At 35.6% G+C, this 72,089-nt stretch overlaps 1 pseudogene; it reads right to left on the minus strand.

The window, feature by feature from the left end:
* Positions 1-27,110: 27,110 nt before the first annotated feature.
* On the minus strand, positions 27,111-31,381 carry LOC149180512 (uncharacterized protein At2g02148-like; annotated as a pseudogene).
* Between the last annotated feature and the right edge of the window lie 40,708 nt (positions 31,382-72,089).

Consider the following 72,089-nt stretch of genomic DNA (forward strand, 5'->3'; position numbering starts at 1 on the left):
CAATTTCCTTTGGTCACTGTTGTTCTGATACAAGTTCATCAATGTTTTCCACATAACATATGGAGTTTCCTTTCCATGGAGACTCGAGACAATGTGGTCTCGAACTCCCTCAAGGATTATCTGCCTCGCCTTCGCCACACACTTCTTCCATTTGGCCAAATTTTGTGCATTCGATGTTGTTGGCTTAGGAATTTCTTGATCAATGAATTCCTTCAAGCCATTATCCTCTAGCATAGCCTCCATTCTGTCCCTCTAGGCTATAAAATTCGAGCTGCCTTCCAAGGCATACTCGAGCCGCAAACCGTAGAACGCCATCTGCTGATCCTGAAGTATGTATTGCAAATTCGAATTTCACCTATAACCCAAAACTCAAAACTTCGAAATCTCCTCTATTATATTGTTCTCGGCTCCTATGCCATGTAGAAAATCATGTAGATTCACAAGCTCATGTGATGCAGTAAAGTACAGGACAAGAATCTACTTCTACCTTCAACAGGTGGAAGCCAATAGATCGATGAAAACAATATGAACAAGAAGAAGACAAATCAATGGCAGATAACACAAGATGTATCTGGGGAAAGCCACAACTCAAAAACCTGCTATCTATATTGCATATATCATAAATATGAGTGAAGATACAAATCTTGTTCTCACTAGAATACTTTCATACAATTATGCTCAACTCTCCTAGCTCACAAGCTAGCTCAAGCCAAATCCTTATCTTATTCAGCAGCTCTCCAAGGCCCTAATCTCTTGCGTAATTCCTAGGATGAATAGCCTATATTTAAAGGGAATTCATGCTTCCAAAACTACAAAATCCAAACATACGATCAATCTCTGATGCATGCATGATATTTACACTCCATTAAATAATACAACTGGCAGTACACTATCCCTGCACTCTAGTCTCAAGTGGGTTTTTCTCTGAACTAACACGCATGAGTTTTTCATGAGGGAATATTTAGTTAACTAGAGTAGCACTAGTGGATGCATTAGTGCACCAACTAATTGTTAGTTCTCTATTAGTTCCAAGAACAATTTAGAACTAATTTAACTAAACTTAACATAGTAAACTTAGTGATCTAATTTCAAACTCAATTTAAACTCATACTGGACCCCTAAAACTTAGGGAGAACATATACATGACTACAGAAAGACTTCTAACTCAAAATTCCTAAGATAATTAAGTTAATTAAAATTAATTAAATATTTACAAGTTGCTATGAGAATAGAATTCGGTTTTAATTCTCAGTTTAATTTAAGGACAAATTAAACTAGAATTTCTTGTTGCATTTTCTCAACAAGGCCCTCTAGGATGTGTGCCTAAGTCATCTTCAGATGAGACGAGTGAAGTTGTGAAGGTGAAATGACATCGCAACATTTGTGACATCGAAAGCAACAATTTGAGGTTTCACCCACACTTCGTCACATTTTTATGAAAAAGTGGATTTGTGCACAAAACTGACTGAGACATGGTTGCAAACAAGGCACACGAGACTAGTGAAGCATGAAAACCAAGAAGGGAGACAAAAAAAGGTTGTGTGATATGGGTGACCGAATGAGGGTGTGTGAGATGGGAAACCATGCAAGGTGTGTGAGACAAGCGCATGAGGGCAAGTAGTAGACCCAGGTGAGGTGAAGTGGAACAATCAGTGAGACAGGGTCATGCGAGGTTGGCTCGACCAAACTGACACATTGATTGGATCGACGCACTCCACTTCCCAATCACATGATGCATGTACATGAATGGGGGTTGGAATGATTAAGGAAACAACCAACACAATCGAATGAAATGGAATGGGAGACCTGAGAATGAAGAGAACCAAGTTAACCAATTGAGGCCAAGTCGAGACAAATGGGAAAAACGAATGAGCTTTCCTGATCGTGTGTTTAAGGGGAAATTTCTCTTATAGTTCTAAGTTACTTTAAACCCAACAAGACTTGCCTATGGCTTGCCCAAATGTTGTGTGTGAATGAAGAATAGGGACTAAGAAGACAATCCGAAGCACCTCAGATTACAAGAAGAAAGTAGACAACATACCTCTAAATGTTATATCCTTAACTCTATTGGATGATGCCATCTCTAGGAAGATCTCCCTGAGATATTATCTCCTTGGTATCCTAGATAACTTGCACACAAAGAAGGAAACCAAATCCAATCTTCCTGCAAAACAACGTTAGTCAAAACATAATACATCAATCACATGAATATCATAGAACATGAGAGGTGAACGCGGGGATAATTTTTCATTACTATAGCTCTTGAATAGAACTGGAGTACATCGGTGAGTTCTCCAAGCCTTTTCCCTTCATCTGCTTCCTAACCTCTATGCTCATTGGATGCATAAGTTTATCACGGTCACAGTTCTGCCAACATTCTAGCATAAGTTCCTTTCTTCTTCCTATGACTAGTGAAGAGCCTTCTTTATATGGGTTTTCCTCGTGATTGGCATTCATTGAACCTAGACACTTTCTTGATCGTACCATAGGCGATGATTAATTTAGACCAAATCAATGATTATTTTAATCAACAATGGTTATTTTAACCAAATTTGTTAAATTGGACTGAATCTAAGCTTATCCAGTCGAACTTTCGCATTGTTTCGAAACTCTATAGCATAAAGGGAGTTAATGGGCTACTAGTTTGGTCCCCACAACTAGGCAGGAGCGTTTCTAGGCCTTCTCATTCGGTTCCCACAACTAGGTATGAGTGTTGATCCCTCAAACCACTAATTTTTTGAAGGCATCACCAACCATAATTTGATTCTCTTACTTGGAAAATGATGTGGTTTTATTCTTAAGACTAGGGAGTGGTTTTTTTAGCTATAACATTGAGATTATTGTTGGAATAATTTTGGGCAAAGGGTTCTGGTATGAAGTTCTAGTTGTGTACAAGTCATGTACGGTGGGCCAGTTGTGTGGGCAAGATGAGATTGCAGCACAAATTATCTTGAAGACACGCGAAGGTTCATTTGGACTTTTGCAAGTCGTGCAAGGTAGAATGATCGTGCTGGAAGGGTGATATTGTGGCACAGACAGGCCTTGAGGGCACACAACAATTTTGTGTGGAGGAATCATGTGGATTGGACAAGGTAGTTGTGGCACATTTAGCATATTTTGGACTATGTAGGCTATGCAGGCAAGCTAGGAGGGTTGTGGAGTGAGTTGGGGTCTATTGTGCATGAAAGAAAACGAAGGTTGAAATATATGGATGTTGTAACGTTGTAAAATTGTTGAAGTTTATAATGTGAAGACGAGAGCCAGTGTGGTTGCCCTTGCACTTGTAAAATCTAGTGCACATTGTGTATTTATGTTTATATATCTTTGTGACATTATATTATGAGATATTATATTGTAGAATATGTTTACATGTGGATGATTGTACATGTGTGAAGTAGGAGTGAAGTGAAGTAAATGGGAATTGTAATTGGGTTAAGGTTGCATGTTAATTCAACAAACATAATACATATAACACATGATAGAAGTGAAAGTGTTATAGGCATAGTCCAAGTGTAAGTAGTTGTATGTTGGTCAAGCCATTACGATGAACCACACTAATGTTGCACGTCCAAAGGCCTCAACGCATCTTAACTCGAGGAATGATCTAGGGTCATGATAGATGGTATCAGAGATGAATAAACATAAGTTGGTATCACAATAGAAGTTTTTGACCAAGAATCAATGTCAGAAGTTGATCCTAGTAGAGGCTCACCACCTCTTGAGGAAGGAGGAGATTTTCACTCTTGAGTAGAGATGGTAGGATGTTAGCAATATCATTATTGGAGTGCTAGATTTCAATAAAGACAAGATTAAATCCTAATGCTCACCAAAAGGGGGGATCGTAGTCAAGGAAATATGGGGAAGTTGCGAGATGAGGTTCATGCTTTCCAAGAGAAGGCTGAGGAGGACTTTCTTGACCAAAGTGATAGTAAAGATAGATCAAGATATAAGGTTGAGCCCAGTCATGTGCAAGAGTAGGATGAAGCTCGCTTAGGGACTTCAAATGAAGATAGAGGTGTGATGGTTTCTATTATGCATAATGAATGGAATCTTCATGAGCCTAGGTGTCATATTAGCACTATGAAAAAACAATCAAAGGAGAATTTTGTTAAGACAAATTCACGTTTGAATTCTACACAAGTGTTGAATTAATGAGTGGGTTATTCTGTGGAAGGACTACGAAGGTGTAGAGATGGGATAACTTAAGAGGTTGATTGTTTCAAGACCCGAGTGTGTTGTATTTGATGCACATGGAATATTGACTAATGGAGAAATGCAAGTCCTTGAAAGGGTTGTAGTTATGACACAACATGAGAGGAGAGAGCCCTCTCTGATCAAGAAGGATCTAAAGTTTAGTTTTGTACATGTGACTATACTAGGGAAGAATTTGTCAACTTTGCTGGATTTGGTAGCTACATATAGCTTCATTAGTGAGAAGATTGTGAAGTCCTTGTGAAGGAAGAATAAGGTGGAAGAATAATTGTCTTCAGAGAAATCAACTCCAAGATGAGAGCAGTGTCTAAGATCATTGGAGACACACCAGTGAGGGTGGGTCCATGGTTTGAAAGATTGGATTTGACGGTTTTATCATTGGATGATCATGCAATGATATTGGGATTGGACTTCATGAAGGTAGCACAAGCCATTCCTATGATGGACCAAGATCAACTCTTGATTTTAGCATACATACACTAGCGATAGTAACATTGAGGAGGGAGAGTTGCTTGGGGTGTCGCCCAAAGTCCTCATTGATAGTATTATATGAGAGAGAACCTCATATGTATATTATTGAGGTGGGGGACAACCTATATCAAGTACATGAAGAAATGAATCTTGTGGACTTGATTACACAAGTTTCATGCAATAGTATAAGACATAATAGAGGTTGGGAAGCAGGAGGTGGATCTTCTCCTGATCTTGAGTAGTATCATAATGTTTCATCCAAGTACCTTCACTAAAAATGTGATGACATGGTAGGTTTGAGTGCTTCTTCTGATGAGGATTTTGGTATAGAGGAGGACGATAAAGGCCTTAAGGATATTGTAGACTATTGGAGATATGCGATGGGGATATACGACTTTTAGTTGACGAAGAAAAGAATTGAGAATTTAGAGTGCTCGAGATCAGATATCAATGAAGTGAAAATATATTTAAGGACATGACATCAATCAAATACTTGGTAGCTCATAGTCACGTAGGTGACCTCCAAGCCCTCTTATTGTAGTAAACCCTTAGAGTTGGGTGAGTGTGATGCCTTGTTAGATGAGAGGCACCGCACCCCCATGGAGAAGAAAGGACCTTGGTAGGAAATATCTCGTGCATGGAGGTATGATGCTTGACAGCAAGAGCATCACATTAGACATGTTTTGGCAAGAAGACGTTGTCATCTACAGTTTTAGTGATGTTATCATGATGGAGAGGTTACATTAGACCTATGGAAGAGACTTGGGGGAAGGGTTCTCTTGCATGAGGACATACACTCATTAATCAGGCACGACAATTGGGTTAGCTATTCAATTAACCTAAGAGATGGAGGAGCTCAATGGAAAGAGGCATGTATGGGAGATTCTACTTCTACAACCATCGACATATGTTAGAATTTAGGTGATCATCCACATCATTCCCACTTTCTAATGTGAGATTTAGGGAGGAGTGTCACTTACGATTTCATGGACCTTGGTGGACGAAGGGAATTTGTCTTATTTATAGGAGAATTGATGTATTTTTCCTTCTTAATGAGACAATGTGATGGAAATATTATTTGGATGCAAATGATAGGCTTTTTGCAATCGTTGGTGATGGATGGATTATCGAAGAGGTTCATTTTTTAGGACGACAACATCTTCAGAGTGGGAGAGGATGTAAGACCCACAGGGATGTGCACCTGGGTCATCTTAGGATGAGGAAAGTGGAATTGTGAAGGTGAATCGACAACACAACATTTGTGACATTGGAAGCAGTGTTTTTGGGTTTTACCAACACCTTGTCACATCTTTTGACAAAGTGGAGTCATGTACGGAATAGACCGAGACCGGGCCATAGATAGGTCACATCATATAGGCAAGGCATGATGATCGAGAAGGGCGACCGAAAAAGGGCATGCAAAATAGGCAACTGGATGAGGGTGTGCAAGACGAGCGAGGGTGTGCGAGACAAGCACATGAGTGGAACAATTGGCTGAGGTATGCGTTGAATGAGTCAACCTAGGTGAGATGAAGTGGGACAATCAGTAAGACAAGGTCATGTGAGATCATCCCAATTAAATCGATAGGCCCCTCCACCCCATCACATGACACACCTAAATGAACAGGAGTTGGAACGAATGAGGAAAAGACGAACACAACTGAATGGAATGGAATGGGAGACAATCGAGAATGAAGAGAACCATAACGAACCACTGAGATCGAGTCGAGATAGATGGTAAAAATGAATGAAATCACCTAATCGTGCAAGCTAACTATTGTAACAAGTTTGGGTGAAGGGTCCTAGTACAAAGTTCTAGGTGCATATGATTCATGCAAGGTAGGCTAGTCGTACGAGTAGGACAAGACTACAACACAACCTATCTTGAGGAATTTCGAAGGTGCAGGTGGACTCATATAAGTCATGGAAGGCAGAGTGATCATGCATGTAGGGAAAGACTGTGGCATGACTGGACCTTGAGGGCACAAGAAAGTGCACCACAATTTGTGTGGAGGAATCTTACATGTTTGCCAAGATAGTTGCGGAATTACCGTGAGTATCACATTTGGCATGTTTTGGACTATGTAGATTGTCTGGGTAAGCTGGGAGGGACGTGGAATGAGTTAGGGTCTATTTTAAATGAAAGTAAGTGAAGGATGAAATATGTGGATGTTGTAACATTATAAAATTATTGAAGTTTATAATGTGAAGAGGAGAGTCTGTGAGGTTTCCCTTGTACTTGTATAATTAGTGCACATTGTACATTGATGTTTATGTAGCTTGTGACATTATACTATCACATATTATTTGTAGCATGTCTTTACTTTGGATGATAGTATACTTGTGAAGTAGAATTGAAGTGAAGTATACGACCATTGTACTTGGGGTTAAGATTGCATGTTAATTTTGAGAACATAATACATCTAACTCATGATAGAAGTGCAAGTGGTAGAGGCATATTCTAGGTGTAAGTAGTTGTAAATTGGTCAAGCCATTATGATGAACCACGTTGGTGCCGCACATCTAAAGGTCTCGACGTGCCTTACCTCAAGGGACGCTCTAGGGGCGTGACAACATGGTTTCCACCATACTTCTCTTTATACATAGTATTTATCTTTTATTACCTATAGTCATCACTTTGTTTGTTGCATTCATGAGGGTTTGCTATATTTTCTATTCTAGAATGTGCTTATTTCTCCTAGACCTTGATTTTAAGTTTTTGTAGAAAATCAACATATATTATGGGTGATTGTTAAATACCCCATTTGTCAATCTTCATATATGTTGCAAGTGTATTTAAGAAGGATGACAAGATAAAAATATTTTTTCTTGAGGAGTTGAGTTAGTCTCCAACTAGAGGGGACATGGGTGTTGTTGCAAGGCCTTCTAGATCCCAACCTACCCACTTTATAAATACCTTCTTTCTTCACCAATATTTAACAATTTTTATGTTTAAGGTGTTTATTTAATATGGTGTTTACCTAGAAATAAGTTGTTAATGAAACTTGTGTGCATTTCCAATTGGTTTTGTACATTATTTCACAACTTAGGTGTTTACATATACATAATTGAAAATTAATTTACATTTGTCAACAATTTCATACGTTGCTCACCAATCCTTAAATTTGAGCTCTCTAATTTCAATTAATTTGTCCCTATACTAACAATGAATCCTATTACAATAAGAATGAAAACCTTGATTCAAATTATAAAAAAATGAAAATGCAAGCCTCATCAATGCAACATTCCCTTCCCAAGCCTTGTTCCTTGTCACTATCAAAACATTAATGAAGATAACAACTTCAATCAAGAAGGCAAGGTTGTGGGCTCTCTAAAATGTCCTTTGTTATTTCATAACATGCTTTGTCAACACCTAATAAATTTTCTTATCCTTTAATGTTATTGGATAATTCTTAATAAAAATAAAGCTTCCAATTAAAATGGTTATTAAATTGATCAATAAAATTTAGTATTTTAGTAGTTTTTGGAGGGCACCTCAATTGGTAATGGCCATGAAAATGATGTGTTATGTGCAAGGAAGTTTGAGATTCAAATCTCCTAGATTCACCTGTGTCTATAAAAAAGACATACATAAGCACCTAAAAACTATAGGAATAATGATTAGAATTGACACATAATAATATAAAATCAACCTAATGGTCAATTTCTCTAACTACAAAAACAAAAAACAAAAAAAAGGTAGAGAAATTGACCATTAGGTTGATTTTAACTCGTTAAACATCAAAAGGTATAATCTTGAATAAGAATTATTTAAAACCATATTTTATCCCATGCACCATTAAGAAGTAATTGTCAGAATTTTAGAATGTTTAACATTCATTTTGTTAAATAACTTTCTATTTTATACCTATTAAATTATATTTGTATTATATACTAGATTAAGATTTTAAAGTAAATGATTTTGTCAATAATTTTTTTAAATATTAATAATTAAAAAATTATTTAAAAAAAACAATTACTTAAAATATAAAAATATTTAACAAGAATATAAATCTACTCATTATTTATTATTAACCAATTGTTTTTAAATAATCATTATTGCATTTGTATATTTTTTTCTCAAAATTTAAAAATAATAATATAATTTTTTACTTACAATCTAGTTATCTAATTACAAAATCCAAAAAATTAAACTAAGAATCTCTCTCCCCTCCTCCTAGTATCTTTTCACCCTAATAGCAACCATCCCCTTGTATAATAGCTTATAAAATCATAATTCTATCTTCATAATTAGCCAATAAAAATAAAAGAACAAATGAACAAATATTCACTCATTTTTAAAGTTTGACAAAGATCTTAGATTAAACTCTCACTTCGTCATCCTAATCTACTCATCCCAAAAAAAAATCCATCAAATAAATATCTTCCTTCTACCACATATCTCACTCTTAAACACTTTAATGTCAAGACAAATGGGATCCCCTTTATGATAAAATTAACTTGTCATATACCAAGAGGATTCAAAAAACAAAAACAAAACCAAAAAAAAACCACATTTTATTCCACCCATCATTATAAAGTAATTTGTATCATTTTAAATCATAAATCAAGTGTTTTAAGTTAAATTTTGAATTTTATTTGGAAAAATAATTTAAAATAATATTATATAAAAATATTTTTTAACATTAATGAAAACTATTATACTAGTAAAAAATCTATGTTAGGATCGCAATTTGTACCATGGGTGTTTACATATTGATTCCCTCGATGCCAAATATACCTATAACTTTTTGACCGTAATTATATTATTTAACTACGAGCTTGCTGACCATCTTAAGAAACATAGAGTTCTTAGAGGTGTACAGTCTCTAAAAGAACTTGTAAATATTGACAAAATTTACATTGCATAGCAAAATTTGGATATTTTTTCTAGATTAAACATCTTGATAATTCTCCTTCAAGGGAGGAACATTCAAGTCCAACACTATATTGTTACCATTAATTTCTTCATTCAAACCATCGTAAATGTATTGTGGGAAGGATATTCGTAGATCCTCCGGAAGTTGCATGAGGGATTCTAGCGCATCTTCCATTCTTTTGTGCTTGAACTGATCCTCCATGATATTCTCCAAAACATTCATTGCTACCTCTGAAACCTGAGTCAATTTTTCCCAAAGTAGCTCTTGATTGACTCCTATCTTGTTTTGCTTCAAAATTCCCACAACCAAATAATCATTGAAGTTTCCTTGGTCCCCAGACTCCATAGTTGTAACAAGAGCAATGTTAAACTTGCAAAGGAAAAGAATGGTTGGTTGCATAATGAGCCTTCTTTCAACACAACATGGGAACAAAAGTTTTGGCCTTAAGGAGGGCACAATTGCCACATATAGCCAACCCCAAATTCGAATCTTCTTAATTATCTCATGTACATAATTGTGATTAAGCATGCCGAAAGGCCACCAGGAAGAGAAAATTCCTAATTCCAAATCACCATTTGAAATCAACAATGCACCATCAACCTAAAATGAAAGTAGACTAAGACAGGAGCGAGAAGGAAATTAACTAAATCATCAAAGAAAGATTGAGTTATGGTCCACTTGAGATCCTCATCGAAATTGCAACTTGTTGGGGAAGGAGCAGTGCCTCTGGAAAGGTGATTGTGCCCACAAGCTTCTTTTGATTGGTTACTACCATTCCAAATTAAAAGCAGGATTGAAATAGAGGCGAGGAAGAAGTAACCTAGATAAGCAAAGAAGGATTGAGTTACAATCCACTGAAGACCTTGTGAAAATTGCAACTTATCCGAGAAGGGGTAGCTCCACTGAAAAGGTGATTGTGCCACAAAATTCCTTCAACTAGAACAAAACTGAAAAAGCCAAGGGAGGAGGAAACAGAAAGGGACATGTCCCACTCACCACATGAACATCCCCACTTCGATGACTCATGCCTAAACATGTAAAAAACTACAATATTCAACAAATTAAACCCGCTCCAAGCTATCAAATTGACCATGATTCCCTTGTACGCAAAGTGTAGTAAACCCCTTGCGACTTACATTAAGGTAGAATGTTCAAATTCAATAAGGTGCAAGAGAAAAAGTTGAGGGGACTAGGTGGCAGTGGAGGCCACTAGGCAGTCCAACACCAACATGTTCCCACGTTTCCACTACAAACTCGAATGAAATTGAATATTGTTTCCTTAAAACAAATTTGATTTTTGGGGGAGGGCCCTCAAGGGACTTTGCTAACCTCTCCAAAATCATGTTTTGTTGGAATTGCCTAACCATTGCTAAGGAATAACCAAAATGGAGGGGTTATAATTCCTGATGAGGGCCCCTTTCTCAAGGTTTTCCCTTATATTTGCAAGTTTAACTTTAGTAGAATTGTTCAATCGCAACAAATGAAAGAACCTTATGTTCAAAAAAGTTGATTTTAGAGCTTGGGTTCGATCGAGTATGCTTTATCATTTGCAATGTTTAGGTAAGGTTTCGTGAAAAATATGTCAAATTAATATTTAAGATTCTCCCATCATCACCAAGTCTACAATTTTTGCTTCTTTAGCCAAGGATAGCCTTTGCAATAGCCCATAAGCCTTGACCAAGTTATTTGTGATTTTGCCTAGCCCCTATATTTACTCTATTTCAAGTTTTCCATTGGGGTTGAGAATAACCCCTCCTACACCTACCTCCTTCAGATTATGCTTTGATGCTCCACCAAAAATTAGCAGAAAAGAGGCCTAGAATTTTCACCATTATGACTATTCTTCTTTTTCAACCCTTAACTTCCTTGTTGCTTAGACGGGAAGGAAGGAGGTGGAGGAGCCTCTATTTTTCTTGGGGGTCTACTTCACCCATATCAATAGGAAAAGTAGAGCTTCTCCAATACTTAGGGCATAGAACATGACCCCTCCTGGAAATATAACGAGGATGGTGTTTCTTTTCATTAAAAATGTTATCATTTTTGTTGATCCATACTTTCCAACAAAGGGATTTTGGAATCGCCAGCCAAATTTGATTGAAGGAGCTTTTACCTTTGAAATTTACAAGGTAACTACCTGCCTAAGAGGAGAAGAAGGAGGATATATGATCTGGCCACCTAATTTTGGTAAAGGAGGCACAAGAACATGAATTGAGACTTCTCGAACAAAGGAGTATCTGAGGAATAAAAGAGCAATCAATTCTTCATGTTCTAGGCATAATGGACATCATGATGGGCCTATTATACCTCTTTTCTGGAGATTCTATGTTATCAAGATTTTCATGTGCGCTAATCGCCATCATAAGGAACTAAGCTTTGGCAAACTATTAGGAGACCACACGTTGGACCAGACTCGAGACTTGAGAGGGAGCCCCGCTTGGAAAAATAATACTGAATATCTTTCATAAACTAAGATGTCTGAGTTCCTCCATACCCATTGGTCCTTAGAGGTTTGATTCCTTGGAGCACAATCGACCAACAACAATTTTAAAAAATTGAATTGGGCTAAAAAATGACGGGGAGTCGTATCCAAATCATAATTTATCCACGATTTGGAGCAATCCAACTTAGAAATATCTGCTACCATAGTTTTTGTAACACCCTTTCTCGACCCCTGGAATGTAAATAGTATGTAAATGTGGAACTAGGATAGTGAGTCTGAATGTACACAAGTAGGTATGTGTTATGCCTTGGGGCTGGTATGCTTGTGTACACGTGTTGTATATTTTTAGGCTAGAAGGCGTGGTAATGTTACTATTTGCACATTAATAAAAAAAACTAGTTGCAGACTGAAAAGGCATAAAAACTACAACAAAATAGTCCATTATTGCCAAAAATAATGTCATAACTCAGCGTAATTGAACCTACGAATTGTGTTCTATTGGCGGTGCACAACCCAATGCTACAATGAATTTCACTTGGGCACCAGAAATAGCATCGGAAAAGCCACCGGTAATAGTGCCAAAAATATTGTTGGGTTTAGCATTGAGAACTATTTCTTCCATTCTTGCTTCTATTGTAGTGTTGTACTTCTAGTTTTTCTCCAATTGTGCTTCTTGTTTTGTTACTAATATGGCATCGAAAATAGATTCTTTTTTGGCTTCCTAATTTATGCCAAGTTATGCTTCCATTATAACGTTGTTTGTTGCTTCGAGTTTTGCTTCCAATATGGCATTGCTTGTTGCATCTAGCTTTGCTTCCATTATGGCATCTTCTTTAGCTTCTAATATGGCTTCCATTATAGTGTCTTTTGTTGCTTCTAATATTGCTTCCATTATTACTTCTTGGTTTGCTACCTGAATGGATTATTTGTTTTCTTCTTAGGGAACGCCAAGTTTGGCTTCTAATATTGCTTCCATTATTACTTCTTTGTTTGCTACCTGAATTGTTTTTGTTTTTGCTTCTTAGGTAATGCCAAGTTTAATTGATAGTGTTGCTTCCATCATACTTCTCTGTTTGCTACCTAATTTCTTCTTCTTTTTTTGCTTCTTAGGTAACACAAAGTTTTGCTTCCAAGGTTGCTTCTGGTGTGCTTCTAGTTTGGTTTCCATTGTTTCTTCCTTTCTCGCTTCTAAAATTGCTTCCTTGTTAGCGTCATGGTTTGCTTCCTTTTAGTTGCAAGGTTTGCTTCATGTTTAGCACCTGGGTTTGCTTCTTTTTTAGGTCTAGGGTTTGCTTCCTTTTAGTGTTGGGATTTGCTTCTTAATTAGCCTCCAATTTTTCTTCTTGTTAAGAAACCAATTTAGCTTCCTATTTAGACCCAGTAATAGCTCCAAGTGTGACTTCAATTTTAATGTCAAATTTTACTTCCATTTAGAGCCACATTCTACTTCCATTTTAACAACTCATGCTGCTTCCTTTATAGCTTACCTTTATTGATTTAATATTTTTTATTTCAATTAGGGCACGATGGAATCGAACCACCAACCACCTACTTGTAAAGAAGGTGCTCTTCCATTTAGCTAGCACCCTTAAAATAATTATAACTTGAAAATCTATAAATTCTAAGTTCTAGAACTTTAATTAAATTATAAAACTTTGTAAAGCCTTGGTGAATATTTTACTAAACTAGCACAACCACAAAAGAAAAAATAAAAATAAAAATATCTATTGTCTCATCATAATCAATAAATATTGGACAAAAGCCATGTCAAATAGGCACTTACCAACACAAGCATTCGACCTCCAACATTTAAAGGTGGTGGTTGCATATTACAAGACATATGTTGAGGTATTATTGAGGTACTGGTGAGGTATTATGTGCATGAGGTCCAAGTGTGAAGTGTGAGCGCAATGTTATCCATGATATGGATGGGATAAGTGTGGTGTTGTTGGACACCTAATCCGCTAAGGGTTTTGGGTGTGGATATTGAATAGTCATTAAAGTTCAAGAGACCACTTGGTATATGAATACCAAGCATCATACACATTGTATAAATGTATATCATTATGAATATTAAATGTATTCATTGTTTATCTTATCTGTTGTCCATTATTTTTTGTTGTTTAACATGGTATCAGAGAAGGCATACTCCTACCCTGGCCAAGTATGAGCCACAGTTTTGTGACCTCTCTGTGCATGTTAGTTTTTCCCTATTAGCTCTCTCATGCTTGCCAAAACTTGATCCTTCTCATTGTGTGCCTATTCGTAGGGATTCTAAATCTCCACTAAATTTGTTGTCTACCAAAATTCATTTCTTCACTATGCACTTGACCTAATGCTCCACTAACTTGGCCTCTGTTAGAAATTCATTTTCTCATTTCTTAGCACTCTTTGCAACTCTCAATGTTCTTTCTCTGCAACATCTATTTTCCCCTCATTAAATCTATTACAGTGTGCATTATCGTATCATAAAATGTTGCTCATCAAAGTTGTTACTATCTTCTTTCACATAGAAACACCTTATCGACAGAGCTATTGTCCTATGTGTTTAATGTGAATGTTGGAGAGAGGCACTAACAGAGAAAAAGAGAGGCATTTCAAGAGAATTTCGCATGCCTAGTTTCTCACTGAATACAAAGTTAGATGTATGTGAACATATTTAGAGTTTTCACAAGGCCCGAAGACAAAATTACAGGTGGAGAGATTTAGCGCAACCCCATTGTTTTCAATGTTATCTTTTCAATCCACTTGAAAGGTATTTTAACACAGGAAGCGTGTAGAAAAAAATTGTGTCCATTGACTTCATCAATTGTTCCTAGTAGGTGTATGAATATAGTCTTCATGGAATATATCGAATAGACCATAATTGGATAAAGTGTCTAGAGTTGGTCCTAGTAGAAATATGTGTTATAGATGTAGAGGATGAAAGGTTTCACGAGCTAGATTTGCACACTGTATATGAATGCTAAAGTGCCACCGCTCATGTTGGCATACATAATATAAATCTCCTAAAATTTCTTTGTCATTGAGTTTGCATTGAGGATGGGGTGAATGTCGTTCTCGTTCTCTTCTGACAATTAGGTTATCTCCTTCTGATTGTTGGCTTGAACCAAAAGTTGGCCCTTATCATGTCTTCCCTCTCACAAATTCAAGGCTAGAATAGTCCAATATGAATCATAATATTAGAAGAGACCATCAGTTATATTAGTGCTTGTCAACCCAAGATGAACAATCACTAGAATGTCATCGGAATTGATGTGAAGTATAGAGTTGAGCCTAGTATGTGCATTTTTGAATGTTGAAGTTTATATGTCGTCACTCTTAGTGTTGAATAGTGTATGTGTTTGGCATTCAACGAATTTATGAACTGTGCGTTAAATACAATGTCGCAATGCATTCAATATCGAGTATATGTGTGTTGAATTCTCTCCAAAGAAGACTTACATTGCGTGAAGTTTTTATATGTCGTAAACCTTTCCATTATTAAGAGGGTCGTTGCTTATATAACATTCATTGGTTCACTTATTTCCTATGTGTTGATTAAAATTCATTATATTTCCATTGGTTAGTTGACTGCATTATTGTTGAAAAATGCAGCAAGAGATTCTCAATTTGATTATGCCTTGTTTAAATTGAGAAAAATTGAATTTCCACATCAGCAGACAACTTGGATGCAGTTAACTTGTGTGATATAGCTTGTTTCACCCAGTTTACTCAGTAAATTCATGTTGGAGGAGTTAGAGTACAGTTAAGCATGTGTGATTGCAAATTTGTAGCAATGAAAGTCAGTTATCTCAAGTTGTTTTAGTTAAACTAGTTCCAACTGTTGGAGGAACTAGTGGAAGGTCAGTTGTGCAGTGGGACTTCAGTCAAACTCAATGATCATCTAGTTAACTTATCAATCAACCTAAAATAGCTAGTGCATGTAGAGAATTCGAGTTATCCAGTTGTGGTGGAGATTCCAAGGCAGTGACGTAACATAAATTGTAGACTAGTCTTGAGTGTAAAGGTGCTGCATGCAGTCAGATGATCAACTTTTGGAATTGGGAAATCCATTTTGGAGAGATTCCTAAATAAAAGAGGCTTGATTTGTCAAGGAATTGCTCAAGGAAATAGGAGCTCGAGCATAAGCAGAAATTGACTAGGTCTGGGTCAAAGATTCTTGGTAAGCAGAGAGATAGGTTATTCACTTGCAGGTTGTGCTCAGTTGAGCAAAGCTAATACATCTCTATTCATCAGATTAATGGAAGCAGGCATAGGTTTGTGTCTTGTGATTTTGATTAAAATTTCATGAGCAATTGCAAATCTACAACATAATTTCTAGAATTGTGAATGGATTGTTAGTCATTTATGTATGAGTAAATGCATTGAAGCAATGAGTTATTCATGGCATGTGTGTTGAATATTTAACCTTTTATGTGTGGTGAAAGTTTTATATTTGGTAATACAATATGTTTGTTTGATTTTGCACGAGGCTGAAGATTGGTTCAAGTTTGCTTTGAAAACTAAGGAAGAGCCATGCTTCACCATTTCCTTTGAGCCTCTATTCATTATGAATGTTGGTTTGAGAAAACTCATTTTTTGGGTACAAACTTGCGGCCTTTAGCACATTGTTTGAAGGATAAGAGAGCCATGGGAAAAGTTCATCCTTCAACCTCAATAAGAGATGGTATATGAAGTATATGACTATGCATTCAATATATGGCTAGTCTGAAAACTATATTTATTGCTCTCACAATAAGTTCATAAACTTTTTGTAATGGACCTTTAATCTTTTTGCTTATGTATTAAGTTTTTTGTCCACAACTTTTTCTGAAGGAGAGGTGGATCGTGGTGCACTTCTAGTTGAAATCCTTTGAGGCCTTTATTTTACCTAGATAATGGCCAAACTCAATGATTTGTTAGAATTATTAAGCACACTAATGTTGTCTATTTTTCATAACACCGTAAAAATAAAATTAAAAATAAACCACCCTTGTTGACATTCAAACATGTCTACAAGATGCATACAACAAGATCAAGTTTTTGCAACTCGAATCATAACTTCAGCAAGATGAATTACAACAGAAAGGGCATCATTTTGAATTTATTTTTTTCAGGACAATCCCATTTTTTAGTCTAATGTTGGCTCTCATTAGCAGATTGATAAAATTAGTTACACAAAGCTTGATTGCCATCAGGTGCCCATTTCAAGAGAATATTTGCATGTAGATGCAGAAATTCAGCCTACATGCAAGTTATACTTTTCAAGCCCATTACCAAACGTTGGGAGGAAATTTTCAACAACATAAATAGAATCGATCTTGGATATGGCAAGGATGTGTCCTCTCATATTCCAGACTACTCTTTGCCCATCAAGTTTCAGATTTTTGGATTTCTTCAAGATGGTTCATATTCACTTGTTCCAGATCCTGCTCCTCTTCCATAATAAAATATTGTCAAATACCAATATTGTAACAGAGTTCGCCATGTGAAAGATCATTGTTTTCATTCGCACCCATGTAAGCATTATGGTAAGCACACTCATTCTTCAAATACATGCTTTAAAACAATCCTCTTGTAAGAACGAAGATTCACTTTGGATGGATCGCTTCTTAGCAATGGGCTTCAACAACCAAGGAGATATTTCTCTCATTCCACAGAATTTGTTTTCGAGCATTTAAAAGTCTTGCACTTGATATTTCTTCATCTTCTCACCTTGTATCTGATAGGGGTGGAATAGATGATCATCTACAAGCTTCAAAGATAAATCAAGTGAACCCGAGCCATAGCTTGAGCCTAGAGCCAGAGTCAGCGATACCCAGATTCAGAGTTGTAGCAAGAGACACAGCAATGCCCCATGAACATGCCCTTTGGTTAGTGGTCTTCCTCACCGCAAGTTGAGACCTCAATGATCTCCCTTTTTAGAACACTTCCTCTAGCAGAAGACTTCACTTCTAGCCAGATTTGGAAGAGCTTTGGGTTGTTATCTCAATGGTCTCCCTTTTTAGAGCATTCCTCTAGCAGAATATTTCAGCTTCTAGCCATATTTGGAATTGTTCGAGGACCTACATCAAGTGTTCCAAGCTGAGACCCCAATGGTCTCCCTTTTCAAAGCATTAGGGAGCACTTCCTCTAATAGAAGGCTTCAACTTCTATCCAAAATTAGAACTGTTCCAAGAATTGCACTAAGCATTCTCATGTTGGTCGTCATCCTTAAACCGTTGTTGGTTGAGACCTTGAGTTCTCCCACGTATACCATCATTTCAGAGAGCACAATCAGCCAATTGTTGCCATGCATTTTTACATTTTGTATTACAACTCTCTTCTTGGACTCGTATATACCCCTTAAGATTGGGGGGGGGATGTTGGACAACTAATCCGCTAAGGGTTTTGGGTGTGGAATGTGAATAGTCATTGGAGTTCAAGAGACAACTTGGTATATGAAAACCAAGGGTCATACACATTGTATAAATGTATATCGTTGTCAATAGTAAATGTATTAAATGTTGTGTGGTTTTGTCTTCCGCATTTATCGCATCCATGATTTTGTTGTATCGACATTTCGAACCAACCTCTGTGGTTTATCATCGAAATCAGAAGGATCAGATGTGTGAAAAAGACATATTATAATGAGGTAATAAATATGGGATGGGGATGAATGGAGCCGACATGTTTGATAATGTCCAGAAATAAAATTTGGTTTAATTGATTAAATGTTATTTTTAAATGTTGATATTTTTATTGATGATTATTAGTTTATTTGTTATTTGTGTGTTTTATATTTTTATGTTTGATTATTAATTGATTATTAGTTTATATTTTTATATTGATTATTAGTTTATTATTTAATACTAGATTTATTAATGTTAAAATTATTTTGTTTTGACATTAATGTTTTCATTGTTACAAATAACCTAATTACGTATTCTATATATTAATTAATTGCATATTTGTTATATTTCTTTTTTATTAATTAATATTTAGAAATTAATTAATATTATTATGATGTTCTATAATGTTCTAATGTTTTACATGCTATAATGTTATAAATCTAGCATTAAATCTATTATTTAATACTAGATTTATTAATGTTAAATTTATTTTGTTTTATCATTAATGTTTTCATTGTTACTAATTTTATAATATAACTTAATTAGGCATTCTATATATTAATTAATTGTATGTTTGTTATATTTCTTTTTATTGATTAATATTTAGAAATTAATTGATATTATTATGATGTTCTATAATGTCTTAATGCTTTACATGATATAATGTTATAAATCTATTAACCAAATTTTTTAGTATTGATTAATTTGTTGAAATATTAATGTTAATTTTTATTTTGTATTAATATCAATGTTTTTATTGTTGCAAGATTAATTAAAACTTTTAATTATTATAATTTAACCAATTAGGTTATCTATTTATTACTAGTTGAAAGGTTTCCGGTTTTTATTTAGCTCTTGATAAGGTCAATTTTGGGTTAACATGAACCTTTTTTTTTACAGATTAATTTTATTTTGATGATTTTAGGGATAGGTCTACCATTAAGGGATGAAGGGGTCTAGAGTACCTAGGAGACATTAACATCCCCAGTTAGCGTAGGAATCCAAATATCACTTATTTTCCAACCATCGTCACGGTTGAGGTTATTGGGGTGTTTTCCTATTTCGATAGCTTCTCTAAATTTCCTATGGTGATAATGATCGATTTTGGCCAGAACACTCGAGTTTTCAATGCAAATGTGATGATTGGTTTTGCTTGGGTGCTCAGCCAAAGCTGAGGCTTTGGATCGATTATGTTTGATGTCCACAACGTGTTCCTGAATCCTCGTTAATATAGAACGACCAATCTCCCCAATGTATGATTTTCTACATGAACATGGAACTAAATAAACCCCTTTATGGTGTTTAGGATTAATAGGATCTTTCACTTATTTGAGACATTTGTTGATTGTATTCAAGGGTTTGAAAGTGGTTTTTATATTGTTCTTTTTTAAGATATGTGAAATCTTATCAGTGGTACCTAGAATGTAGGGAAGGTGAAACTTACCTGCACAATCATCCATTGGTTGTTTCTTTTTAGGATTCTCTGCTTTTTTGAAAGCTTTGATTCCTTGGTGTCTACTATATCCATTCTTTTCAAAAACATCTAATAGGTAGTTCTTTTCTTGATCAAAATGTTCATGATCTGAAATACGTACCGCCCTGGTAGCTAGAGTGTTGAGCACCCTGAGTTTTTGAGCAAGATGATGGTTTTTATATTGTTCTTTTTTAAGATATGTGAAATCTTATCAGTGATACCTAGAATGTAGGGAAGGTGAACCTTACCTGCACAATCATCCATTGGTTGTTTCTTTTTAGGATTCTCTACTTTTTTGAAAGTTTTGATTCCTTGGTGGCTACTATATCCATTCTTTTCAAAAACATCTAATAGGTGGTTCTTTTCTTGATCAAAATGTTCATGATCCGAAATACGTACCACCCTGGTAGCTAGAGTGTTGAGCACCCCAAGTTTTTTAGCAAATGTCTCAAATCAGTCAAAGATCCTATTAATCCTAAACACCATAAAGGGGTTTATTTAGTTCCATGTTCATGTGGAAAATCATACATTGGGGAGACTGGTCGTTCTATATTAACTAGGATTCAAGAATATGTCGCGGACATCAAACATAACTGATCCAAAACCTCAGCTTTGGTTGAGCACTCAAGCAAAACTAATCATCACATTTGCATCAAAAACTTGAGTGTTCTGGCCAAAATCGATCATTATCATCATAGGAAATTTAGAGAAGCTATCGAAATAGGAAAACACCCCAATAACCTCAACCGTGACGACGATTGGAAAATAAGTGATAATTGGATTCCTACACTAACTGGGGATGCTAATGTCTCCTAGGTACTCTGGACCCCTTCATCCCTTAATGGTAGACCTATCCCTAAAATCATTAAAAAAAAAAAAAAAAAAAAAAAATCTGTCAAAAAAAAAATCATTTTAACCCAAAATTGACCTAATCAAGAGCTAAATAAAAAGAGAAACCTTTCAATTAGTAACAAATAGAAAACCTAATTGGTTAAATTATAATAATTAAAAGTTTTAATTAATCTTGCAACAACAAAAACATTAATGTTAATACAAAATAAAAATTAACATTAATATTTCAACGAACTAATCAATACTAAAAATTTTGGTTAATAGATTTATAACATTATAGCATGTAAAGCATTAAAACAATATAGAACATCATAATAATATTAATTAATTTCTAAATATTAATTAATAAAAAGAAATATAACAAACATACAATTAATTAATATATAGAATGCCTAATTAGCTATATTATAAAATTAGTAACAATGAAAACATTAATGATAAAACAAAATAAATTTAACATTAATAAATCTAGTATTATAATAGTATTAATTTAATACTAGATTTATTAACATTATTGCATGTAAAACATTAGAACATTATGGAACGTCATAATAATATTAATTAATAAAAAAGAAATATAACAAACATGCAATTAATTAATATATAGAATACCTAATTAGGTTATTTGTAACAATGAAAACATTAATGTTAAAACAAAATAAATTTAACATTAATAAATCTAGTATTAAATAATAAACTAATAATCAATATAAAAATATAAACTAATAATCAAACATAAAAATATAAAACACACAAATAACAAATAAACCAATAATCATCAATAAAAATATAAACATTTAATGATAACATTTAATCAATTAAACCAAATTTTATTTCTGGACATTATCAAACATGTCGGTTCCATTCATCTCCATCTCATATTTATTACCCCATTATAATCCAACTTTTTCACGCATCTGATCCTTCTGATCCTGATGATGAATCACAGAGGTTGGTTCAAAACGTCGATACAACAAAATCATGGATGCGATAAATCTGGAAGACAAAACCACACAAAATGAAGATCACAGAAGCCTCAAATCTATAAAGTATTAAATGTTTATCTTATATGTTGTCCATTACTTTGTGTTGTTTAACCAGTATCTATTGATATTAATGAAGGGACTGGTGTTGGGATTGATGCAGTTGTTGATCATGTTGTGTTTGATGTGGTAGACAACACAATTAATGTTACGACATGTATTGTCTTTGATGGTGATGTTGTCAAATATGGAAAAACAATATATTAGTTCAATTATACATTTTATATTAACTATATAGTATTCTACACATAGATCATATAATAAATTATGTATATAAAAAGCAAGTCATGCATACAGGTGATCGAGATGTGAGATTCAGGGCATTGTTCGTGCACTGCAACAACTCGGTTACAATTACTCATATCATCAATGCATGCCTTTAAAATAAAAATTAAATTACAATAAATATAAACCGAATAAAATAAACATTAATAAACATATAACCAATAAGACAAATTATAATAGAAATCAAACCAATGAGAATGCCAACTTACAAGTGAATGAAAACCAAGAGGAGCACCTAATGATGGAGAATTTTCTACTTTAGGATATGTCTTATCCACAATGGACCAATATCCATGAGATAAAGAACACTTTAGTTCATAGAAAATTTTAAGAGCGAATATTCGCCCTTTGGGGAAATTAAGGGGTTTTAAATTTTTAGTGGGCAAATATTTTGTATTATAACACATTTTTACAAATCACCTCAAATAGCCCACCTTATTTAAGGGAGAGGGTAAAAAATGTAAATTTAGCCCTTGAAACTAGGAGTTACAACCTTCCATTCGCCCATTTTCATGAATAGGTTTTATTTAAGTGAATCCATTCGCTCATTTTCAACAATAGGTTTTATTTAAGTGAATCCTATGGGCCAAATACCATATTTATAAAAGAGGTATGGTAAATTAATGAAAATATAAATAAATGAGAGGTATGGTAAATAAATAAAACATTTTTTATATTTACTCCATAAGTCACCTTATATACATGCAAGGGTGTAAACAAATAAAAATATAAGTAAAGTGGAGGTATGGTAAATAAATGAAACGTCTTTTTATACTTACTCAAAAGGTATGGTAAATAAATAAAAATATAAATAAACTAGACATATGGTAAATAAATAAAACCACTTTTTATATTTAGTCCATAACCCTCGTTCTATTTATGAAGGCTCAAGAAATAGGTTTTATTTAAGTGAATCCTATGGGCCAAATACCATATTTGTAAAAGAGGTATGGTAAATTAATAAAAATATAAATAAACGAGAGGTATGGTAAACAAATAAAACATTTTTTTATATTTACTCCATAAGTCACCTTATATTTATGAACACTCAAAAAATGTGTTATATTTAGGTGAAACCTATGGGCAAAATACTATGGGACAAATACCATGGACTAGATTGTTATTAATACCATGCAAAAAAACATTATTAACCCTAATATTAGTATTAATAAAAATAAAAATGGCACATGGTATTGACCCATGGTATTCACCAAAATGGCACATGGTATTGACCCATGGTATTCACCTGGAATGTAGCCTATTTAAATGGGGAATTAAACCAGCATAGATCCATCTTTACTCTGGATCTACTAACCCCCGAGAGGTATCAAATATCGTGATATGCAAACTAGCATAGAGTGAAAAAATATTTGATCCCTCTCGGGGCTTGGTTAAAATAAAAAATAAAATAAAATTCAACTATTAATTTTATTAATTTTTATAAATTACTAATAGTAATTTTTAAGCTCCAGGTTTATGATAACCCGTGGTATTGACCAATTCTATCATCTTAGATCCATCTTAATTTTGGGTCTACCAAGTGCTCAAAGGGATAAATAGATTTCATCCCCCTAAGAGTGGTAGATGTGGAGTTAAGATACACCCACTAGGTTATCGATATGTAATTTCAATAATTTTGATTTCAAAAGATATTTTAAAGAAATGCAATGATTTCATTTGTGTATTCAATAAACACAATATTCTAATAGAATTCTGCATTTGTGGTTTACCTATATAGATTCCATGGAGAAGTGTTAGTGGTGTGACATCAATTGTCCTCAAGCAAAGGCTTTAGTTTTACTCTTTTTGGAAGCAAATACTTTCTTCCAACATTTTTGAGTTCCATGAAAAATTTGAAAGTCCTAATAGTATTCAATTATGGGTTCAAGAGAGACATAGTATTCAATTATGGGTTAAATAGATCCACACTGAATGATCTATCGGCCTTATCTTCACTTAGTTTAAGACTATTTAGTTGGAGAGCTTGCATGTGCCCCCACTTCAAGAGCATAGTAAAGTCATGTAGAACTTAGAGAAGCTATCTTTAAGCTTTTAGTGAAGAATGGAAAAATGTCTGGGTTCAATAACAACCAGTCGAGCATTAAGCTTCCAATAATGTTAGATTTTAACCTAGAGCACTTTTGTGATTTGGAGGAGATGCCCCCTCGTATTTGTGACACATCTTCAGTTGTGAATTGGACTATTACTAACTGTCATTTTCTTTGAAAGTTACCTGATGATTTGGAACCTCAACTCTTTGAGAATGTTAAGGAAGGAAAGAAAGTACATTATGCTAAGTTCTCTTATGCTTTTCAAGTTTTTCTTAGATATCTACAATGTTTCAGGTAGGAAAGTACATTCTGTTAATGAAAATTTGTCTTGATAGAAAGGCCCAATTTCATATTCTAATGCTTTCAAAAAACATTGTATAACTGTAATGTTTCTAAAAGGAAAGCATATTTTTTCAATTTAAGTATCATTATCCCATATTCCAACTTATTTTTCAGTAACCCATTAGGCTTTGTAGCTTTGAATAAATCCATGTCTTTTAATAAGATCCTCTTCTAAATTAGAACGCAGTTTCCTTTTGGCAATAACCACATACAATGTCTTGATTTTGTTATTGAGAAAATAGAGGTTGTGAAACAAGCTTGTGCCATACAAGGACTTGATTCATTGATTATGTATCAATTATGGCTCTTGATGTAACAATGTTTTGATTTTGTTGCTTGAAAATAGAGGTTACGCTTTACTATTTCATAGAATTTCTTACAATCTTTCCATAAGTATTGATTTGTAATCTCAGTCACTGACAGTAATGACAAAGGTAATATTCCATGGTTTGAAGTTACCCTCTTACTAAATATTTAAATATATCACCACAATTAACTGTTAGTTAAAGGAATTGTATTTGATTTGTAAACAATTCATTGCTTGATTTATAGATTTTGATTTTTTCCCTTTTTTATTTTTTTTCTCAGATTTGGTATGAGATATCTTCCAATATTTGGGTTCCCTAGTTTCCTCACCATAGCTATGAGGTTCAGATGCTATCATTAAATATTCTTAGAACGTTACAAATTTTCTAGTAAGTGTACTTTGAAACATTGTTGTTGCTTTTCCATGGTGTTAATGCAAATAAGCACTACAACTAGTGCCATTTTTAGATTAAGTGCCGAAATCTAGGTGGTCTTGTAATGATGGAGTGATTGTTTTCTAGCTACTAAGGCCATGTGCATTTTTATCTCTTATGTTGTCCTGAGATATTCAAATTCAGAATAAGAATTGAGGTCTCATTTCCACTGTAGATTGCAGTCAGTTTCTTGAACATAATATATAGTAGATTATATTTTACTAATCAACTGTGGATGTGATCCCTCACAGGAAAGGAAATTCAAAGTGACTTTGATTTCACATTGATTTGTCAAAACATCCACACGGGAAAGGAGATTCAAAGTGACATTGATTTCACACTGATTTGTCAAAATGGAGGCAAGAGAAAAGGAAACTTTGTATTCAACAATGCTCTTAATTTCATATGTACATGCACAGACATATTAGTAGAAAATATTGAAGGGTTGCCTAAGTAATATTTTCCATTCCACTACATTCTTTACAGCTTGTAAATAAATAACTCGGAACAATTCATTACACTACTTGTTATTCTTTATTAATCAGTGGTTAAGATTTTGATATTGAACTGGCTAAGATTTTTCTTCCTTATGTGAAATTGTGTGTTCTATAATGCTTCTTTTCCATTCACTGTGTATAGCATATAAAGTGTGTCTAGTGGAGTAGGAAGATTGGAAAGTCTTGTGATCCTTGAACTATGTTACAAGGTAGAAACCCAACAGGGCGGGGTAGGTGTATCCCCACCAAGGGGTCACAAATACCAAAGTTGGTATTGGCTAGTGCCTTGAGCTAGAAAATTTCCTTTACCCTTGTATTAACAGTGAATCCGGAGAGGATTCTAATATTATCTTTATAAAATTTATATTAGTTAAGATTGATGAATAAAATTCATGAGACATGAGCTAGGATGTCCTTGCAAGGTGGTTGTTGATTATTGGAAGCTATGATGGCCATTATGTCAGGCTAGGTGGTCGCACTCCCTTGATCGTGAGCACGATTGTGATCAAGATGGAAGACTTCATAGTCTGGATTGATTGTTTAGCAGTGATAATTAGTGGGCTCATTCACAAAAGCTTCTATTTCACTAATCCTTTTTATAGAGTTGTCAGATTCAATTTCCAAAGTTTTTAATTACACTATAGAGTTGAGTTTTGAAAGAGTTGTGATTCACAATGTTAAGTATAGCAGCTATGACACTTGAATGAAGACAAGCATAGTAGATGTATCGGACTCTGTTATAAGCTTACCTGCATATTATAAGGGACTTGGTTGGCTCTTTTATAATTTTATAAACAAGTTCCATTTCGTGGAAATGTGAAAAAAACAGTGATATTGCCACCATGTGGCTCTTGCCATATATGGTTTTATACTTTTTCAAAAAATTCTCTAAGAGTTAACAATGCTAAGATTCACTAGGACCTTACAAAGTTTTATTCTTTAGTGAAAGACTCACCAAGATCTTACAAGATTTTATAATTGAGTAAAATATTTGTCATGCCTGGTGAGAGTCTTGCCAAAAAATTATATATACATATTATATTGTTGATAAAATCGCCTTCCATTTTCCCTATATATCATGGAGATTCGCCCATTTATTATACATATAAATTTGGGGGGGTTCTTAAAATTTTCCCTGCTTCAGTTACATTTCCAAAGTAAAAATGACACCCATCCCAATTATTGGAAATTAAAAGCATGCAGGAACTCAAAACATTTTCAATCGAATTTTCATACTAGAATCAATGATACAGTTATAGGCATTTCAGTTATAGTAGAAAGGGATTTCTTAGGGGTATGTCTATATTTGATTCACATTGAATAAAACTTATAATCTCTTTCAGAAATCGTTGATTCATGCCTTCCTATCAAGCGTTTGAAACTAAACCACACTTATCTTCCAAATGAGGATAAAATAAGAAATTTCATAGTTAACTTCACTAGATGTTAGTGTTTCAAGGTGTGGCCAATTTCCAACAGTTCCAAAAAATAACTTGAATCAACCATAACATTGCAGGGACCTTACAACAAAGGATGTGAATAATCAATTTTCCTCTTTAAAACAAGAATATTATATGTGTATAAGATAAATACAAAGGATATGAAAAACCACTTTTCATTACTTTTATTTTTTTTTATACACCAATTAGCATTGCTCTAGTGTCTAAACTCAACCCTTACATGAAAATTCCAAAGGTAACATGTGATGAGATGGAGCATGATGCGAAGAATGATAAAAGATTCCTATACAATGGGAAAATATAGTCTCATAAAAACATAGCACTATATTAATTTAAAGAAACACAGCTTATCCATTACATATGAGGTGAGGACTTTATGAAGGGGAAATATCCTTACATGCAGTCATCCCAATATGTAACTTCCTCTTCTATAAGGAAAAAATTGTACTTAATTGTACTCAGCACCTAAATGACGATGCATAATAAAGAAGGAAGATTAAACAAAAGGACAAATGTTACACTTAATGTATATATCTACTACACAAAACTAGGAAATACAAATAATATGTTATACTCGCCATTTCCTCCCTACTTTAGAAGAAATGTGTCCCCAATTTTGCTATAAATGAACTATCCTAGATCCATATTAGCTGTGGATCTATTAAGAGTTGAGAGGGATCAAATCTATCAAGGTGCAAACCTCTTTTTTGAGTGAAAAACTTGAGGAAATGTTTAGAGATTTGATCCCTCTTAGCACTTGATAGATCTAGAGTTAAGATTGATCTAGCATGGTTTAATTATAATTTATTTTATTTGTATGTTTATGTTTATGTTTATTTTCTATTTTTTTATTCCTTTTTTCTACCGAGTCAAAATATTTAGATGACATAACATAATAAGAACTTGGAAGAAAAACATAACAGGACAGGACATTACAACATCTCTTCCATACTGGGCTAGAGAGTGCCTCTCGACGCAATAACTTGCTTCTGAAAACTAGACTAGGAGACCCATTTGACTTGTAAAACTAAGCTTCCTCTCTTGCTACCGAAATATGTTGTGGTTTGGTTACATCTAGCAGTTCATTACTTAGTGTCCACAAGTTTACCTTCTAGTAGTGGAGGTTGTAAATCTGGAAATTTATCCTAGTGTATTGATTTCACACTTGTTCTCATCATACACCAAACCCTAGCAGATCACCAAAAGTGATATTTCTAAGGAATTTTCATGCCCAATCCCCCATGATGACATGAGATCTATCACTCTCCATGATTGTTGATATGTGTTGTTTATTATTCCATGTATTGTTCTTTGCCTAGATCTAGGTGTGCGAGTGCAGTTCATCATGAGATCTCTCACTTTCCATGAATGTTGATATTTGTTGTTTAGTATTCCCTTTATTGTTCTTTGCCTAAATCTAGGTGTACGTGTGTATTTTACCCTTTTTCTGATGTCTAGTACGTAGGTGAGGCTCTAGCACCCTCTTTTGGATCACTATTTATCCTGGTTAGGGATTTTTGGATTCTTCCCCTAGACATTCTCTTATATTTGGTCCCTTCGTTAGTTAGAGATGCCTTTAGGAGGTCTCCAAAATTGTTAGTAAACAATGAATTACTATCCCATTGGGTGTCCAATATGATATTTTTTAAACGATACATATAGAAACTTATAGTTGTTCCTTTAGCTAAGTTGTCACATTATGTATGGTGTATCTATGCCATCAAAATCAGCCAAGACTTTAACCTGGCCTAAGACTTGGGAAAAAATGTCTTATACACTTCCCACATTCTTACATTAAGCATACACATATGTAGTATATACTAATAATTATCTAATTTTAGCACTTGAAACTATACATTCTTATCTCTCATTCCTCAACATATATGTAAATCACCAAATAGCTCTTGTCTATTAACAAAATTTCAAGTAACATAATAGCCTCACAATTCACTACCAAAAAAAATCTTGCAGGTGGAAAGAACCAAGAAAAATTTGCATACCATTCAGCATCTTCAATAGACATAGTTGGTTGCTCCACAATCTCCAACCCATGAACCACTACAAAACATACACGTTTCTCTTCCATCGTAACCAGCTCTAGGAACTTTGTCCATGCTTGTAGGGAAAATGAAATCTCTCTCCTTTTGAATGTATATGGGCCTAGAATTGTGAACAAAATTTGAAGTATGGTATTAATATGAGCTTCCCTTTAAACTCTATATAAATTATTATAGATTATTAAGATATAGCATTCATTCAAGTACATATATAAGTGAAGAAATACATAGTAGTCAAATTCTGTAATGAATGAGAATAATAAAATGCATATGAACATAGTAATCATACAATAAGAGCACACTACACAATCAATAATGAATACCTTTCCTATGGAACTTCTTTACTAGCCTTCTATACAAGCCACCAGCTGCCTCAAGTGCCACACCCATCATCTTTTATCATATTCCATCCAAAGTGGCAAGCCATATATTCACCTCATTAACAAGAAATCCATATAATTTTTCTACATAAGCAAGTGGCAAGAATAATCTTGCATCACCTTCATATTGTGCCTCTCTAGAATTTCTCTTTTTTTGCTTATCCTTTCCATTAGGGCTGTTATAGGAAGATTATGGTGAACCAGGAACTTCAATTACACAAGGTCGAAGAAAATAATCAAGAATGAGTTAAAAAAAGTGTTCCCTTACAAATTCAATTGGTATAACATATGTTTCACATTGGCCACAAGGGAAAACTTTCGAATTTTTGAGTTATAGGAAGACCACACACTCACATAGTCAAGGAAATCTGAAAAAAATATGCATTATTCAAGTCCCTATTACTGGTATAAATTTCCAACTACTTCATAATAGAAAATAAAACAAAATAAAGCTTACAATTATTTGTTAGTACACCATATGGAGACTGTGGAGGTTCATTGTTTTCAAGTTGTAAAGAATGTTTTGGCTCTACACCACCCATTCCCTATAGTTACAAAGAACTTCCATATGAATGGTGCACACAACCTTATGATGCATCCACCACTCAACATAGTTAACATCAGCGTAAATAACCTACAACACTCAACGCAACTACAACAATTAAGTTTTCTCCAAAAAAGATGAATACGAAAATATAAGCAAATATGTGATGCATAAGTTTTGATCCTGCATCATTTAAGATTGATCTAATGGATAGAAGAAAAAAGCATGCAAGTGAACTGAAAAAATCAGACTTTCTATCACTAAGACACAATGTAAAATCTTCTAAACATTGCTACCAAAATAAAAGAAACATGTCAACTTTCTTTTCATAGGCGCAAAGACACTGAGACCCTTGTTGCCAAGGAAATATATAACATCGACACTTTCTAAAACAAAACCACAAGACACCGATAAGAGTTTATAAGGTAGATGTACATGAAACATTTTAACATAATAATCCATGGTGCACAAATCATCTGAAATTTCCTTTCACAATTCTTTCGGGAAATTTATCCTTTGGTAAACGAATCAGAGAGGTGTACAGATATGTTGAAAACTGCTACTAGTCAAATTAACGACTTCCCTTTGGTCCAAATTCCAATTAATCGAGTTAACCACATCTAACATGGACAATAAAAAACGTTTTAACTCCATGTCAAATGCAGGTTAATGCTTGTACCTGGTAGCTCTATTATGCAACGCTGACTTTCTAAGGTCTAAAAGAAGCATGGTCTGTTTGGTTGTGTCCAAAGGGGGCTCTCATTGGTCACTTTTCCCTTTCTTCCTTCACCCCGCTCACCTTTAAACCTTTCCCATTCCCTAAATAAACCTTCTAAAATTCGACAAAGTCCCCTTTGGCCTTAGCTCTAAGCGCAAAGCCAAATCAACCATAAAACCTTACCCATACGCCCTCACGTGCTCATAAACCCCTCATCGCTTTCCCGCAGTTGATCATTCCCCGACAATCTAACGGCCCACATCGCACCCGATAAAGGTGACCCGGTCGAGCAATTTCCACCGTCAGATCATCTCCCCCAGATCTAATGGTCTTTGCATACATCGCTCAGACAACTTGACCGAGCGATAGCATGCGACGATAGCAGTTTTTCCCTCTCATTCGTTGTTACGTGTCGATCATTGAGTGGAATCGCTCGACCCCGGGCATTTACCACTTAGTGCCCGAAAGAGCTGTGATGAAAACTGTTACCGCCCGCCCAAACTGCCCTCGCCTGGTAATTGCTCGTGCAACTCCGTCGCCCGACGACCGTCCGATCTGTCCGCTGAAGATCCAACGACACTGACGCACCCTACTCCCACCTCGGTCTATAGCTTTCACCGAACCATCTCCACCATTCATTTCCCTGATCCGACAGTCATTCTTCTCGCTCACCCAAATTGTCCACCTACCCATGCACTCTACATCCCACGTCCATTCTGTTAACCGAGGAAGGAGATAACCCGCTCTACTTGACTGACAATAGTCGGAACCCCAACAACCATATTTAACATGAAGCATGGCCAAAGGAGAAAAGGACATAGCACAACTCTGTAACTGAATTTATCAGTCATGGACTCCACGGGTACGAGCACTCCAACTGCCTAAAGGACAGCGCAGCACCTGAATAGATCAAATTCACCCAGTGAAACAAGCAAACTTGTCCAAAGACTCCATCAAGCAGTTAAATACAGTTGGTGGTCAATTATGACCCCTCCATACCTAAACGGCCAAGTGCCATTGTAACAAAAACTTATAAATATCCAAGAGCAAGATGTAATCAAGGTTGGCATTTGATGTAAGGTTCAACTTCTGGAGACTGTAGACATTTTGTCACTTGCAGTGTCTCATCTTCATTTTCAGCAAATACAAGCTTCTTTTGCTGTTAACTGCTCACTATCCATTTTCCTCTGTTCTAAGCTTGTACCTGATATGTTGTGTTCTTGATCTCTTGATGTTTAGCACTAGATAACTGTCATCTTATCTTTTTGTTAGAATCTTGAATGCATCACTGAATAGGTTGCTCAGGTTTCTTTCTATCTAATGCAGGAGAGCTGTTATCCTGTCTTTGCATTAATAGACTAGATTTGCAGGTTTCTATACTAGTTGCAGCTGGCCATCACATGGTCTTGTGTATTCGCCGGTGTGGTTAGTATTCTCCATACTCACCTAATATCTAAATTGTGAGCATTGGTGGTCTAAAGCCTTGTAGTCTGAGGGTGTTCATGCATGTCTGGAGTGAAACAAAGTAGAAGTCGTTATCTGGCTTGAACCAAACCATTATTCCTTCCATTAAACCTTGCAACAATTGTTGAATTTATATATTACCAGGCATCTCTGAGCTACAACCTAGGAGAGTTTCTTGTAATCCTAACATAATTGGCACCATTGCTGGGGAGAGGAGATTGAAGCTCAGCTTCCCTGGAAGAATGACACAGATCCAGCTTTGATGATAGATAAAGTATGGACACATTTTTGGTTGTAATAATCTATCTGGTGACTCTACTGGAGGTCGAACCTCTTGGGAACTCCACATCACAGTTCTGGCTCAGTTTGTGAGGAATACTCGAATAAATCCTCAAAAATCACTAGCTGACCCAGTACCTGACCCTGAGAAGATTGTCAAGCAAAGAAAGACCTCACAAAAAGGAGCATCAGGATCAGGTAAGCCTAAAAAATCTTATGTATCTCTGCCAGAAAGGCTTGTAACAAAGCATCTACATGTTGAAAATATAGCCTCTAGTACTAGTAGTGAAGAAATATTTTTAAAGAATCGTAAAGATCCCATTTCTTTAGGACCTCCTTTGGATCTCAGCGCAAAGGAAACCTCCCCTCCTATACATCATATTCCTTTAGCCCTGTCAGTCATTCCTCAACTCCCTGCCTTTCATACTGACAACACTCTTCAATCCACCACGGTAATGGCAGGCCCACAAGCACCCACCAAAATGGAAAGAATCAGAGCTGCTAGGTATGGACCCCTGGTCCTGCCTATTCCTTTGAATGCCATGCCTGCAAGAGAATATCATAAATACATGCCTAAGTTCACTGGTACAGAGGGAGTAACAGTTGAAGAACAACTTGAGTCTTTTTATAGCTATGTTGATAACCTAGATATTAGTGAAGATGATGTGTGGATGAGAGTATTTGTCCAAAGCCTTGATGGAGAGGCTAAAAAGTGGTTCAGAGAACTGACCCCTAGGTCTATAGCAAACATTGAAGCATTGGATGATGTGTTTTTAAAGCATTGGGGAGATAAGAAATACCTGCTATATTACCATATTGAGTTTGGCAACCTAAAAAGGGAAAATGGGGAGTCATTGTCTGACTTTAATAAAAGATCCAATCATATTTATAGCAAGATACCAGCTAAAGTGAAGCCTACCCCCACCTCTGCAAAACTCACCTATGCCAATGCCTTTGATTTTGATTTCTGCCTGCTATTAAGAGAGAGAAGATGTGCTTCTCTAGCTGAAATGCAAGATGCAGCCTTGGAGGTGGAATCCAATATCATGGCTGTAGAGAAACTCAAAGGACATGCTGATAGAAGGAGGCAGAGAGGTGAGTCTTCCTCTTCTTCTTCATCTTCAGAACCCAAAATAGACAAAATGAATAAAATGATAGAGTCACTGGCTGTTGAAATCTCCAAGCTGAAGGTTGAGTAGAGTTCTGGGAAATCAAGGCTTCCTAATACATTTGCTCCTAGAAATCCAAATCCATATAGAAGAGCAAATGAACAATTGCAGATCATTTAGAGGGCAAAGAGGCCAGTGAAGAATAAAGGGTTAAGACTCCTTTCCAGAACGTAGTCATGGAGGAGGAGAAGTTTGATGAAGAGGATGAGATTCACTGCATGGAAGACAAGGGCAATGTTGCCTTCTTGACATTAGCTACCTACGAGGAGTCGTTACTCAGGGACCAGACCAGTCAAGAGTGGGACAGGGAAGTTGTTTTGCAGACTGAAGACTAGCAAAGATATAACTTGAGATCAATAGCGAGTAATGTACAAGAGAGTCCTACCCAAAGGACTATAATCCCCTCAGAGTAGCAGATCAGCAAGCAGAAGCGACCAGCAGTCGATCCCATCATCCTCAAAACATTGGCTCAAGAGGTAAGAGGCCCTGACAAGTCCCCTTCCCCTCTCAGTTTTGAATCAGAAGTCTTGAAGTTGAAAATATATGTGCCTCTGATAGAACTTGTAAAGAGTGAGGTCTTTAAGAAGCCCATCCTTGATGCCCTTGAGCTGAAAGCCACACGAGCCTCCAATGACTATGTGAATTTACAAGATGACAAACCTGCAGTTGTGCTTAGCCCAATGACTAAACCCTATGATAATAGCTCCCCATCATTTTATGTCTCCTTAACCATTCATGACAAAATCCTCCACAATTGTCTGCTGGACACAGGTGCCAGCCGTAATCTAATGCCCAAAGTTGTCATGGAAGAGTTAGGCCTTGATATTACCAAACCTTATCATGACTTGTTCTCCTTTGATTCGAGGAAGGTGAAATGTCTAGGGTTAATCAAAGACTTAGCCATCACCCTAACTCAATTGCACATGAAGATCATGATGATGAATATTGTGGTAGCAGATGTTCCCCCTAAGTTTGGTATGCTACTTTCCGGAGGGTGGATTAAGAGGTTGGGTGGGACATTGCAAAATGACTTGTCTTATGCCATTGTCCCAGTTTTTGGAGGAGAAAGCAGAAGACTATACAGGGAAGCCCAGTTGGCCTATATCATCAGTGATGAGAAGAATCCCACTAATCATCCCATTTACGCTGTGGACACTGATTTTGGAGCATGTATTCTCCAAATTGAAGAATCCCAGAGGGCCTTGGTGCAGCTCAAGAAACCAGTATGCCAGGCCATGGAAGAGGAAGGGACACAGGCTTGGGATATGTTCTTCGATGGAGCCTGTTCAAAGGAAAAGGCGGGAGCAGGAGTGGTGCTGGTGTCTCCAAAACAAGAAAGCACACATTTGTCTTTTAAGCTGACTTTTCAGGTCACCAACAATACAGCAGAGTACGAGGCTCTGGTATTGGGCTTAAACACTGCCAAAGACATGGGAATCAGAGACATCAAGGTTTTTTGAGATGTTGATCTCATCATTCAACGGGCGAACAAAACTTTCCAAGCAAGGCACCCAAGGCTGAAAGCGTACAGAGATGAGGTATGGAGACTCAAAGAATCTTTTGATAGCTTTTGTATCTCATATATTCCTAGAGTAAAAAATTAGCTTGTTGATTCCCTTGATGTGTCTGCTAGCATGTTCATCCCTCCCATGCCCCCTAGAATGGCTTATGAAGTCCAGATAAAATATGGACCATCCTTGCCTGATAATGTCTAGCACCGGAAAGTCTTTGAGGATGATGATGAAGTAAATAGGTTTCTGTAAGTCATTGATGAATTCTCTGAAATGCAAATTGGTCAAGAGAATGAAAACTTTGAGGAATGTCCCCAGCCACAGCTAAAGAACAAAATTGGCCAAGACAGTATTGTACAGTTGCCTAGCAATCATATACCTAAAGGGCTAGTGCCTCTGGAGAATCTGTTTGACCATAATGATGTGCCTCATAAGATTGCCCAAAAAGAAAATCAGTCTACAGTCCATAGGCATAACATACGGAGTTCAGAGCATCCAAAGTATATAAATTTGTCCACCCATTTGTCTGTTGCCCAAAGTTCTGAGTATTGCACCTTAATGAAGCAATTTGTTGATGTCTTTGCCTGGGAATACTGTGACCTTAAAAATTATGACAAAAATATCATCCAGTATAAGATCCCATTGGAGAAAGACACCATTCCTTTCTAGCAGAAGCTGAGACCCATAAATCCTTTGCTCCTCCCTCTGATTGAAAAAGAAATCAAGAAGTTGTTGGTTGCCACAATCATAGTTCCTTTGAGATATTCAAAGTGGGTAGCCAACTTGGTAGTGGTGAGGAAGAAAAGTGGAGAAAGCAAGCTGTGTGTTGATTTTAGGAACCTGAACAAATGTTCTAAGAAAGATAATTATCCCCTGCCCAAGATGGAGCATTTGCTACAGAAAATCTCAGGAGCTAAAGTTATGTCGTTCCTGGATGGATTTTTAGGGTATAACCAAGTTGTTGTACATCCAGATGACCAAGAAAATACTGCTTTCACCACTCCTTGGGGCAATTTTATGTACTCCAAGAGGCCCTTTGGGATGATGAATGTTGGGGCTACCTTTCAGAGAGCCATGGATATAGCGTTTATAGGAGAGAAGGATAAATTTGTCCTTGCCTACCTAATGATATAACAGTATACTCTAGCAACCATCAAGATCATTTGTAGCATTTGAAGAAATTGTTTCTTAAGTGCAAAAGGTTTGGGATATCAGTGAATCCTAAGAAGTCACAATTTGCTTTAGAAGAGGGCAAGCTTCTAGGACACATTGTTTATGCTGCAGGCGTCAAGATTGACCTAGAGAGAGTGAAAGCGATGAAGACCTTGTTTGTCCCAAGATCAAAAAAGGACATCCAATCCTTTCTGGGAAAAATAAATTTTGTAAGGAAGTTTATTCCTAATTTCGTATAATTGGTAAAACACATCACCTCTATGTTGAAAAATGGATCAGAGATCAAATGGACTGATGCAGCAAGAAGATCTTTTGAAGCCATCAAAAGAGATATTATGGAAGCCCCCACTTTGATCAGCCCAGACTATAGCAAGGAGTTCCATATCTTCTCCTTTGCTTCCTGTGACACCCTTGCAGCAGTCTTATTGCATAAAGATGACGAGGATTCAGAGCATCCAGTGGCATTTTTCAGCAAAACCTTAAGGGATGTTGAACTAAGGTATGATATTATCGAAAAGCAAGCTTATGCTCTTATCAAATCTTTAAAAGCTTTCCGAATCTACATTCTGCACTCCAAGGTAATTGCATATGTGCCCTCTGCTTCAGTAAAGGATGTCCTAATGCAGCCAGATGTTGATGGAAGAAGGGCTAAATGGATTGCAAAGCTTATTGAATTCAACATAGAATTGAAGCCCACCAAGCTTGTTAAGGGCCAGGGCCTTGCTTAGCTGATGGCTGAAGAAAATTGCAAAATGCTTGACATAAACTGCATGGGTACAAATTCAGACGATGTACAGATAGAAGAAGCAACAGTTGGACAAGGACATGAATGATTGTTGGCTGAAAATATAGCTTCTTGTGAATGGTATTCTAGAATAGCTCAATTTTTGTTGAAGCTAGAAGTCCCTCCAGGCCTTAGTTCAAGCCAAGCTAGGACTATTAAGCTTAGAGCAGCCAAGTTCTGTATTCATGAAAAATTGCTTTATTGGAGGGATCCATCTGGAATCCTTTTAATATGTCTGGACAAAGAACAATTTGTGGAGGTCATGCATTAGTTTCGTTCCAGCATCTGTGGAGGACATCACTATTAGAAAACCATAGCCCACAAGATCCTCAGGGCTGGGTATTATTGGCCCACTTTGTTTTCTAATGTCTTTTCATTTGTAAAATCTTGTGACAGGTGCCAGAGGTTTGAAGGAAAACAACAGTTGAAATCCTTACCCTTGAAGCCAATACATGCCAGTGACCCTTTCCAGTAGTGGGGTTTGGATTTCATAGGGGAAATTAATCCACATTCTAGTGACCAGCACAGATGGATCTTAGTAGCCATTGATTACTTCACTAAATGGATTGAGGCCATCCCTAATAAGAAAGTTGATCACCATGTTATCATGAAGTTCTTGACAGAAAACATTTTCACCAGGTTTGGTTGTCCACACAAATTGGTTACAAACAATGCAGCAACCTTCAGGGCAAAAGAGTTGGTGGACATGTGTGACTCAATGGGCATTAAGCTAGTGCATTCCACCTCATATTACCCTCAAAGCAATGGTCTGGCAAAGTCATCCAATAAGAGACTGATAAGGATAATCAAAAAGTTGCTCGAAGACAACAAAAGGAATTGGGATTCCAAACTGAAGTTTGCATTGTGGGCTGACAGGGTGACCACCAAGAAACCCACAAGGAATTCTTCGTTCAAGCTGGTATATGGCACTGAGGCTATATTCCCAATCCAGTTGACCCTCCCTATGGCCAAGTTCTTGCAGGAAGAGAAGAATGAGGAAAATGACATGGCAAAGAGGATTAGTGACTTGGTTGAAGTGCATCAAATCAGAGATCAATTTATTGAAAAGTCTGCAGCACATCAAAAGAGAATCAAGGAAACCTTCGACAGAAAGGCAAAGATGGATAATTTTCAAATTGGAGACTTGGTTCTTAAATGGGGCGCGTTGAAAGAAAAGAAAGGCAATCATGGAAAATTAGATGCTCTGTGAACTGGACCTTTTGTCATTGCTCAGGTCCAGGGGAACAACAATTTCATGCTGCAAAGTATGGAAGGAGAAACAGTTTTTGATGGCCCAGTTAATGCGTGGTTTTTTAAGTTTTGTGTTGTTTAAGGCCTTTAGACCTCAGCATTGTAAATATGTTCTTTTTACAAGCTTTAGTGTAGGCTTAATTAGACTACATGCCCAATGGAACACTAGGAAATATTGTTGATCTCGTTTTTGCATGAAAGGCAGTGGTCTACGGTTCTTGAAACCTCACAAGGAGGCTTTCATCCCCAGAAGGAGCCAGTGTTAGCTCTGCCATGCAGCGTTGACTTTCTAAGGTTAGAAAGAAGCATGGTCTGTTTGGTTGTGTCCAAAGGGGGCTCGCATTGGTCACTTTTCCCTTTCTTCCTTCACCTCACTCACCTTTAAACCTTTCCCATTCCCTAAATAAAACATCTAAAAGCCGACAAAATCCCCTTTGGCCTCAACTCTAAGCGCAAAGCCAAACCAACCATAAAACCTTACCCATACGCCCTCATGCGCTCATAAACCCCTCATCACTTTCCCACCGTTGATCATTCCCCGACAATCTAACGGCCCACATCGCACCCGATAAAGGTGACCCACTCAACCAATTTCCACTGTCAGATCATCTCCGCCAGATCTGACGGTCTTCACATACATCGCGTAGACAACTTGATCAAGCGATAGTGTGTGATGAGAGTGGTTTTCCTCTCTCATCCGATGTTACATGTCGATCATTGAGTGGAATCGCTCGGTCCCGGGAATTTACCACTTAGTGCCTAAAAGTGGTGCGATGAAAATCGTTACCGCCCGACCAAATCGCCCTCGCCCGTTAATCGCCCGTGCAACTCCGTCGCCTGATGACCGTCTGATCTATCCGCTGAATATCCAACGACACTGACGCACCCTGTTCCCACCTCGGTCTATAGCTTTCACCGAACCATCTCCGCCATTCATTTCGTCGATTTGACGGTCATTCTTCTCGCTCACCCAAATAGTCCACCTACCCATGCACTCTACGTCCCACGTCCATTCTGTTGACTGAGGAAGGAGATAACCCGCTCTACTTGACTGACAACAGTCGGACCCCCAACAACCATATTTAACATGAAGCATGGCCAAAGAAGAAAAGGACATATCACGACTCTATAACTGAATTTATCAGTCATGGACTCCACTAGTATGAACACTCCAACTGCCTAAAGGACAGCGCAGCACCTGAACATATAAAATTCACCCAGTGAAACAAGCAACCTTGTCCCTCCATCAGGCAGTTAAATGCAGTTGGTGGTCAATTATGACCCCTCCATACCTAAACGACCAAGTGCCATTGTAACGAAAACTTATAAATATCTAGGAGCAAGATGTAATCAAGGTTGGCATTTGATGTAAGGTTCAACTTCTGGAGACAGTAGAAATTTTGTCACTTGCAGCGTCTCATCTTCATTTTCAGCAAATACAAGCTTCTTTTGTTGTTAACTGCTCATTGTCCATTTTCCTCTGTTCTAAGCTTGTACCTGATAGGTTTTGTTCTTGATCTCTTGATGTTTGGCACTAGATAATTGTCATCTTATCTCTGTGTTAGAATCTTGAATGCATCATTGAATAGGTTGCTCAGGTTTCTTTCTATCTAATGCAGGAGAGTCGTCATCCTGTCTTTGCATTAATAGACTAGATTTGCAGGTTTTTATACTAGTTGCAGCTAGCCATCACATGGTCTTGTGTATCCGCCGGTGTGGTTAGTATTCTCCATATTCACCTAATATCTAAATTGTGAGCATTGGTGGTCTAAAGCCTTGTAGTCTGAGGGTTTTCATGCATGTCTAGAGTGAAACAGAGTAGAAGTGGTTATCTGGCTTGAACCAAACCATTATTCCTTCAATTAAACCTTGCAACAATAGTTGAATTTATATGTTACTAGGCATCTCCGAGCTACAACCTAGGAGAGTTTCCTAGAATCCTAACAGTGCCCATAATCAACCAACTTCATATCAGTTTTTACACATCACATACCTTGCTTGAAATTATGCCATCTTCCATATTTTTAGTCTATCTAAAGCACAATCTCAATACTAAATAAGTTATCATCAAACTACCCTATCTGATTTCAAAAACAAATCGTAGCATGAGCCCAATGAGAATATCAATCAACCTCTATTACATTTCTCTCACCTTAGGTCATTCCACGAGAACAAATGATTGGCACCAACCTTTAAACCATTCCCCAAACTAGGGTTAGACCATTGATCACTCTCAGCTAGCTGAGAATTAGAAATTTTATGACTACTGTTATGGATGATTCCATAAGTCTTAACTACATTGAGTACATATTCCAATTTTTCCTAAAAGGAATCAAATCAGATTTCTTGTTTCTTCAAATTATATCATAAGATAGTCATAAAACCATGCCATAAATATTGTCATGAGAAGATTCATATAAGAGGATCTTTACACAATCATTCTCTATTGTTTTGTGTCTTTCATAATTCATTGTTAATGGATTACAATTGTCTATCAAACATTGCCATAAAAATTAGCAGAGATAACTAAACAAAATTATTAGTCTACCCTTGACTAACCTAATTACTAAAACCATTATGCTGCAAAATGTGCACAATTGACTATTGCAACAATTAGATAATTGGCCATCAAAACAATGATAACTAGTTTAGCTTTCATTCTCCCACTAAGACATCATAACTTTGAAAAGGGGAAAGGCTCTTTATGTTCTTTAGTCATATTTTCCTTATAAATAAAAGAAATCAGTTATATATTACTAAAATAACAAAATCACAGGCCAAACCGTAAATGAGCGATATTTTCAATCTGGCTTTAGGATACTAGATTCACTAAAGAGACCAAAATGTTCCTAATCATATCAACAATAAAGTTATCATATGCCCCTAGGAAATATTCCAAAAACATAGATTTGTCTTAACTTTGTTTACATTAAGCTTATCCCTAAACATCCCAAAAATAACCTAGTTATAACTAGTGTTGTTACAAAACCTACTAGAATATTTCTAAAGTTTTTACAGCCATGATAAAAAAAAAATAACCTTGAGTCCAAATAGAAACTCAATGGTTGTGATTCCAAATATAAGTAGCTCCCCTATCCTAACAATATTCCTGAACATAACAAGGAAAAGGGGAAATTGTAGTCTTCATATCAAAGGTGACAGGGAAGGGGATCTAGGAGATTGTCATCTCTTATCACTCCTCTCTCTCTTGGCATTTGCGGTCTGACAGCCAAGGGAGGTTACCAAAGAAATCCCCCATCCTATGCTTAATTTGTCAATGAAACAAGAGTTGTTCTAGATGGATATTAGTATTTGGCATAAGTATCCCCATATAAATCATATGTGCTTTCATTTGAAGTTGCCTTCGTATAATTGTCTTTAAGATCATTCCCTAAACTAGAATTAAAAGTTGATCACTCTTAGTTCGTTGGGAAATGGATATTTTATGACCGTTGTGGATGATTGCATGGCTCTTACTGCACTCAGGATATATTCCAAATTTTCATAATAAGAATCAAATATTATTTCTTTAACTTATCATCAAATATATCTTCAACAACCCATTTAGTTGTAATTTCTAATTGGAATATTGTTCTTTGACCACAAGTACGGTTAGGAACATTATTAATAGAGAATAAAGAATAATCTTCATTTGAATCCTTGGATCAGTCCTGTTGATTTTTGTCCAAAATCTCCATTTCATGAACCACTATACCATCTTGTTTCTTCAAATTGCCAACAAATAAAATCCTAAATAGCCCATTCAAATGTAACTTCTCATAGGCTTGTTCTCTGACCACAAGTGTGCCAAGGATCCTTGTCAACAATGAAGATAGAGGAATCACCCCCCTTTGAATTCTTGAATAAATCACACTAGTTTTTAGTTGAAATCAACTCTCTCATCCTTTTGAAATATCATTTCCCATGACTCTAGACTTTATTTGCCAAAACAAGACTCCTCTTGCCTCTTATGTCTTTTGTGTCATCCTCCTATGCCTTTAGGATGCAGGGACTCATGGTTTCTATTGGACATTCTGAAACTCACTTAGGGACCTTGGTGATTTGGAGATGGAGAATGTTTTGGCTCCCCACTATCATTCTTATACACTACATAATAATCATTTTGTGGTTGATATAAATCCATTTTCAAAAGATATTCAAAGGGGATAAATGAAACAAGAGACAATAAATCTCTTTTGTTGTCCAATTAGTAAATTAGAATAGGATAAACTCCACAAGATATATCCCAGTCTTGTTCTATAGTAAAGCAGCAAAATCAAGGCCCAAGATAACAAACCCGTTGAAATAAAAAAAATGTCAAATAGAAAAAAGAATGAGTGGAACATGTACACGCAACCTTTAAATCAAAACTCCTCCGTACTCCATAAAACACCTACATGAAAATTGAAAACAGGGAACAACAATAAATTTGTGGGACTTTGGGACAATCACAGAGAGAACCTCCTTCATTGAGAAAAATCAAATAGATAGAAGAAGTCATGAACCAAAAAAAGAAAAATTCCTAGGGTTGTCATGTTTTAGGGTTTGTAACCCCAAAAAGGGCTTGAAGGACTTAGGGATTGAACCCAAGGACTGAGAAAGTTTTGTAAGATTGAGAATTATCAGGGTTTGTGACCCTAGATTTGAGTGATGTAAGTCTAGGGTTTGGAATCAAAACCCTAACAAAAAAAATCCAAACCTTAACCAATATAAAGGTTTGAAGAAAATTCTAAGGTTTATAGACTAAATCCTAGGATTGAGGAAGAAAGTCAATAGTGCTTATTTTTTATTTCTAGGGTTTAGAGTCATTGGATGAACTTGAAGATATCAAGTTGAGCTTGATTTTTTATCTTTTAGATAAAAGGATCAAGGAACTATTATTGTTGGTGGAATAATGAAATAATTTTTTGGAATTTAACTCCTTGGCATAGTCATGTTGTTCTTATAATGATCGTGCAAGAGTGTTTTCCTGACTTATGCTCTCATTGGTATAGCTTGTTCTGACATTTTAACTCTTGATTAAAGTACTTCATGTGATAAAGTTACAATATTTATTTTGTTGTATAATGTATATTGTGCTTGTGAGGATCTAGGGTTTAAATACTGCATTCCTTGGCAAAACCCTAGGATTTTGGATAATCAAGATTGAATACCTAGGTTAAATATAGAGGGTTTGTAATTTTAGGATTTATAAACCCCAAGTGTTTAAGAACAAGAAAAATATAGGTTTTATGGATAAAACCCTAGGACTATGATTCTAGTGTTTGTATGGATCTAGGGTTTGGAAATAAAATCCTACCTGATTAGTGTCAACCACAAGGATTAGGGTTAGTGCTTATGGGTTAAGCCCTAAAGAAAATTGCCTCTAGAAACCCTAGTTCCATGATGTTAATATGGATGATGTTAATGCAAGAAAGAGCTAACATGTTATGTACTTTCTTGATTGTTACTATCATTTCTTTTATTTTCAGTCTCTTGTTTTGGTAAATGTGTTTGTTCTTCCTTGGCATCTTAATCTAAATTGTAGGAACATATGAAGGACTACCTGATGGAATAACAAGATAATAAGAGTACAAATGTGCTATGAGCATTAGTCTCAGAGGGAGAAGGCAGAATCAACAAGACTAAAACATTAAAGACTATTGTATCTTCTAAATAATCGCGTTGATTCATTTCTAGAGACTTGTTGAGATTTGACGTTATGGATTGTATGCCCATGGATATCTGCTTGAAAAAATATTTGTTGTTGAATTGATGAGACCTTATAATTGGCACATTTGATGCATACCTACCAAGGCTCGGTAAATCTAATTCCAACCTCCATATCAAGGTTTTGATGGATGAACCTGGGAATTTGTTTCCTTATGTGTTTGAATCCCCAGTGAGAGAGGGAGTTGGTTGTTGAACTGGATAAGAATAATCTTGGGTTAATGCCCTAATTGTAGCTGGAGTCTAAAGTTTCCCTTAGGAAAGCAAAGAATGATATCAATATTTTATTATAGGTTTATGACCATCATGTGTAGGCAGCCAATTAGGTTGCAAGGATTCTCCGATTATCTCAGAATTATCGATGATAGAAAAAACACAACCAATGGTTAGTTTTGGCTCTCCTATGATGAGAAGAAATCATTATTTTCTAGCACCTAGTTCTACTAAGGCAAGGTGTATGGCATCATGTGCAGGGAATTATGAAGCAATTGCTAGTTGGATTGTTTTGAGAAGCTATATGGGAATCCAGTGCTATATGACAAGATAAAGCATACTGGCATCGAGTAAAATTAATTTCATGATTTGATGTACAAAGAAGCTGTGAAGCTCCAGTATATCTCCACTATTGAGTCCTTCTAGGATGAGTCATAGAATAGATACATATCTCTCATCTCCTCTTGCCCAATAAGTCTAGGTCAAGACTTAGAAAGGATGTGAAGATCTATTATCTTGATGTTAGAGCACTGTATATAATTCTAAGTTTAGGTGAATACCTAGCGATGCTTCAGAATCAGTATTTACAGATCAAGATGTTCGTTGGGAGAAACAAATAGGCCGAGACCTAGTCTAAAATTTGATTCAAGGCATGTTTGTGAAGATGGATGAGATCTAAGGTTCTATCACATGATCGAGGTATATGTTGCCATCACAACGCTTCATTTGGTGTAGTCTTACTAAACATGATCAAGACATTGACAAAGGAGACCTAAGAACTTGTGGATGCACTTTGGTGTCAGTATAGCTATTGTATTAATGTATTATTGCAGGTATCTCTAAGAAAAGAATCCATGTTTTGGGGTTTTGCCCTAGTATTTGACCTAAATATTTGTGTCTCTCATTGTGCTTTGTGATCTATGTTTTATCCTTATTGTTAATGATTGATTTGTGAAGTGAATTTAATGTTGGATACGAATAAATTATACAAGATTCTCTAACAACCTCACTTGTAATTGGGAGGTCTTCCTAAAACCCTTCTTCAGGTAAATTCACGATAAGTCTTGGATAATGTTATGTATGAAGAAGATATAACATAAGCAACTCCATGGCGGGGGAGATTTTGGAAATCCAAAGCTCTTATGAAATATAATTTTTTTAGATGATTAGCATTAAGTAACAAATCTTTGAACTAGGAGGTCCTCCAAAGAAGGGCACAACAAGGTCTAGGGAGATGCACACCTTGTTGGAGAGAGGTAGAGACATTACATCATTTACCTTTACTAAGGAGCCAGGTCTGAAAGCATATTCTTACACTATATTCATGTGAAGAATATTGGCAAGAGACATCCTAGTTAGATTGTAAAAAGAAATGGTTTGAAGATAAATCTATCAAAACATAGATCTCTTCATCTGATTGCACTTAGATTCATTTGGTCGGCAATGAACTCAAGCATCCTCTATGAGGATTTGCCTCCATTCCATGGTCAACATAAAATCAAATACCTCTATGATGGAATTAAATTTATCACAAAGCCAAAATTCCCTCTCCATGGAATGGGTCATCCTGACCACAAAGATTATCAAATCCATTCCCATCATTGGTATTACCAATCGATGCATAATTAAAATATGGAAGAATACACCATATACCCAACATGCTTCTTGATAAAAACATGCAATAGAATGAAGGAAAAGGAATGAGAAGAGTATGAAAATAGAGCATTGAACATAAAGGGAAAAAAATACAAGCAAAAGGGAATATACACCTTGCCTCTCATATCTTCAACAATAATGACTATGGTGTCCTTTAAAACTCCCCTTCGAGCTCTGCATACCCCCTAGCCATGATTTGCGGGGCTATTAAGGCCCTCCCTTAGGCATCTCATGAAAAAAACTCTGTGAATGTGAAATTTAATAATAACAATTTCACTAAGTAGAAGAATGCTTCATGATAATTTTTTTAATGGTGGGAGAACTCTCAGTAACCCAAGGAAACCTCTAGACTCACTTAGGGAGTGCTATAAGTTCATTGATTTCACTCCAAAAGAACTAAATAAGTGCACTTTTGAGAGTGCCTCCAACGGAGGCATGGTGCACTTCTTCATACCCCAAAGAGTGCTCCCAAACAGGTTTGTCACAAGAGTGTGTTATCAAAGGTGCTTCCAAGACTCTCGCACTCAAAGAGGTAGAGAATCAACAATTGTGGGAGCAATTCATTATATAAAAAACCAAAAATATTCAAACCAGTAACTTGAGAAAAATATAATCTCTCCGTCTAATATTTCTCCTATAAAGATAATCTATTCTACCAAAACGAAATAAGACTTGACAAAAATTGGTGGGACTTGGAACCCTATTGGAGGATTTCACCAGATCTAACACTAGTGCATGCTACTCTTGACACTTAGCCCTATTATAAAACAATCCCCGCTGCAAGACATTCATGACACTAAACCAATTCAATCGTTATTCCCTCTAGACTTGTGATTTATATGAATTTGGGAATGACCTCTGCCTAGTTTCCTCCATGCTTGTTATTTATATTAATTAGGTAATGGGATCTACCTAAAGTTGTCTTAGGTTTTTAAGGGAAAAAATGAATTTGACTTTAACAAAGAAAGGAAATCCATGCTCATAAAGCCTCAATTCCAATAAGCTGTGAGGGGATGCTTCCTCATGAAAAGTATCTTTACATTGTTCTTTCCACATAGTCAAATGCAGATAATTAAACTGTTTATCATAAACATTTGCAGACAACTGATTTGTGTTCCCTAGGAAAGAACCTTTCCAAGAAAGAGGGGACATAAACAAATAGTTAAATTCAACTTAAAACCGTGGCAAAAAATTCTTGGAAAATGTGCCTCTTTAAAAGACATGCCTAATTGTTTCATTCCTACAACAAAATGTGCCTGCAACATCTATAAACCATCCTTGTGAATTTTGGTATTGAAAACTAAGCCTTAATGAAGCATAAACCGACCCCTTATTTTGTGCTGGAAAGAAGAGTGAGATTTCTAAATTGATTGGCACCTACTTAAGCAACATGGAATTCCTCATTCCCCACCTTTTGTTCAAGCATAAGGCAATGTCAGAGGTATGTCTTACAAAGTTATATGGGTCCTTTTCCACATAGATGTGAACGGGTTCCACACTATTCTATCTCAAATGCATCCAAAATGGACCTAAGCCATGGAGTTGCATTTTGAAAGGACAACTTTAAGGAATCATGCTACAAATGGCCTCATAAAATTTGTATGAGAAATTTAACATTTGAGCTTAGCAAAGATGATGCCAAATATGCTAGTGTTGTTTTCTATTTCTAGAAATCCCTCTAACAGAGAAGACATTTTCCAGCTAATCTTTTGCTAGCAAACATAGTCAAGGGATCAAGGTGACTATTGTTATACTTAAACATCCAAATATGTAGATTTGAACCTGAAGGTGCATGAATCGAAGTATTCTACCTTTTAGGATTAGTATAGAGCTCAAGAAATTCTAGCTGGCTTTGATTTTGTTTTCTGAGAACCATTAAATGGAACACTCTAAACTTCACAAAGCATACCAAATATGTGGCTCTATTGTCCATGGAGATGGAGCTGCAAGAGGATGGGTTGAAATTAATGCTAATGCATTGCAAGATAGGGATGGAACATGGTTGTATTATGACAGAAACCTAAGTTTCAAGATGTCTAAAACTTTCCTGTCATAATGCACCAGCTTATGACCATATATAGATGTTTAAAACATTACAACCACCTTGAAGGAAACACTTGTGACAATCTTGGGAATGATATTTCACCCTCAAAAATGTTATAGGGGTGAGTCTTATCAGGCGATTCGACACAAGAAGCATATTTATGAATTGAATTTCATAAAGCCAGCTTGTTGGTGGAAATTTTTTCTCCAAAGCATGTGTATATCGATAGATTGAAAGTTTCAATTGAGGTATATGTTAGGCTTTGAAGCCTATCTCTTGGAAGAGGCCCTTCAACAGGAAGATACCTATTCAAAAGTTAGCAGTCAATTTACAACTAGTTGAGAAACAAATGTTGACTCTAAAGGCAATGAAAAACCCAACTCCTCTCTAATCCTTAATATTGGCCCATCAAAAGCCAATTTTTTTATCCCTAATCTTCTCGATGATTTATGTTCAAAAGATCTCTACTACACTTGCAAAGAAAATTGGTCCATGGGGCAAAAATGCAAGGCTTCCAAAAATATTCATATGATTGATACTTTTAATGAAAAATAAATTGAGGCAATAGACAGAAATCAAGAGGAATTAACAGCCATGGAAGAGAATATTGTGGATGAGAAAGACTAGCATGAACAAATACCATCCCTCTAGCTATCATGTTTGGAATTACTCAATACCATATTGAGGGAGAAAAGCAAAGTGAATGGTATAGTTGTGGCGAACCCCCATTGATTCCATAAACACTCATAACTTCATAAATGCAAAGTTGTTGACATCCACGAGCCTAAAAGTTGTCTGCATTACAATTTTTCCAAGTATCAGTGGGTGATGCAGGGGCATCTAATCAATTTAATTTTGATGCAAGAAGGTAAAACAAGTTTATTTCAAAGGGAGTGGGTTCCCTTAATTAAATCTTATTTTAAATCCAAATTTGTAATAATTTAGATAGCTCTAGAATCAATGTAAGTAGATGGAGTTTTTTCATCTTTATTTGAGATTTTCTAAGAAAATCATTAGATGAGGATAACCTTAGTTTATATTTTCCTCAATTGGAGGAGCAGATCCTAAACTTTCGAATATATCTTTTTAATTATTTTATAAATAATGCAACTATGGAATGAAAAAAGGACATTGAGGGGTGTTGCGGAGCACTATAGGCTATGTTGAAGAGCGTTGTAGGATGCTAAGAGCACGATGTAAAATTAATTTTTGGTTGAATTAAAGATTGATCTTGCTTGTAGACAAATATTGGCCTTTGAATACAAGAATGAGTGTGTTATATAGGAGGAAGGACCAAATAGAACCCACCCATCTTGGTTTGGAGAGGCCATTTATGCAACAGTTTGGATTTAAAATCAAATTTATGGATTGAATACGGAAATAGTGTTTAATTTTGAAAATTGATTTGTGTGTGATTAATTATGTAATTGTATGAGTATTTCTAAAAGTGAATTCTGAAGGGAATAGCTACAAGGATTAATTTTTGCAAGATCCAACAATGGTTGTTAAATTATTTGTAAAATAGACTGTTAATCTGTCAAGAATATTAATCTTCTGCATATAGTAGTTGTGTATTAATTAAGAGATTTGTGTCTGTAAAACCCTATTGAATGAAACAGAGAGAGAGTTCGAATTGGGTAAGATTTGTGTGAAATATTGGAATTTGCGTTGTGCGTTGGCAAATCGAGATCCACTGAGAAATTAATTGTCTTAAAAAATTGGTAAACATTTATGGGTTTGAACCAAGGTTGAAGGCACAGGAGAACTCATTTGATTTAGAGATTGTTCTCAATTGAATGGTTCTACACATGAATTGGTGAGTGCACAATTGGTTGAAGAAATTGTATAGGGAAATTGTCACTAAACTTGTGGCTCAGTTACTGGGAAAATGAGAATGAATCCAAAGATTCCACGATCAAGGTTTTGTGCATAATGTGGTCTATTGTGTGACACATGAGCGTTTTTATGAGAAAAGGCTTGGTTGAAGATATTCACGGAGTTCTTTGAACTATGTTTTGTAGAAGTATGTGAAGAAAGAAACACGCCCAGTTGATGTTGTATTGAAGATATGCCAATTGACGATGTGATGAAGGAAGTGTACCCAACTATTAGAGGAAACACCGACTCAAATTAATAATGATCCGAACAAGGTTTTAGAGACTGGAATCCTTGGGTAAGAGCAGGTCTATGGATTACCACTACATCAGTGGACAGTGAAAGTATGTTGAGCACAAAGAGATGAACAAAGGGATGAATCCCTAATTAAAGAATACTAAATCTTCCATTTACTCCATCCACATAAAAGCTTTTGCAAAAGTGAGACATTTGAACATTGCTTATAGACTTTCTTTCTGGCCTCTATGGAAATGCTTGGTCTTTTGGTTGTGGCTTAACTTTGAATAGAACATCTGGATTGGGGCTATTCATGGTCAACAATCGAGATTCATATGTGGTTTGTGCATATTCTGAAGCAAAATAAATAAATAAATAAAATATTTCGAGATTCATATGTGGTTTGTGCATATTCAGAAGTGAGAAATGTTGATCCCTACAAACATCTTCATGACATCATAACCAGCACCATTGAATTGAGTTACATACAAATTACTATTCCTTTTCTAAGAAGATTAAAGTAACTTTCTCTTGCATTGCAAATCTCTTTCACACTAAGCACTTTATCAAATGACAAGATATATTATTGAAATTTGGTTAATTTATAATTTGTCTTGGCATGGTTCCGGATGACAAGCTATGTACTGTAGATTTGAAATGCATCTGACATCAACAAAAGTTGGCATTTTAGATTAATGTTTACAATGCATGCATGATGAATGTATGTAGAGTAATGTATTTCCCCTCATCCCTTCCTTGTTTTCGCCCTTCCCCTTCAAAAATTGAGTTAGTCATATATATCTAGGAAATAAACAATTTATCTTTCCTTCAACTACATGAATTCCTCGAGCATGGATTTATTTCAACTCCTTAGATGGTAGTCGCTTTTATGCGCAAGCTATGTCATGCATTAAACATTGGAAGCGTTGTGAAAGAAAATATCAAGTATTACTAATATCATGACCCACCTGTGTACTGTGCTAAGAAAAAATTCAAATTGAATGATGATTGGATGAGCAGAAATGCAACTGAACATGTGATATTTTTTGTGAATCTCTTAATATGCGGTCATTTAGTATTTTTATGTGCCTTATATGGGAATTAATAATGTAGGTCATGATTAACGTAGGTGGGCACTCATGAATTGACTATCATCCCAAAACGTTGTAAGTCAGTCACATTCCATTGTAATTCTCTTGGAATCTGGGGAGGGAATATGTGCCCATAAAGCATCTTTGTTTTAAAGAGAAAACACACACAAATACACATATATATATATAGAAAGTTTAAAATCACATTGACCAACATGATACACTGCGGAAAAAAGCTCTACATAAGCCGACCGATAAGAGCCCTATTAGCCCAGCATGCTTCTCACATACCTTATGGCGCCTATGATAGTCGTTCGCATTGTTGATATCTACTTTGCAATGGAGAAATTTTCACATTATTACTCCCACCACTAGCCACATATGCATCTATGTTTGCAACGAGATAATCACTTCCATTGAGCTTAAGAGTCAAGCATGTTGTTGCTTCTTCCTTTGTCATTTCCTCTTCTTCCACAATTGATACATTTCTCCTCTTCTCTAATGCATCGTTCATATTATAATTATCAAACCCAGTGTACTTATCACTGCTTTTACTGTACATGTCATTAGAAATGCCATGAGAAAGTCGGGAACCATCTAACAAGAGATGTTTACCTTGAAATCTCGATCCTTTGTCAGTGCTCAAAGGCCTAGCAATGAAGAGATTCTTGTCCCATTCCTAGTTTTTCCCACCCCATTCATGATCTTCCATTGTGTTCTTCCCAGTTGACATAAAATTATATCCTTTGGAAGCATAAAATTGGCGTTGTTGCTACTTCTGGTGTTGACAAATTTGTTCTTCATAACGATTTTTACCAATTCTTGCCTCCAAATTTTCACCTCACTCGTACCTCATCCAACACACAAATATCCCTTCCTTTTCCCAAAATATCCTCTAAAACTACCTTCATAATCACTCCTTCCAAACCCAAGCTCCCAAACACTGTCAAAACCTGCACGTGGCCATCAATATCTGCTAATCCAAGCCTCTAGACACACCTCACAAGTCTAGTTCTTTACCAACGGCTTCCAAATCCTAAAATTGGGTTAGGGTTTTTTAAACTAGATTCAAGCCTCCAAATTTAGTATTGGAAAACTAAATCAAAATTCTCTCTTTAAACTTCAAACTCTTATCAACGTATAATTTCACTATTTTTCTTAATGTGGTTTTGCAATCCAACTTCAGGATGGATCAATAATCCACATCTCAGGTGCAATCCCTATTCTATATGTAGATCTTCCAACAAGTTTGAAACCCAGTGAAAATCCTGTAACATCCAAAATACTTTATCGTGTCAAATAATCATATTAGCTTGTAGCCAATCCGTTTGAGGGCTTAGAATGGAGATCAATGGAGGTTTTGTGGGATAAATTAACCGTATACTGTGTTGGACCATTTCTCTTTTCTGCCTACCTCAACCTCTCAGATCCTCATGACTTTGTTGTCGTGATCAACTCGCAGATAGATATGGACTGCACACAATGCAAACAACTAAAAAAAAACCCTCTTTTTGCCCCTATAATTCTCAACATGCTATTAAGCCCAACAATTAACTTCCCACCATACAATGATTTTCTTTTTGTCTTAATTTTTAATTAAGACAATTAAAATATTTTTAATTTAAAATAATAATTTAATTGTTTACGACAAAATATTACTTTTGTCTTAAAAAAACATCTTAAATTCCCCTCTCTTTTTCAAACAGAAAAACCAAACATTCATATATTAAAATTGTTGTTTAAATAATGCATATGTCTCCATAATATGTATCGACATATGTCCAATAAAGAGATTACATCTAGATTTCTAGATAAACAATACTAACATCCTATTTGTGTGTTGAAAACTAAAATCAGTAACCATAGACAACATATTAAAATACATGAGATTGATGCCATCATCTAAATAACATGCCAGCCATTAACTAAAAATGGAATAAATACATCAAAAATTTAAACATTCATAATGCAGGTTGTAACTCTGAAAAACTAATACCCTATCGCATCTACTTCTAATGATTCCTGTAAATGTTGGCCCTGTCGAATGTGTGAGATAACAATATACTTAGACCAAAAACATAGATCTGAGTGGTAACCTCCAATGAGCTTATCATTTAGCACCTCATCAATATGCAGTGTCATGTAAAGGAAAACGTACCTAACTGCTAATGAATGTAGTTTGCTTAGAAGGAGAACCCTTCTTTGACAATATGTTCACCATCGAATTCAATTCCCAATGAACATGAGAAAATGACACCTATTGGAAAAAATCAATGAGCACACTGATCCTCATCATCTAATTGATTGCTTGTGAATCAACATACACCTCTATCGACCTGATATCAAGCCAACAATAACAAAATAAAATTCCCCATAGGGCTAATAGCTCTGCATGGGTGTTCGATCCATTGCCCCCATTCCAACTGAAATGATAATATGTACCAAGATGAACTACAATATAAGCATGGCAACCACAAATCTCATCTTTCACAGCTCCATCAAAAAAACCACAAGGGTAGTATATAAGTCATATAATGGTGTAATGAGCTTCACCGAATTTTACCTAACACCAACACCATCTTTTGTAAAAAATGCCACTATCTGGATACATAATCCCTTGATATCTGGTGTAATGTTCTTGAAAATCAGTGAGTTGTAGCACCACCAAATTCCCCACATAATATATAATGACAAGGGTCCATAATCCAAATTATGTTGAATCCACTCATGTAGACAATGTCCAATAGAGGAGGAACACTCATCCGCCCTAAGATGCAACATGTTCATACCACCAATCCATATAGATTTGGAAAATGTACATCATAGAAGCAAATGGAACAAATCTTCCTATGCTCCAACACAAAGTAAACAACAACCAGGACCAACGAAGCCCCGATGACCCATTTTGTCCCAAGTCAATATCTTTCCCTTTCAAACCATCTAGAAAAACACCTTTGCCTTTGTAGGAACATTCCACTTCCAAATATTCAGAAACCATCGAAAAGACGTCGAACGATGTGGAGAAGGAGAAGTGTACATATGTGTATCCTTAACTAAAAGCTGACCATGCTCCAAATTATCAGCCCGTGTATGTATTTCCTCTTTTTCTAATAGTGCAATGCCTGCCAGAGATAGATCATGTATATACTTATCCCATCATGAACCGAGATCACCATATAAACCAATGTCATATGCCTTCATCCACTTGGGATGTAGGAAGTCATCCTTGACTCCAATCTGGATGATATAATGGATTTCAAGATTATGAATCCATCTAAGTAGAATGGCAAATGGATATGGTATTTGAACTGTGGAAGGCATGATTCCTTCAACCTATCCACAAAAACTTTACCAGCATTTGATCTACAGATTTTTCCTAAAGCCGCGTCATATCCTATCCTTGTATCATAGCTACTAATGTAATATTCATAACGTGGCGTGCTGGAAGAAGATATTTGTGTCCCAAGAGTGGATTGGGCATTAGAAGTCTTTGTTTCCTATTCCAAATTCTTAGTGGTTATTCTTAATGATTTCCTTCTTGATCTTTTGTTCGATCAAGAAGTGGTTGGGGAATCAATTGATTTCCTTTGAAACGGTTGATGTGCTTGTAATGTTTCCGTGGTTTTAGTTGATCATTTTCTATGTATCTAGCAAGCATTTTCAAGTCCATAGCATCAAGTTTGTTAAGTGCTTCCATCCATAATATCAAAGCCAAGGCCTCTTTCTCCTAGTTAGTCCCATGTCCCTAGATATATAAAATATTTTATTATTATTATGTAGGGAAAATAATAATAATAATAATAGTAATAATATATATATATATATATATATATATATATATTCAAACAACTACATATCTATACTTTCACGATGACTTACCTCATTTTATCTATTATCTGTTCCTTTCGCTCTACTTGACATTTTGAGACTAGGCTAGCAAATCATGTCCATGGAGATGAGCCAAGGAAAATAGCATGCAGGGAAGGAGATCACACTGTCTAAAGGCTGGCAATTCGATCCAAGATAAGCAATCTGGCCATCACATACACATAATCTGCCTAAATTAATCAGGACAAAACACACAATGCCCTTGGCATCTACGCGACCATCACATAATATATATCCCACATGAAAATGATATATATATATATATATATATATATATATATATATATATATATATATATTAAGTTGATGTCATTGGCATCCCCATGTGACCATCACATACACACAACCTACAATTAAAACACATATATATTCATTCACAATGGCCAATCTAAATTTGTGAGAGTGATCCATGCCCAGATTCTTATTCTCATGAGAGTGATCGAGAAGAAGAGCCAAATGTCCAGAATCAAGACCTAGGTGAGGGCAGAGGAGCCTATTCTTTTCTTTTTGGGTCCAGGCCTATCAACAGTGAAAACAATTCTCATGAGAGAAAGAAAGAGTCTGATTTTTTTATTTTAGTTCAATAGTTGCTGGGTATTTAATTTTGAAGTTGTGGCCCATGGGAATTTTTAAATTTCTAGCCGTCGATCGCCAACTTTAGCACTAACTTGGGTCTCATAATGTGATCTAGTTGAGGCGCAAATGTCGGCGCAAACTACACCTCGTCTAGCACCATCATTGCGGTTTTTTTCCTTGCAATCATTAGTTTAGTATGTAATTTATTTGTCAAATTAACAACATGACATTTGGAGTTTGAACTAAACATGCTGACATGTAATAGGAGTAGACGAAAGTGTTATACTCGACAAGTTCATTATGTACCATATGGACTTTATGAACAATTGGGTTGATTTATATGATAAAAAAAGAGAGAAGAAGTGTTAGAAGCAAGGAGACAATTTAAGAAATTGAACCCAAGGAATACTCCACTTCCCACTGATCTACTTAGGGAATGGGGCAAAGATTGCACACTATAATTGGTTACTAAAAAAATTCAAAATCAAATAGAAGATGTAGCTATAGATTCAAACATAAAAGAAGATGAAATCAACATGTGTAGAGGATGTGAAAGAAAGGTACAATTGGAATTTTGCAAAATGTTCTTTCCTTACAGTTTTGACACTATTAACTATTTTAATATTCGTCATTATATTTATTTTCATTGAAATAAATGGTCTTTCACACGTGAGAAAATATCTTGAAATTTGAGCATATGATCGACATTATCATGTAGAAAGTGTAGATGTAAAGAGGTGATCCTTTGATTGTGGCATCATGGTTGATTTCAAGTAATTCAGTCAATCAAGCTCAAAATATAAGAATATTATTTTAGGGAATCTACAATATGTTGGGAAAATCCAAGAAATTATTGAATTGGACTACTGCTTTTTTAAATGTTGTATTTTTAAGTGTAGATGGTATGAAGCATTTGTGAGGACACTAAGACATGATACCCATAGTGGATTGTTTTCTATAGATTCCTCAAGGTTCCTGCCAAAGGATAAGGAGCCTTATGTTCTACCATCCATTGTGAGCAGGTATTCCTTTAACTCAAACAAGAAGTAGTAGTGATCTAATATCTATTAATTCATAGTTTATTGTGAATATGTGTGTGTGTATGTGTTAGACAATAAAATTGTTATAACATAGGTCTAATATATGTATGTCGTTCATGTGTAGGTGTTTTTCTATGAAGATATTTTGGACCAAAAATGGAGATTTTTCATACCTTATGATCCAATATTAAGGCATGTATTTGACAATGCATTAGTGGATACTAAGCAAAATAATGATGGTCAATAAAATGAGAGAGAGGAATTAGAGAATGTCAAAGAAATTGACATCCACAATGATGTTGAAGATCGTTATGTTGAGGCAAAAGAAGACGACAACCCAGAGTTAGATGATGTTATAGAAGACAACAATATGGATGGTATAGAAAATGATGATCCAAAAACATCTGGTGACAATATAGATGGTCTACAGTCAAATTTCAACGACGATGAAGATGATGCAGGTCAAGATGAGGATTATCATAATACTATATACTTGGAAGCACATATGAAGATTGATAATGAGACACTGGATGACATTATTGCAAACAATAATGTTAATGTGCAAGACTTATATTTTTTCATAATTATTTGTAATCCATGTTTAAAAAATGATGATTTTTATGGCCCAAACTTTGAAATGCTTCAATATTGTTTTTGTCGATACAAATTACCTATTGCAATTACAAATGACATTTAAACCTAAGTACTGCTAAAATAGTGTCATCCAGCATTACTTATAGGGCTTTAACCAAGAAACTAAAAGTTTCAACTATTAATATTCAAGTTTGATTTTTCTTAGTCCATCCCTTTTTTCCCAAACATTCCTCGTGTGCATTTATTTGAGGCACGCAAAACCTACCTTTTACCCTATGAAATCCACGCAATTTTGAGTATTCTTGAACAACATAAATATATATGTGAAAAATAAAAAGTATTTAATTGTATTAATGTTACCTATGAGTAAAAAAATACTCTCCAAATTGAATCATTCAATTTTCCCTTCAAATGAAGGTTGGGCGTGCATTTTTGTGAAGCAAGCTAAAATTGTCTTGCTTCACTAAAATGCACGCCTAGGCTTCATTTCTCGGCTAATCTGATTGATTCATTTGCAAATTGTTGACACTTTTGGGGTGACACCGTGGGCTACAATTGTTGCAGCACTTTCATTTACATTAACTTTGACCTTTATATCACTAAATTAGAAAACTTTAATTTATTAATGTTAATTATGAGTAAAAAAGTACTCTCAAAGTTGAATCCTTCAATTTGGCCTTGAAATGAATGTTGGGCATGCATTTTTGTGAAGCAGACCAAAATTGTCTTGCTTCACTAAAATGCATGCCCATGCTTCATTTATTAGCCAATCTTATTGATTCAAATAATTGTAGATTGTTTATTTAATGATTTTACACACTTTTACATTGTTATATATTTACTTTGAGCTTAAATATTTATACTTCATATTTCACACAACATTCTAAGTTTTGCTTTGACTTACCTTATGTGAAAGTTGTGGATAAGTGGGAAACATAGTTGTGTAGGATATTTGTCAAAACATGATGCAATTTATCTCCTAAGGTTAGCTATTGTCCAATCATGTCCCATTTCAAATTTCATTACTAAGAGCGTAAATTGATAATTTGGTCTAACTTGAACATTGGCAAATATGATGAATTGCTACATTGGAAGAATTGGATTTTAGTGAGTACGATTTCTTTTAGGATAATGAGTATGATATGTTGTAGAAAATGTTTGTATATTTAGGATGGAATTATCCGTATTGCACTGCTAATTAATTATAGGTCTTAGTTTGTATTTATTTGAGGCACACAATCCCTGCCTTTTGCCCTATAAAATCAATCCAATTTGGAGTATTCATGCACAAAATAAATTTAATGAGGATGAGCTATTGTCCACCCAAATTCAATGAGGATTAATTTCATGTTATGTGGGGAGGCATGTTCCCCATGTATTTCAAAGGTATCTTAGGTCATGTATAAATAGGAAGAGACTTCTAATTTATAACTTGTAACACATTGGTGACAAGAGAAAGGAGTTCACTATCTTTTACCTTTTGCTTTTTCTTGTTTGGAATTCTACTACTATTGAGGAAGAGTAGCACTGTTGTGGAATTGATGCTCATGTTGATGAAAATTTGCTAGTTTATGAGGTACTATGTGTTTTTCTAAGATTGGTTTTAAGTTTTCATCTTTTAATATTTGTTTAACATTGAAATGATATGTATTTTCTTGAGGTATTATCATGCCATGTTAGCATCCGGGTGGATCTTAAATATTGAATGCTAGTAGAAAGGCCCTAGTTGATAGTGAATCCCATAAGTTCCTTCATTCTGTTAAACCATAGAGTTCTATTCACCATTTTCATGTGTGTTGGGAATTGCTTTTCAAGGCTTTTTCAATTGATGAGTTGCATTGAAACCCTATATCTACTTAGACTTCATCACCAAACTACAAATAAAAACTAATCCTATTTATCTTCAAACCATAACTAGGTCACTTGACCTAATCTTGAACTTAAAACCCTAAAAAATGTATACGATATAGAAAAACCTTGAAATAGACCCTGCAAACCTTAGGTGTTATCTCTTTATCTATCCCTAAGCAACATTTAAACCTAATTACTACTAAAATAAGGTCATTCAACCATACTTATAGGGTTTTAACTAACAAACTACAAGTTTCAACTTTAAAATTCAAATTTGATTTTTCATAGTTTATCCCCTTGTTCCCAAACATTCATGTTGTGCATTTATTTGAGGCACACAAACTCTGCCTTTTACCCTATGAGATCCATGCAATTTTGAGTTTTCTTGAACAACATAAATATATATGTGAAAATTTAAAAATATTTAATTTTATTAATGTTACCTGTGAGTAAAATGATACTCTCCAAGTTGAATCATTCAATTTTGCCTTGAAACGAAGGTTGGGTGTGTATTTTTCTGAAGTAGGCCAAAATTGCCTTCCTTCACTAAAATGGATGCCTAGGCTTCATTTCTTGGCCAATTTGATTGATTCAAATTATATACTATTTAATTACTAACTTTACACACTAAACTGCTTCCAGTAAGATTATGTTGTTCCCAAATTGTTGACACTTTTGGGGTGACACCATGAAGTACGATTTCTGTAGCACTTTCATTTACATTAGCTTCAACCTTCAGATCACTAAATTAGAAAAAAATAATTGTATCAATTTTACTTATGAGTAAAAAATTACCCTTCAAGTTTAATCATTCAATTTGGACTTAAAGTTAAGGTTGGGCATACATTTTTGTGAAGCAAGCTAAAATTGCCTTGCTTCACCAAAATGCACACCTAGACTTCATTTATTGGCCAATCTAATTGATTCAAATTGTAGATTATTTATTTAACTATTTGACACACTTCTACATTGTTATATCTTTACCTTGAGCTTAAATATTTTATACTTCATATTTCATACAACACTTTAAGTTTTGCTTTGACCTGTTTGGCTCGGGAGTGCATATTTGTTTCCACTGTGATCTGTTGGCCGGTATGATCAATTGTTATTCCAACGGACTTAAATTTCAGTGCATAACATTTCCTTTATGAAAATTACTATGATATGTTACATAAAATGGTTTTATATTTAGGTTGTAATAATAATTATTGCACAATCAATCAATTATAGATCTTGGTGTGCATTTATTTGAGGCACACAAACCTTGACTTTAACCCTACAAAATCGATCCAATTTTGCATATTGTTGCACAAAAGAAATTTCTATGTGCAAAATTAATGTTAATTATGAGTAAAAAAGTACTCTCCAATATGAATCGTTCAATTGGGCCTTGTAATGATGGTTGGGGTGCATTTTTGTGAAGTAGGCCAAAATTGCCTTGCTTCACTAAAATTCACACCAAGGCTTCATTTATTGGCCAATCTGATTTATTGAAATTATAGACTATTTTTTAAAATATTTTACACACTTTTGAATTATTATATGCTTACTTTGATCCTTAAACTTTTTTTCTTCAGGTTTCATACAACATTCCAAATTTTTATTCTATTTGCATTATGTGAAAGTTTTGTATAGGTTTTGCTTCGGCTTGCATTGTTATTTGTCAGACCTGATGTAAGGTTATATTCTAAGGTTAGGTATTGTATAATTATGTAAAATTTATGGATGGTATTACACTCCTCAAAAGCTTAATAAAATCTTTGATATATTAGGCTTTAGCTGTGAAAAGGAATGGAAGACTTTTAAATACCTTGGTATTCCAATATCTTTGAAAGGGACCACTACTAAAGACTGGCATAACATAGTTTCAAAAATTCAAAAGAAAATGGTTTCTTGGCATGGCAATTGGCTAAATTTGGTTGGAAGAGTGATCCTGATAACATCTACCCTACCTGCTTTGTATATATTTTAGGGCTCAATCCTCTTTGCCCCCAAAAGAATCTTGGATCAGATTAGTAAGTGTATAAGAAATTTTCTATGGAAAGGTGGAAGAAACAATGAAAAAAATTCAACTTAGTTAATTGGGCCACAGTTAAAAGCTCAAAAGAGGAAGGGGGTTTGGGTTTAAATGATTATGTGTGCATGTAATTAGCTTTAGCGGCAAACATGGCTTGGCTATTAACGGAACCCTCTGAATGGTAGTCCAAAGTTCTACAAAAGAAATATCTTGATTTCCTTAGAGATATCCTTCAACAATACATCAAGGCCACAATATGGCTTCCACAAGTGCTAAGATCCTCTTCACAAAGTCTTCCAACAAGATCAAAAATGCAAGGTTGATCCTCTCACTATACCACATAATATATCGGGCCTTGAACCAATATATATGCCATAGATCTCAGAGAAATAGATTAAATCTCAAACCAATATATATGCCACAGATCTTAGAGAAATAGATTAGATCTCGAACCAATATATAAGCCACAGATCTTAGATAAATAGATCAGATCTTGAACCAATATATATGACATAGATCTCAATGAAATAGATAATATATCGAACCAATATATATGCCACATATCTCATACTTCATATCATAAGTATTGTGAGTAGACCTTGAACCTATGACTTCATATCATAAGTATACTAAGAAGATATTTGATCAATGATTTGAGATCATAAACATCTTACAATTTTGGACCACTTCACATGGAAGAGCAGATAAGTAATGTATTTGTGTCTGAATTGCATCACAAGGAAAGCAAATTGACCTCGCTATTAATCCATCATGTGATCAGAATGAGAGAGTTTCAAGGCAATATTTTACAAGAAATGAGGAAGAAAAATAGGGCATTAAACATGTAGCTAAAATGGAAGCTAAAAAGGAAGCTAAAGTGGATGCTAAAAGCAATCCCATAACGAGGAGAAAAGTATGATGTTAAATAAGAAGTTAAAATAGGAGATAGAAAGGAAGCTAAAGTGGACAATAAAAATAATGTCATAACGAGGCACAAAATAGGACGTTACACAAGAAGTTATACATAAAGCTACATAAACAGCTAAAGAAGTGGTTAAATTGGGCATTTACGTTGGTGCTAAATTCGATGCTATTTAGCGTCGAATGGTTGTGATCTAAAAAAAAATGCCAAAAATAATGCCATCCCGATAAATAGTGTCGATTTTTCAGAAAGGTGAATAAAAATACACCCTAACAATTAGTGGAAGCAACAAAGCGAGCCAAAGAGGAAACTAATCACAAGTATTTGTTGTAGTGAAAAGAGAATGGGGGACTAAGACTCCATGGATTGGTGAGTTAAAGGGGCTTATATGATTTAATAATCATATAAAGTGTCCATGCATATAAACAAAGTCCATGAAGGGCTTGGGTGAATGCCAAGTGGCAGAAGGAGGGCATGCACATAACAATGAGTGTGTTAGCTCTATGAAGGGGGGGTGCAACTAAATTTTGTGCTATGGGGAGTATAGATGACTCTGGTGAGATATTTTGGAAGGACAACCACGGACACATGGTGTCTGTGGTGCAAATTTGAGACCTAGAAGGCATGTGAAGGTAGTAGAACTCTTGGAAGCCACATGATTGTTGGTTGGAGGTTATCAAGCTTAGTACCTTGGCTATGTGAAACTTGTAAGGGTACGTAGAAGGCCTGTGAGGGAAATGGAACTCCTGAAAGCTACAAGGCTATTAGTTGGAGGTTATTGGGCATAGTACCTTGGTTGAAATTTTTTGGTACTAGGTATGTACTAGGTTTTTTGGAAAATTGATCCTGATACCCCATGGAGTCAAAGCCTCGGGTAACCTATTATTGAAATTAAAAAAACAATGTTGTCTATGGCTAGGTGGAATGTCAAAAGTTTGCATCCAGTTGCACTATATGTGTGTGTGTGAAATTCATATGCATATTTATTAGATTAATTATGCTAGATTGTGTTTGTGCTTGTGTTGTACATATGAGTGTGCATTTATATATGCATTACAATATTTTGGTAATTCCCTAAAAAGGAAAAATTTGTAGAGCATAGGATGTCAAGGTTTATCTAGCATGGAGATTAGGATTCAAGAGAGGTAGGAATGAGTCAATGTATGTTATAGGTGGCATAAGAGCTTATGTTACAACACTGTGCTTGTATGGGTTAGATGTAGTTATGTCATAGAAAGGTTGGAAGTGAAGTGTTTTAAAAAATACTAGTCAGAGGGTGTCTGCTAAGTGTTTGTCAAAATTCCCTGAGTGGGATTGAGGAAATTGAAGCCAAGGATTTAAAAAATTGTGATTTTAACCCTTGCCCGAATGATATCGGGTTAGGAATTGGTCGTGCTAAATTATTTATAGGAACACCATGGAGAATTTGAGGAACTTGGGAAACACCCTAAATTTCCCACCATTTTCTACAATTATATGCAAAAATTTGGTTAACAAGAGGTCAAATTGTAGGTTGGATGGCCAACCAGTCGTTGATCTATGGGAGTGCTAGATATATAACAGTAGAGAATTAACTGCAAGGGCACCCTTTTTGTCGAAGTTTAACGAGTGGTATGGAGGTCGAGACAGGGAGGAAATATGCAACCCACTTACCAAAATAGATCAACTGTCGACCGTTATAGATCAATAGTTGAGATTGACCTTGGGGTCCCCCTCATTTTTTATGTTTAACAAGATGGGGGGAGGGGACATCATTGGGATTCACACCCAAACTGCCATTCCATATAAACTATGGGGATTGATCGTGGGGACCCATTTCCTTGAATTTGAAACCACCAACGAGGGGGTCTACGATACAAACAGTTTTGGCCAAGGTGATTTTCCATGCCTATTTGGCCCACGGGGGAACATGTGACACTGATATGATAGCTGGTGTGGGTAGTTGATGTGTTACTCCACATCAACATGAAGTCATAATAATATGACATATGTTGGTTTTTGGACCTCGTCATTTGTAGTAGATGTTGGAGCGAAACCTCGGGGATGAGGCAATGAGGTGACGTGGAAACCACATGGTAATTGATGATTTAGAGGATTTGAGTGTGATACGCGAGTAAGATGACATGTGGTAAACCCTTACTAGTAGTGATAGTTGACATGTTAGGTAGATGATGTGGCTTATGGGTCCCTTACTCGACCGCCTAACTTGAAGGTGTTGTAAGCAACAACAAATGTGGTTGACAAATAATGGGAAACAAACAAAAAACAATATATGGCAGTTAATGGAAATATTATGGTTAAGTGATTTTTCCATTTATTAGACCGATCAGTTGGAAGGTTTTGTATACAATGTCAAGTGTGCCTTACGAGTGGTGTGCGACAAACAAAAAATATTCTATTACAGTTAACAGAAAGATTATCGTTAAGTGATGTGTCTATTTATTAGATTGCTCGATTGGAAGATTTTCCATACAATAGCAAGTGTAGTTGACGAGTGGTGGGAAAAAAATAGGAAATAATATATCGCAGTTAATAGAAATATTATTGTTAAGTGATGTGTTCATTTATCAGACCACCCGGTTGGAAGGTTTTTCATACAATAGAAAGTGTGGGTGACAAGCGGTGAGTAGCCAACAAACAAAAAAATTGTTAGATGCAACATGCGGAAAAAGGAATGTTAAGTGACATATTGATTCCTTTGTCAGACAACTCGATTGTTAAGTGAACAAGTCGCAACATGGATGCCTTAGTAGTGGCCATCCTTTTGACAACCATGGTTGGATCGAACATTCCTTCATTAGATCGACCACTCCCTTCCTTGTATGCATGAGTAATGAACTGAGTCTTGAGCCCTAGCATTCCATGTCAAAATGACACCATGATGATGTTGTCTGTGACATCACAAATAAAAAGACTCATAGGTGATTTTTGAAAATTGTGCTCAAAAGAGACAAGAGGCCTTAATGAATGTAAGGTAGGAGAACCACATGCATGCCAAGTATCAGGGGAAGTGAAATAGGTTAGTTTGGGTCCAATAACAACTAAAAAGCCAGAAATTTTAGACAGTTAGTGATTTTTTGGGAAGAAAAACAAAGGTGCACAGAGGTGTCTGTAGGTCTAAAGATAGACATAGGATACAACTATAGGTAAGTTTGAATGATTTAGGGAAGTTGATAAAAATAACTGGAACGATGTAGTTGAAGGGCAAAGCATATAGTCACTTCAGCAAAAGCATAATTCAACGAATAGAGCTTAGAATTGGGGCACTGAAGCAATTAATAAAAAGATATCAAGGAGGAGAATATGCTTACCAACCCAAAATTTTGATTGAGGTAGGCAAATATCCTAAGGATTTCAAAAGAAAGTAGCAAGTGGCCTATAAGGAAGAACCAACATAAGGACCATGAGCATGGGGGATACTGAGAGGTACTATAAACACAAAGAAGAGGGAAAAGTCGTGAACTTGAGGATGGGTAATGTTGGGATAGATTCAAATGGGCATGGAGAAAATAAGCCAAAGATAGAGACCTAGTCGAAACTATAAGGATCCTCAAAATGGAGGTGCTCATCTACATAGCTAATAATGAGAAACTGATAAGAGATAAACAACATATTAATACCCATATTTTATAGAGCCCTAATAAATTATAGAAGTTAATATACCAGGGATCTGATTCTAGGAAAGAAAAGGAGTAGGGCTTAGGAATTAAAGAGAAAGAAGTTGGATATTAAAAAAACTCTAGGATTGTTTCTTAGAAACCTCGTCATGAATCCAAGAAATCCACAAAGAGAGCCCATGTTTCCTTAGGATCAGAAATTAGTTCAAGCATGTCATCAACAAGTTGTCTAAGAGAGAAACCAGACCTAGACAATTTAAAAAGGGAATTAAGAAATATAAAGCCACCTACATTTAATGGTGAGTATAAGAAGTTAGAAGAGACTAAAGCTTGGTCGTTGGAAATGAGAAAGTACCTTCAACTACATGATTATTCTTCCAGTTTGGAGGCACACATTGCCATATATCACTTGAAAGGGAAAGAAAATTTATGGTTGGAGCAACTTAAGGAGGTAAAACATCGAAATGAAAAGAAGATTTCATGGAAGAAATTCGAAAAGTACTTCCAAAGGAAGTATCTATCTGATCATTACTATGAGATGAAAATGCAAGGGTCGTTTGAACTCAAATTAGGAAATATGACAATTGAATAATATGGAAAAAATTTCATTGAGTTATTGAGATATGTGGACTTTATTAAAGATGAAACACTAAAGATTCAAATATATGTGAGTCGATTAACACCATTATATGGTGACAAAATTAGATTTGATGAACCAAAGTCTTTGGATGAGGCTATGAAGAAGGGAAAGTTGCTTCTATTACCGTGGGTAAAAATAAAACAATTTCCAAAGGACTTGGGATGATAGGAAAAGAAATAAGATGGAAGAAAGGAAGAAATGTTTCAAACCTTCATCTTTCAAAAATGATTCTTGGGGCAAAACAATAGACACTACCAACTCATAGTTAACCAAATGGGACTGATTTATTGAGAAAGAAACTAAAATTTCATCTTATTCATTCTTTGGGGTTGTGATGGGTAACACAATTATAGGGATTTCCCACACATTGAGGGAAAATGATGACTATACATCACATCCAAGAGATTGATATGGTGCAGGACATGGGTAAAAGCATGCCCATAATTTATGCAACATTAGATAACAAGTAGTTTGAACATCATGCACACATAGTTGAGGTGGAAAGTAAGTTAAATAATCTTCTCATTGTTATTTTAATTGATTTTGGAGTTAGTCATAGTTATATTGATCCTCAGTTTGTTGAAAGTTTTACCTCAAGGAAAACCAAGCATGGTCAGCTTGGTTGGTTCAATTAGCCATCATACCTAAAAGAAGAATAAATAAATTGGTAAAGGAATGCCCCATTAATATGAATGGACTAGATAAAAATGCAAATTTAAACGTAATACCACTGAGATCATATGATTGCTTAATTGGCATGGATTGGCTAGAAAGCACAACACAATGCTAGACTATTAAAACAAAGCCTTTGCTTTCTTAATGAGGAAGGGTAGCAAAGGTATGTGCAAGTAATACCAAGGCAATTTTTTTTTAGGGAAATATCAACTATATAGTTGAAAAAGACTTTCATAAAAGGGTGTCAAATTTATGCATCATGCAGGGAAGGGAAGACTGAGAGTAAGCATCAATTCTGGAGAACCACCTAGTACTTAAGGAATTTAAATATGTATTTTCCAATATTCTAGGGTTTTCGCCTAAAAGAGACATAAGCTTCTCTATAGATTTGGTACTTAGAGCTGCACCGTTGTCTAAAACACCATAAAAAACAAACACACCCAAACTAAATGAGTTACAGATGTAGCTAGAAGGGCTCTTGAGGAAAGGATACATACACCCAAGTGTATCACCGTGGGGTTCCCCATTCTTATTTGTTAAAAAGAAGGATGGTACACTAAGACTGACATTGACTTTCATCCGTTGAACAAGGTCATAATGAAGAATAAGAATCCCTTGCCTAGGAAATATGGAACTCGATATGGGCATTATGAGCTCATAATGGTACCTATCTAATGCCCTAGGCATCTCCATGTGCCTTATGGATGGCATTTTCCATGATTATTTGGATAAGTTTGTGATTGTGTTTTTAGACGATATCTTCACATATTCTAAATCCAAGCAACAACATAAACAAATTTAAGGATGGTGCTATAGGTACTTAAGGAGCATAAGTTATATGCCAAACCAAGTAAGTGCTCATTTTATCAAAGAAAGATCCATTATTTTGGTCATATTATTTTAGAAGAGGCGATAGTAGTAGACCTAACAAAGATCAAAGGAATTTAAGAGTGGCCAATACTTAAAAATGTGACTAAGGTAAGGTACTTCATGGGTCTAACAAGCTATTAGAAAATATTTATTGGAGGGTTCTCAAGGATAGTGTTACACAGTATTTTGTCACACCTCCTGTTCACTTCTTGTTCCATATCCCGAAGTGCCAAAACATTGACACTGTGCAACATATCCATCATGATATACAGGCCAAAATCTCCCTTAAGAATCAAAGCAAACTTCCCTAAATCCATTATGAAGAAGGTTAATTAAAAACCTAAATTATAGCATCAACGCGTTTTGCTCCACTGCTTTCCTGTGTTGATGGCAGGTTGCACAATTATACACTAGCACTGCCAGAATGGGTTTTGGTATGAAAACCCATGTTGAACCTCTTATGTCAGGTTTTCCCAAACTAGAAGAGAAGCTTCGTGCACTAGAACCTTCGAGAACAACGAGCTGGATATTGGTTGTTGTTGATATGGTTGAGCTCTCCCATTTGGAACTCTTGATCTTATCATCATGGGATTTACCCTTAAGATGTGGACCTTCCTCCCTCTTTTTTGGATCCCTAAATCCCTCTCCCTTCCTATAAATTCACTCCCTTCCATCTCCAAATTGTTTGTAATTTATTGATGCATCCCTATGCTGAGATTATGCTTACATGCTACCCATTCTAGCTTGGAGAAGGAGTGCTTGAAGAGTCTTTGCTTGGACTTGGACATCCACCAAAAGGAGGTCTCCAACATCAAGGCATATGTTGTATGCTTCCCTTTTTATCTTATTAATATATACATCTAATGTTCACTTTCCATAATTGTGTAAATTTTTATGCTTTTAGCTTAATACTCATTGATCTATTAAGTAGTTTATGTTTGATGTATGCTATATATGCTCGTGTATCTTACATAGCTCATTGATCTTCCTTACAAGTACTTGTACGTGAAGCACAAGTAAGAAGCGAGGCCTAGAGCAAAAGATTCAAATTCATCTCCAAAGGATTTAGCGATTAGCATCAGAGTGAGGTAGCTTTCTCCTTCTCTCTGCATTTGTTAAACATAAATTGTTAGTTAGTTTAGTTTGTTGCTAGACCCACTCATTAGGCTAGAGGGATCGCCTCTGTACGCAAAGGGGATTTACCTTCACAACAAAATGGCAAATCCAGTGGGGAAGCTATAGCCTCTTCATCCTCTTTTCTCAACTGATCTCTTGATCAGTTTGACCGATCATCGAGTTCTCAATTAGTTTGAGTCTATATAGGTCTACACAATCAATGATTATTACCTTAGAGTGCTAAGTCTGGAAGTGTTTGTGGAAATATTTTTTTTTCCCTTATTCCTCGCCGAGATGTGCTTTTTTCTCTGAAAGTCGCGTTGCCAGCACACTTTCTCTTAAAACAGTCGTGTCGATCCCCTGTTCAACGCTAGCTTGGCCATAACAGTCGCGCTAATCTCTGAGATTGGAAAAAAACCTAGGGTTTCTCTGTCAAACTCCAATGTGTATGATCCCCTGAGGTCTTGTCTTGTCCTGTATGATTGGATTTATTGATATTTTGATTGATTACCTGATTTCATTAGCAAATTCTTACCTTTTTTAATTTTCAAGCGTTTGAATGCGATTTCATTGATTTTAGGGTTTATAGGTCATTTGATTGTCACTTGCCGGTTGTGAGTGTCACTAAGTTTGTGGTTTGCTAATTGTTTAGGTCTGATTATTTAGTAAAATCATTTAAAACATTGATTTGCATTTGTTTCAGTTTGTCTTTTGCAAAGTTGCTTTTCATTTGTACTAGGTTATCTTGCATTTTAAATTCATCTTTTTCAGTCATCAAGCATAGATTACATTTCCTGGTTGACAAACTGAAATGAGTGTATTCCTTTATTTATTCAAAAGAGAAACTGAAATATATTTTCATTGAGTGCTTTTGGATTTGATTTGGTGTTTCTTTGATTGGCGAATCGTTTGCATTAGCAGCTTTTGAATCAAAATCTTAATTTTTGCTTTAGTTGAAGCTTATTTGCCTTAGAGCATCTGAAAATCAAAGAGAACATCATTTAGTTAAAGTGCATATTAGTAAAGTTAAATCCACTTTTGCTTTCAATAGAATGCATGTTGAAGAGTGAAAGTGAAGTTTAAGTTTTGCTTTTACGTATTGCATTTGGAAAAGAAAACTTAGTGGAGGCATATTTTTTGATGCATTAATTGATTGAACTCTTTTCCCTTGCTAGTATAGAATTCATTGAAATGAAAGGTTTCATTTTCTCATATAGTTGCATTATAGGATTTAGGTGACATCATTTGAACCCAAAATTGAAACACAATTCAAGAACAACATTCAAATTTATTGAATTAACCTAAGGAGCATTTTGGAACTTAACGCAAACATTTAGAGATCTAGGCTAGATACGTGTTCCTGCATATATAAATCTAGTATTTGTCGTTAACTTCATGCATTGTATCCCGAGGGTGAAATCTCATTCCAGTACGGAAGTATATCGGAGGTTCTCCAGTACTCTTGGGTATATCAGAGGCACTTTAGTATGGCAAGTATATGGGAATGCTCTCACCGAATGGTTATGCATTAGACAACGCTAACACAGACTTGTGCTCCCCATACCATCGAGTATATATTGGGAGACCCCACTAGGTTGCTATCCTTTACCCATAGGTAACCGATTCAGACGCCTTGTAGACGTGATACACCAAACACAACACTCGAGGAGATCCATCGTCGTATGTTAAGTCCTTGGTTTTGGTTAAGGTGTATATAATGGTTCACGGATACTTGGTAAACCCTCTTGCCTAGTACACCCTTTTTTATTTATTTCTTGTTTTTAAGTTCTAAAATTTAACTGCCCACGATAACATGACTTACCTATGCAGTTATCCTTGGCCTCATATTGCCTAATTAATAGTAAATTTTAATTATAGGCTAAAATCAACCACCCCTTATTGTTTTTTGAGAGAAGGTCAATGTGGATGAACCATCGAGTTCACCTTACATTTCCACTTCATCATCTGACATTGAAGGGTCATCACAAGTAGTTCATCCTGAGATTTCACAGTCACTTGACGACCAAGGTCTTGAACTTGGAATTGTCCCAAGTATTCAACCCCTTGCCTCATGTCCTCCACCCTGAGACTCATCATCTCAAGAATCTGATCCAGAAACTCTTGAAAGCCCACAGAGGTTTGTATTATTCCCTTCGAATCCGCTTTTTGATCCATTGGCCATATCACCTCAACGGTCGTATAGCCTTGTTGTGTTATTCAACAACCCCCCATTTATTAATGGTAGTAGTTAATATTACGTTAATAAATGGGGACCCTTTAAAAAATCTATCCAAAAAACAAACTTAGCATTTAGGCATTTCTTTTATTTTTGGAATAAAGCAAGATATCAATCAAACCCCCTCTTTTCTAAATAACTACTAAATGCTTACCTTCCCACATACAGCATGATTAAGCATCATCAAAAGACCTTTATAACCCTCCAAATCAAGTAAAAATGATTGAAAGAGGACTCTATGCTCGAAACTATCATATTTCTGACATAAACTAAGTCCTTAAGATTTTTCTTCAAAAGATGAGTCTCACATCGCATGTCGCCATTCATAAAGGACCCGCCTTAAAAAGGTTATCTTGAAACATGCGAGATGTGAAATTGTGATGGCGTTATAACCTTTATCGCATCGCACTACGAGCATTCAAAGGAACACCGCAAACTTACCACCAGCCCATATTTCGAAACGCGATCAAGACCTGGACCCACTCCTTGAATGTATCATAAGCAAATGTTTTAGGTCCGCCACTCATTAAAAAGGGTCTTTTACATAGGAAA

This window comes from Pinus tabuliformis, chromosome 3_2, assembly GCF_031772625.1.
Source record: "Pinus tabuliformis cultivar Carrire ecotype Pingquan chromosome 3_2, CPIR1, whole genome shotgun sequence".
NCBI classification, from domain to species: Eukaryota; Viridiplantae; Streptophyta; class Pinopsida; order Pinales; family Pinaceae; genus Pinus; species Pinus tabuliformis.